General features: G+C 46.7%; 3 protein-coding genes across 7 annotated transcripts; 2 read left to right on the top strand and 1 right to left on the bottom strand.

Annotated features, from left to right (window-relative positions):
* Positions 1 to 11,185: 11,185 nt before the first annotated feature.
* HEPH (hephaestin) lies at positions 11,186 to 36,881 on the bottom strand. 4 transcript variants are annotated; one of them, XM_075720431.1, is made up of 22 exons: positions 36,868 to 36,881; positions 34,905 to 35,101; positions 34,136 to 34,174; positions 32,398 to 32,642; positions 31,459 to 31,671; positions 30,702 to 30,881; positions 30,019 to 30,273; positions 29,260 to 29,428; positions 27,913 to 28,052; positions 26,512 to 26,643; positions 25,125 to 25,336; positions 23,278 to 23,428; positions 22,750 to 22,962; positions 21,732 to 21,942; positions 21,319 to 21,458; positions 19,725 to 19,856; positions 18,612 to 18,718; positions 17,627 to 17,849; positions 16,006 to 16,145; positions 15,462 to 15,624; positions 14,234 to 14,266; positions 11,186 to 12,610 (listed from the first exon to the last, which is right to left on the bottom strand). In XM_075720431.1, exons 2-22 carry the CDS (start codon positions 35,066 to 35,068, stop codon positions 12,366 to 12,368), a joined length of 3,507 nt encoding a protein of 1,168 aa, XP_075576546.1. In that variant the 5' UTR covers positions 35,069 to 35,101; positions 36,868 to 36,881; the 3' UTR covers positions 11,186 to 12,365. The 4 variants fall into 4 exon arrangements, with proteins under 4 accessions (XP_075576546.1, XP_075576545.1, XP_009481200.1 ...); XM_075720430.1 differs by lacking the exon at positions 34,136 to 34,174; XM_009482925.2 differs by lacking the exons at positions 34,136 to 34,174; positions 36,868 to 36,881 and having other exon boundaries at positions 34,905 to 35,117.
* A 2,153-nt stretch (positions 36,882 to 39,034) lies between these two features.
* On the top strand, positions 39,035 to 53,510 carry LOC104028832 (heat shock factor protein 3). Its single transcript, XM_075720411.1, has 13 exons — positions 39,035 to 39,154; positions 40,333 to 40,441; positions 42,118 to 42,245; positions 44,995 to 45,119; positions 46,019 to 46,094; positions 46,831 to 46,892; positions 47,359 to 47,440; positions 47,723 to 47,856; positions 48,656 to 48,901; positions 50,312 to 50,417; positions 50,981 to 51,046; positions 52,229 to 52,295; positions 52,875 to 53,510. The coding sequence occupies exons 1-13, from the start codon at positions 39,035 to 39,037 to the stop codon at positions 53,204 to 53,206; spliced, it is 1,653 nt and encodes a 550-aa protein (XP_075576526.1). The 3' UTR covers positions 53,207 to 53,510.
* Positions 53,511 to 59,659: 6,149 nt separating this feature from the next.
* On the top strand, positions 59,660 to 68,055 carry VSIG4 (V-set and immunoglobulin domain containing 4). 2 transcript variants are annotated; one of them, XM_075720711.1, is made up of 6 exons: positions 59,660 to 59,942; positions 60,952 to 61,308; positions 61,942 to 62,223; positions 63,283 to 63,396; positions 64,697 to 64,718; positions 65,854 to 68,055. In XM_075720711.1, the coding sequence occupies exons 1-6, from the start codon at positions 59,888 to 59,890 to the stop codon at positions 66,050 to 66,052; spliced, it is 1,029 nt and encodes a 342-aa protein (XP_075576826.1). In that variant the 5' UTR covers positions 59,660 to 59,887; the 3' UTR covers positions 66,053 to 68,055. The 2 variants fall into 2 exon arrangements, with proteins under 2 accessions (XP_075576826.1, XP_075576828.1); XM_075720713.1 differs by lacking the exon at positions 65,854 to 68,055 and adding an exon at positions 65,190 to 65,490.
* The last annotated feature ends 1,941 nt before the right edge of the window (positions 68,056 to 69,996 follow it).

A 69,996-nucleotide genomic window follows, 5' to 3' on the forward strand; every position in this document is an offset into this window, starting at 1 on the left:
AATATGAGCGCAACCCAAGATGTTTCGATAGCGTATCGGAAAGGTCTGGAGAGGGGTTACCCAGGACTGGAACCCGTAGCACCAGATGGAGGTGATCCGCCACAAACCTCAGACAAACAGGGAGGAGGATAACGCTTCCAGGCTGGCAGATGTTGGCTCCGGGTGCGGGCAGTCAGGAGCGAGGAGCCTCAGAAGAGCTTTTGTGGACAGGGCTGCGCCAGAGCGGTGGCTCCTCCCGGCCGGGTGGGCTCTGCCTCGCAGAGCTGTGAGACGGAGCAGTCACCCACGGCAGTGTCTTTGGGTGGCTTTCCCTGAGCGGTACATGGAGGGTTGGTGTCCTGGTTTCAGCTGGGATGGAGTTAATTTTCTTCCCAGTAGCAGGCACAGTGCTGTGTTTTGGATTTAGTAGGAGAAGAACGCTGATAACACGCTGATGGTTCAGTTGTTGCTCAGTGCTGCTTATGCCAGTCAAGGACTTTTCAGCTTCCCATGCTCTGCCAGGGGCACAAGAAACTGGGAGGGGGCACAGCCAGGATGGTTGATCCCAACTGCCCCAAGGGCCATTCCATACCATACGGCGTCATGGGCAGTATAGAAACTGGGGGGGGTTGGCCGGGGAGCAGCGATCGCTGCTCGGGAACTGTCTGGGCATCGGTCGGCGGGTGGTGAGCAATTGCATTGGGCATCACTTGCTTTGTATGGTATTATTATTATCATTATTGTATTGTTGTCATTACTATTTTACTTTATTTCAATTATTAAACTGTTCTTATCTCAACCCAGGAGTGTTTCTCACTCTTACTCCCCCAATTCTCTCCCCATCCCATCGGGGTAGGGGGTAGAGCGGCTGCGTGGTGCTGAGTTCAGCTCTGCGGGCTTTTCTGGGACATTTGTCACTGTGTGCAAAGCGCAGCACTCATCGTCTCGGGCTGCAGCTGTAAGCGCTGAGCACGCCCGGGGAGCAGCCCCAGCACCAGACACTTGCGGAGAAGACAGGGCTGATGGCAACCCGAGGGGAGACAGAGAGTCCTGGCAGGAGCGGGGCTGAGTCCCGCTGCCCGCGCAGCAGTGGGGGGCTGCTCCGTCAGGCGGCTGCAGCCGAGACCTCAGCCCTGTCCCTGCCTCCCCCGGCAGCAGGCCAGTCCCAGCACAGAGGGGCACCAGCCTGAGAGCCGCTGCCTGCAGCGCTGGGCTCGGGCAGCGGGGAGCTGCATCCATGCTGGGAACACGAACGGAGCCACTGCTGCAGAAACCAAGAGCCGGCATGGACATTGCCAGTTCTTCTGTTTTCACAGTAGAAATGAGAAACGCTTCATTGTAAACAACAAATGAATGCTACCCAGGTTCATTTGGCATGGGGATCTTTCCCTTCCAAACCTGCCTTCCTGCAGCTGAGCTACCTCCTCACCAATATACGATTGCGCCTAGTAACGCATGCTTGCCAGCAAGCATCTTGCGCTTGCCCATATGAGACATCTTATCTCTGCCTGCCTTGATTTTTGTTTAAATACTAGAGAAGATAGAAAATATATGTAAGAAGGAGATAAAGCAGCAGTCTGTAAGACTGTGGGATATATCATAAGGTTTACACCTTATCTAAGCTATGTTTTTGCTTCTTGAGTGATCTTTGTCAAGACACTGCCACCCATCATGACATGGGGAATCAGTGCTTGGGTTTCACTCGGTGCTGCAAGAAACGCCAGTCTGGGAGTTCAGCAATCTCCTTTATCTCTGCGCTGACACAGCTGCCTGGAGCCCAGAAAAGGGATAAAACAGTTTCTCTAGAGCACATTCCTCAGTATTTTAGTTAATATGATGCTAAATTTTATTCTGTTCCTTGACAACTAGAAACAAAACAAATATTTGTAAACTGATGGTGTGTGTTGACTAGCTGCAAAACTCTGTAAGTTCTCCTCTCTTAAAACATGATGTTTCTTAAGTACCAGCAATCTACTCTTAATAAGTGTAAGGCATCAGTTGTTCCCACACACACACCCTGCCAGACCTAGAACACTCCTCGGGAGCAGGTCAAACACCAAGCCATGATGGTAGGCGAGGAACCTGGCTTTCCCAAGTCATTCACTGGAGTCTGATCATTTTCTAGGAGTCTTTATTTTTTGAAGGGGAATCCTTGGCTTTCTCCACGTGGCTTGTTAGAAGTTTTGGGTACTTGCCCCTGGTAGCTCACATCTTGCCAGCAGACAACGGAGCAGGTCATCACGTAGGTCTGTCATGGAGGCATGAGATAAATTAAAATCACTCCTTAAGAGAGGTCTACTTGAAAGCCACGCAGACAAACTGCAATTCATGTTTCTGACTAAGGCTCCTCTGGGAGCCTCCTTCCCTTTCAAAGCCCCTGGAGACTCTCCCTCAATTAATTCTCTACATTCTGCATCTCTGAACTGTGCTCTGCAGATTTAGCTCATCATGTTTTGCCACAGCCAACTGACTATTGCTGTGATCCATAACTCGGGAATGCCAGGGAGGAGCTTACTCAGCAGTAATGAAACAAATTATTTCATATCTTCATGGTGTTTCAGCATCAAAATGCCAAGTGCAACAGGTAGTTGACCTACCGAAAAGACTCCTTTTTATCACATAAAGCAAACAAGAATCTCACAGAAGGCCAGCTGAGCTCCGACGCTGGCGGGATCGTGCCCTGCAGCAGGGAGTCGGTTGTGCTGGGCAGCCCAGCGCAACGAACCCGGTTAACATTTGTTGCCTTTCCATTCCCCAGGGTGAAATTTATTTGCCATTACCTTAACACAAAGCATACAGGAATCCACTGACTCCCCTCCATCCAGTTTACTAATTTATCTTTAGCCTACAGAAAGCTGGGCAATCACCTTCACCTTGCAGTCTCAGGACAGACCCCAGGAAGGTGCAGATGAACATATGTAAACCCTCAGGTGGGGCTCATCACACTTTAAAATGCCTTATTTCCACCTCCCCTGAACTGTTCACCCAGCTGTATCTCAAAGCATAACCTCCTGAGCGAGCTTCCAATCATTATTTTGCGTGGAGCATTGAGGTCCATAGCTGGTTTCCCAAGAGGTGCGTACAGGCTGGTTTGTGCAAGCAAGATGTGTGCGGGTAGGCTTTAGCATTAGGATTCTTTTTCATGTAATGGAGCGGAAAATTCCAACTCCATGGTTACCTTTTTGGTAGGAGGTATTTTGTACACTTACAGTCCTACTGTCAAGCAGCATGAAATCTCAGCCGCTGCCAGACCCTGGAAGTCTGTGCAGTGCTTGTTAGAACATGTGCTTTGCAATCACGGCTCAATTACACAGCAACCACGGCAGCGCCTGGAAATGGCATGGGCTGAGCAGACAGGAGCGCGCCTCAGAAGCCATTGCTTTCTGAACTTTTAAAGGACTTCTTAACAGCAAAGCAAGCTCATAGCTTGTTGCACAGCTCTTAGCAAAAGGAATTATTTTTGACGCGCTCATTTGCAGAGTCACCCATGGGCTGAAATGGCCGAGAACAAACTGCAGGTTCCCAGGCTTCTCTGAATGTTTATAAATGACACTGGTTTCTGCATGAAGTGAAAGTAATCTAAAAGCGAGTGCCAGAATAAATATGTATGGCTTCCAGGTGAGCTGACAAATTCTCACCGTGTTTGCAAAGCAGCAAGGAACAAATGAGAAAAATACCTGATTATCCATACTGTACTGTGGGATAGAGATAAAAAATGCATGAGTGAATGAACCTGGGGCTTCATCAATCCAATCTAGATTTAAAACTTTCAATTTAAGTGACAGCTAGATAAAGTCTGAGAGCTGAGCCATCAAGAGGCAACAAATCGTCTCTTTTTCAGACATGGGAGAGAAAATTGTATCAGCAATTGTTTCAGAGGAGTTAGTCCTGTAAGCAGAAAGTGGTTCTTTTTTACAGAATTTACTTGGTTCCTCGAGAGCTGAGCAATATTCACGGCATACATCACCAACCCTGGTTTCTCTGAACATCTGCTTTAGTAACTTATTGGACACCACAAGAGCACACGTGCATGCCCTGTTCCATCAAAATCATCATCCACTCTACTGACTCCAGACTCTCGCTGTTGTGTGAAGATGTCCAGTTACAAATGGGCACCTAATGCGTAATTGAGGTGAGTTTCCTTTTCCCCCGACTAACAATACACACTTCCCAAATATTTACAAGATCCAGATGTGGCATCATCATGGCAACACACTTTTAAAACAAACAGGCTATTTTTCTAAGCCTCGCTATGTACAGAGAAGAGGCGGTAAGGCTTGGCATTACAAATGAGCCAAAGACCCAGTTCAGCGGGAGCGTGCAGAGCATCAGGAGGCAGGGACACAGATCCTGCCGGCTGCGCAGCGATGGAGCCCGTGAAGCAGCCGCTGTCACGACGCAGTACTGAGGCCCTGAGGTTACAGAGTTGGTTACATAAAGCAGTAGAAAGCAGCCTAAGAGAAAAGGATTGATAGAAAAGTCATAATGGGCCATGCTTGCATAACTGAAGAGCTGACAGAGACCAGACCAACCGCAGTGCTTGTGTGGCTCAGGACACAGGTATTTGATGATTGCTGGATTCTTGTTTGCAAGGCTGATTGAATATAGGCAAAACCTGAGGTCTTTGGTTGGATCAGGTTTTATTTAGGCAAAATGGAATGAAAAGAATTTTAAATCTTGGTTCCATTTCACCTGACTATTCAAAATCCACCAAATTATGGTATGGGTTTTGTATCAGCAATACTGATGTTCCCCTGGGTAGGAATGAAATTGCTGTCTGTAACACAGCGTGAAATGCCAACACCACCTATTTCTATTTAAATTCTTAGAAAATAAAGCAGCTAGTAACAATTTATTCTGAAGCCTTATATAAGCTCTCAAGATGCCAGCTGCTTCCTTACAGTCCCTTAGGTTACAGCATGTAGGCATTAACCATTATTTTAACTAAACTGGTGCCCCTGGGCATTTCCACCCCGTGCACTACCATGGCTGAGCTGAATCATTCAGGACCCCTTTCCCCACAACCCATCCACTTCTGCTGTGAGCCTGTAACCAGCCTTCAGGCTTGTTAACACGACCGAACATGGCGACTTACCTTGACGGTGATTTATCAAAGTTTCTCAGAGAGGTAAAAGATGTAGCCTTGTCTCACATCCTGAATCACTGCTGACAGTGATCGGATGCTATGACGGATGATCAACCTTTCAGGAATATGCTGGCTAATGAAACACTGCAATCAGCTTTATCAAACCTTTGCACAGCTTCACCCAAGGGAAATCACATCACTCGGCCATGACACCAGCAGCAGATTTCCCAGAAGGTTCCTTAAAAAGCAACAGTAAAACCTGGTGTTGATTACATCCACAATTTGCAATTTCACAGCGAAGCCTCCAGCTGCGGGTCACACTCATTCTAGGAAGAGAACAGCACCTGTAAGGAAGCCATTTTTGAGCTATGCGTCTGGAATATTAAAAAAAAAAAATTACAGCACCCAGAGGTGGTTCATCACACACGGGGCTTCTCAGGCTGGCGATTAGCAACGCCCAGAGATCCTGGCTGGTTCTTCCAGCCTAATTCAGGAAACCTCTCCGAGCTGAGGATGTCTAAAGGCTGCAGAGAGAAAGCCCAGAGCCACAAGCTATTCCGACACAAGACTTGCAGCCAAATCTCCAGACAGGGTGAAGATGAGGGAGGCGGCGGGGGGAGCGCGGGCTCACGAGGAAGGGGCAGGCGCGGGGCTCAGGTGGCAGCTTTGCTTCCGGACGCTCCTTGGCCCTTCCCAGCAGGCTGCCCTGCTTTGTACCAATGGCTGCAGAAAGGGACAAACTCCAAACCAAGCCACCGCAGGCTCCAGTCCTTGCCTAACCAGTTTACTACCTCTTTGACCTTGAGCAAGTTGGGTATTTGCTCCTTGAGTAATATTCAGGTGTGAAAACAGACAACTGTATTTCTCCTGCCTTACGGTTTATTTAGATGGCTAGCACGTTTAACAATAGATATGCTTATTCTCTGAGTTTCAGATGACAGGAGGGATTGAGTAAATCTCCTGAAATGCAAAAAGGTAAGAGACAGTGGGATCTTTTTGAATAGTTTCAGTTTCAGTCATGCCTTGTAAAAATCAAATGAAACATTCCAGTAGCATCAAAACATCTTTGTAAACTGAAGGGATAATTTCCATTTTCCATTGTGAATTTTGAAAGACAGTGCATAGTTTTGACCTAAATCTCCCTCAGGTTTTAGAAATCAGAGCTGGAATGCCTGTTTTACCTTTATTGAAGCAAAACCTTTCAGCCAGGAAATGTGCGTTGGCTTTTTTTTTTTTTTGTGAAACAAAAGAGATTACAATTTAAAAGCACGACACGCCTTGAGAAATGGAAAATGGTCACACCTGTGCAGCCTTCATGGAGCCGCATGTGTAAGAGCATGGCAAGACCTTCATGCAGGACAGGAGATCCCCACTGGCCACGGGGCTGGCGAGGACGATGAGGACCCTCCTGTGTGTCTATACCACCATTTTAATAAGGTGCTGTGCATTGGGCCAGTGCAAAAATATGCACGTGTCCGTAAGCATCTGTACACAGATTTATAGACGTGATGTTGAACATCTAGGCCAAAGTGCAGATTAAATGAAACAACAGCTCTCTCCCCAAGAAGAATGATTTCTTTTTGCATTGAAAAAAGGAAGCAGAAAGGAAGTTTTCTGGGGTCATGTGCCAGTTGTAACCTATTGAACTGTATATTCACAAAGTGTTGATGAAAGAAGGTTGAAGAATATTCCAGCTCAATGCACCACTAACGAGTTCCTCTAGACGAGCCAGATCACTGCAGTACTTTCAGTTAAATGTAATCCAGCTAATGAGCCACCTGTTTTAAAACCCACGTTGCTGTTACACTTTGGGGTTTTTTGACGTTTAACAAATTGAGAGTCTGTAAATTGGATTAGTCGCAATCCTTATGCTCAGTCTTGTTCAAGAGCTTTGGTTTTGAAAAGCCCACCCAACTCTAACTGTAAATCACTCAGCCTACCATCTCCCAGCCGCGGCGACAGCAGAGGTCTGCAAAATGACTGACGGGGGAACACCAAACCTGGAGTGACTGAACCACACCAGTGGCCTCTTCTGCATGTTACGTTTGCCTTAGGACCTTTCTGTACGTGCACTGCCAAGCGCAGGGGGAACCTCCTCGCTGACAGCCCGAGCCTCCTCCCCGCAGCATGGCGACTGCCGTTTCGGACACAGCCTCCAGCAAAAGGACCCACGGGCAGGCAGGGACTCACCGTGCTCTCTTGGTGTCCTGAGCTTTGCTTTCTGCTTGTTTGCTTCTCAGGAAGCAAGTCAGCCTGACCAAAAGCAGATGGCTGGTCTCTGCTTACCTCTAAAATGAAAGCTTTCATTTGAAGAAAATAACCCCTAAGTATGAAAAATAAGGATCCAATAAGAAGGTCCTACAGGCAGGGTTTTCTGCAAGCTCCTTACAGTGGCAGATTCCGAAACTTCCCACTACATCAACATCCTTCTGTACACAAAGATAAGACATAATTTCTTTGTTATTCTTGATGACACTGAATAACAGAGAGAACTTTTCTCTCCTGCACCCACCAGACACGCTGCCAGCAGCAGCATCACACCTATTAAAAGGTCCCTTACACAGCAGGATTTTTGCCCGTACCTTCTCCCAGCAGACTGAATTACCCCCTTACTCCTTCTCTAGGGCTCACTGGGGTGACTGTTTTCTCCTTGCCGTCCTTCCCACGGTCTAAGAATGCAGAATGAAACCTGTCTCTCAAGAACACTAAAGAATATGAAGTTTATAAAGAACACCTGCCGAGTAATAGATTTACTTTCCCCAAAATAGGAGCAAATTAACCAACAAATTGATTTCCAAGACAGCCTGTCTTTGAATTTTAACACCATAAACGCTGATTTCCAGTAATAGCTGTTTCATCAGTCACATGCCCAGCCCTGCTGTTCTCACATCACCAGAACAGTCTGTGACTAAATTCATCAGTTGTTTCCGAAACAAATGCTTTGACAAGTTTGGTACCTTGTGTATGCATATTGCCTTATTCCTACATTCCATAGGGAATTCCTATATAGGAATATATATTCCATATAGGAATAAGCTGGAGGCCAGCTTTTACTTCAGATCCATTCTCTGAGTGCGATCTTGCAGACCACCTTGTTCTGGCAGCTATTGTGCCTGAATTCCTTCCCCCAGGCAGTAGATATGCCCATAGCTCTGGACTTGGAATCACTCCTCTGATTTGCTGTGCCAACAAAATTATAACCACTGTAAACAGTCCGCATGGCGATTATATATTACAAAGCAAGCTGCACGTTAAGCCACACATTTAATTCAGAACCAAAGACTGCATTACACCTGAAAGACATTCGGATCCTTTCGCTGACAATTACCAGTGTGTCTTTTTTATGGTGTGCCTCAGGTCAATTTGACATTAACTTCTGTGTTTTAAGAAAAAAAATCAAGACAGCATTTTATCCTTCCATGTGCACATCCAAAAGGCACCATGCTTTTGACTCAAGCATCTATAGCATGAGTGGGAGTATAAGGGAATGGCAGCTGAACACTGGCCCAGCACTAACAGGGAGCAAAGACGTGACTGCCCGCCTGCTAAATGTAGTGGCGATTGTGCCCATCGCCGAGCACGGTGACAGCGCTAATAAAGGGATTTTCGTCTCAGCCCTGCTGCAAACATCCAGCTTCTGCCACATAAATGAGTAACTCGGCTTTGCAGCCACCCAAGACAGCATGTAAGGGCGTGGGTAACTTTAAATAGGTGAGTGATCATCTGGGTAAACTTCTGAAAAGTTTATCGCATCTAATTGGGGCCTAGGAAGAATATTATAACTGCAGACAAAAAGCACTAAGGTGAATACAATAGGAAATACTAACTGCTTATGTTTATCCCATATAAAACCTGAGAGACCAGTTCTTCCATGAAGATAAACTCGTTCTGGACTCATTCTGGCAGCATGTATTAAAGTGGGGTGGGGGTTTTTTGTGGAGTTTTTCTTAAGTTTCCTATAGCAAACTATCTAAAAGCATGTACGCATGTATTTCTATCCTTCTGTCCCTATGAGCTGAGCCATGCTAATGGATTGCCTGAGCACTTTTAATCCTTTTCGGCATGTATTATTACGAACCATTTATCTTGAACCGCTACAGAACAGAGTTTTACCTTAGCCGATTTGTTTTGCACTAGCAAAAGCAGTGGGAGCACTCGCATCACCTGCTGCCCAGCTCAGCGTGGGAGATACTGCCATCGCAGCGTCTCCCTGTGGGGCAGCAGCGCTGAGACCCCATCCTGCCCACCTCGCTGTCTTCTTGAGAAGGTGGCTCCCTGGTGGCCACACGTGCGTCAGGGATAAGCACAAACAAGGCACTGCAGGGTGCTCGGGCAGAAGGCTTGCTGCCAAAGCAAACACACGCTTGTTCACAGGCTCCGGCTCAGTGTCACCAGAACTGTGAAACATCTCTCCTCCTCATGCACCCACCGGCTGGGAGAGCCAGCTTCTGATTAGAGGCAGTTGTGAAGCTGCTGATAAACTGTTCTTCGTCACAGTTTGTTGCAACAGAAAGTTTTAGCAAAATTATCTGTTTTGTCCAAAGCCTTCCCCAGAGTTTTCTCAGTCTGGGGTGGAATTGCTTATCAGAGGACACAGTGCTCTCCAAAACAGCCACCCAGCTGGGGCCTCCTCCAGGGTGTGGGCTCAGGAGTGTCCCAACCACTAACGCTCGAGAAGAAACCTCCACCACCGATACTCCACTTGGCCTAAAAAACATTACACTGGAGGAATTTTGGCAGCCTGCTGTTTAAGGAATGCATGCAAGTCTGGAGACCCAGCCCCTGTGCTGCCCTACTTCGGAGCCAGCGCCAAAACCAAAATCCGCTGTCATCCAGTTTAGTGCCCCGGCTACTGGCTGAAGAACTGAAGAAAGGGCAATTTCCCTCTTTCTGCTTTCTTGAAGAAAGTAATACATTTACAATAACTCCTTTGTCTCAGCGTAGGCTGAGAACATTTTTTGATCTATTTTTTCACAAGCCAAGGGGAGAAAGAAAAAAAAAAAAAGTTTCTTGCTTGGTTCTTACTTCTGATGACATAGCTTCTAAAATTCGCCCAGGACTGGTGGGCTTGTAAACCTCTGGTTTGCAACAGCAGCTGAACCAGGGTTGACAATGAGCAAAGAGTACCCATGCTCAGAGCATTCAACAGCCCTCCAGCTCCTCACCAGGCTTAATGAAGTGTAATGAAAGGAAATTAATGAGCTTTGTCCCTATTGCCAAAGGAAAGGGCATCTGGAAATATGCAGGGACCCAACATGAATTGAGCATGATTAAGTATGTTATAACTATTGTTCTCAATAAAATGGTGCCGTTATACCTAAATAGCCTACAGCAGTCCCTTGTCATTACAGCCATTTTAGCTGGCTCTGCTTTAATTGCCTGCAAGCCACCCAGAAAGGATTTCTTTTACGCCCTTTCCAATTTAAAACCAGGGACAGAAATAGGTAAGCAGTAACCTGCATCCATTTAGATAATGGGGATTTGGCGGGTGAGCCAGGAAGACAGATATTTTATAGGGAACTGCTTGGTACTTGACACGCAGGGCGATGCGACTGATGTGCGGCTGCCACAGCCCGCGGGGTGGGCTACCGAGCTCCGGGCTTAGTCACGGGCTACACCACCCACCTCCACGGTCTGGGTCCTGGCAGGCAGCTGTAGCTGAGAGAGCAGGCTCCAGGAGGTGCCCACCCCAACCCAAAGGCACCCCCAGGGCCAGAGGGGAGGCACCGTGTCCCCATCCCCTCCTGGCTCCAAGCAGGCTCCCCGCAGCAGCCAGCTCCCCTCCCCAAGGGGACTGTCCTTAGCCACAGAGCGTTCAGGAGACAGCAATGCTCCATGAGCATTTCCTAGGCTGGAAATTAGGAAAAATTTCTTTACGGAAAGGGTGGTCAGGCATTGGAACAGGCTGCCCAGAGAGGTGGTGGAGTCACCATCCCTGGAGGCGTTTAAAAAACGGGTAGATGTGGCACTTCGGGATATGGTTTAGTCTGGTCTACCCTTGATTAGTCTAGAGTGGGCTTGGTAGTGTAGGTTAATGGTTGGACTAGATGATCTTAAAGGTCTTTTCCAACCTAGATGATTCTATGATTCTATGATTTATCAGGACAGGCCTCTCCATCTCCAACACCGGCGATTCTGCACTATCTAAAAGGCAGGGGTCCCCTTAGTACAACCCCTCATTACGGCAAGCATTCCCTTATCTCAAGCCACACTACTCCACAAACTGCAGCTTATTTGCTCCACGCTGCTAAATTCCACCGGCACTTCAGCTTTCTTCTTCAGTGTTGCCACATTTGCCTGGACAAAACTGCCGTTGCACCACGACAGGGGAAGCACTCCCTGACTTTTCCTGTCCCAAGCATAAACTCCAGCTCACACAGGACTGAGTCTTTGGCTTGGCTCACAGCAATGACGTGGCAACAGCTCAACTCTGGAGATAACTTCAGTAAAATGTATTTGAAAGAAAGAGAGCAAACCACATCACAGAACATTACAGCATCCTTGACCCCATTGCACATGGAGCTGCAGAGGTGCCGAGGCACAGCCCTTCACGTGCACAGACCGACGGAACCGTGATGCAGGGAAGTCACTGGGATGCTCTACAGCACTTGGAAAAGCTTCCTCTCCCAGCACAAGACACAGGATGCCCGATATCAAAGCACACTGCCGAGCGCAGAAGGATGTCACAGCAAGGCTGATGGTGAGGCACAGCTTTTGTCATGGTCCTTGATGGAGCTCTCACACCATGACATGTACTGCCCTGAATTTGCATCCGTCCAATTACTCATCAGAAAACAACAATCCAAATCTAAATTAACATTTTCTCTTCTGTATTCTTAATTGATTCACAAAAATGAAAAGATTATCTTCCCCCTTCAGATTAATTACTTTAAAGGCTCACGGTTTCTTGGGAGACAATTCCCAACTCAGCTCTGGCAATGGAGCAAGACTGGAATCTGGCCTAAGCTAGTCTGCTGAGAAAGAGCAAGTGGAGTTGTTCTGGAGAGAAGAAAATAGGGGAATGTCTCCTCTCTTTCTTGGGGAAGAGGGATATTTTAGAAGGACCTTTTTACTCCTGTTACTTGTCTTCAGTCACTTCAAAGGGTCCTTGGATCTCTCCTGGACAGACTTTTTCTTCACAGCGTGCGGAGAAGGATATATGAGGAGGTCAGGGCTCCAGCTTTCCCTCCTTAGCTTCTAGAAGTACAGCGTACGACTGATATGATGCCCCAATATCTTTGCTGTGGCCAGCAATCCAGCCTCTGCTCCAAGCACACAGCCCAGAGTTTGTACATAGCTTTCATAGCCCTGAATTCTTCTTAGACATGAGTTTGAATCCGTCATCCAGGATGGACCTCCGATTGCGTCTTAACTTCTTTTGTCTCTGGAGATAGATGACCACTCCCAGGAGGAAGCAGGCGACCAGGAAGAGCACCATCCCTGCAATGGCTAGAGTGATGACTGTGGCCTCTATCTGCCCTTGAGCCAACTTAGCTCCAAAAAGCCTGATCTTCTGAGACTCATCCTTATCCTCAGGTGGCAACTCTGAGAGACAAACAAAAAGATATAGTCCCAATGAGAGCCAGAAATACCACAACTGAAAGCTTCCAAGAAATGTAAAAAAAGAACAAAAAAGAACAAAAGAAAGACCCAACGCAATCAAAGCAAGTCAAAGGAGACCCGGTCGCCATCCATCTAACAGACCCTCATCCCTGAGGTCACGCAGAAATTTCAGGATGAATGATTCTTTCCCTAATCTACTCCAAACCCAGGACCTCACCGTGTCTCACAGCTATTCAGCCCAATCAGCTAACCACTGCTGTCCCCGCTCACGAGGGAGGTGACGTGAGGTTGTGCGGGGAGTCAGTGGCTGGGCTAGGGACAGAAGCATGGAGATGAGAACATGCGTCCAGACCGGGCTGCTGTGAGCTCCCTGCCCTGCTCCAAGCTCCCCATGCACACGCCTGCTGTCCTAACCACCACTTTTCAGAGCGCGCTTGCTCAGTCATGCCAGTGGTAAGTCACTTAAGATCCTGAGCTCTCTTATGCTTCCACACAGAGGCAGCAGCAACCTTCTGAGGAAAGTGGCTATTGGCACCGGTAACAACTGTTAATCGAGGTTTTTGCCTGGTGAGCATACACGGGCTGATGCCTGAGTATGGTGTAAAACCAAATTATTTAATATTGTCACTACTGCTCTGACACATTTCCTACTCCTTTTCTTCACACCCATTTTGAGCGAGGGAAACATTGTTGGGAAGGAAAGGACTGAAATATCAGTAGAGAAAGACTGAAGAGTTGTAGGTAGATGGCTGTATTTTCAGCTGGTCTGAGCTGGCTCTGAAATCAGCTCAGCTGGATTTATTCACAGCAGCTGAAAAATGGAGTTGTGGAGAAAGATGAAAAAACAGGGAAATAAGTCACCACCATAAACTATTCAGACTTTTACCCCAGAAAATTTTAAAGGGATCTTATCTACCACTCCCCTTCTCCCTGATGCTGCTCAACCAACCAAATGTCTTCTCACATCTGTTCTTTAGAGTACCTCAAAGACCCAGGGCACGTGCGTAGGCTCTTTTCTTGGGGGAAGAACAGACCAGAAGGCAGATGTGCTTGTTTGCATGCCGACTCAGCCCCTTCAGCTAGTGACGGTGAATGTGAAAGTTCCCTAAACCACATAGTCATTGACAGTCCAAGAAGGGAGGACAACTAATCTAAGGCGCCCCTTGGGTTTTGATTGAAAGGGATGAGAAAAATCATCTCCTCTGCAACACCCTCCTTTAAAACCCTTTGAATCTCTGTCCTCCTTGCACTCTCCTCTGAAAACGAATCCATACACAGCAAGTACAAGAGGATGCGAGGCCACTAAACTTTTTCACCTAACATAGTCAAACAAGGCTAAGAAGCCCAACTTCCTTATTTTTATCATCAGAGCACAGACATTTGGAGGACAGATAAACAGACTAATCTGGAACCCTCCCTGTTATCCATCTGCAGCCAGGCCCCAGACTAACACGCGGGACAAGCCTGACCAAGGAGAGGCTGTAAGTGGTGCTCGTGCTCCTCCCTTCTCCTCATACAGGTCTGTATCTCTGTACTGATCAGAGATCTCCCTTCCCCCTCCGCCTCACACACAGACAGTATTTAGCAGCGCAACATACACCATACCTGCATTGTACTTTACCACTTCAAGCTCTGGCTCTGAAAAGAAACAAGAAGAGGGTGAGAAAGTGTTGGGCTGAACAAGCAGAGAGTCCAGAACACAGCACGTCTGGCAAGGATCAGATCCAGAGGCAGCATGGTTTTCCAGGGCTTGCAGGTCTTCTTTTCTCCTGCCAATGTTTTCCCTCTCCACATCACACCAAGAGTGTTTTTGTATTACCTGCTTCAAGAGTAGACCCACTCCAGCTGCACAACCCTTTATGGCCTTTGAAAGAAAAGCACAATCAAAGCCTTTGAGCATGTGGTGGGCTGGCCCCGGCTGGCAGGGTCGTTCGTTCACCCCAAAGCAGGATAGGGGAGGGAATCGGAAAGGCAAAAGCAAGAAAAAAAAACAAAACCACACAAAAAAACTTGTGGGTTGAGATAAAGACTATTTAATAAGTGAAGAGAAAAAAAAAAACCAAAACAAAACCAAAAAGACCCAAGTGACGCAAAAGCCATCAGTCACCACCAGCAGACTGATGCCCAGCCAGTCCCTGAGCAATGGCTACTTTGGAAAAACTGCCCCCCATTTTTATTGCTGAGCATGATGTTGCACGGCACAGAACATCCCTTGGTCAGCTCAGGTCAGCTGTCCTGGCTGTGTCCCTTCCCTGCCTCTTGCCCACCCCAGCCTACTGGGTGAGAAACAGAGAAGACCTTGATGCTGTGCAAGCACTGTTCAGCACTAACTAAAACACTGGTGTGTTATCAACTCTGTTTTGGTAACTAATCTAAAACACAGCACCATATGAGCTGCTATGAAGAAAATTAACTCCACAGCAGCCAAACTCAGTACAGTGTCACTCACCTTTGAGCACCTTCCAGTGTTTCCTGGTGAAATGAGAAGCCTTAGGGTGTGCATTTAGATTACAGGTAATATTCTTAGTAAGAACAATTACTAGCTGATGGCTGAACATTGCTTCTCAGACACAAGCTAAAATAAAACTCATAATAATAACACAGGCAACGTAAACCCCAGAAACCAATTTGTTATTAATTCCAGCTGCAGGTATTACCATATTCAAAGGGAACACCTTAAATTAATAGTACTTAAGTAATTATCTGCTCAATTAACTGGCTGTTTATGGTATGTAAAAGAGTTGTAAGTGTAATGCAAACACTGAGAATTTAGCAGCAGTAGTAGAAAGTGCTGTTAGATGTGTTACGGAATCAGTCAGTGATAGCTCCCTACCTGGTCTGGGCAAGACTGTGAAGACTATCTCCATACCAGCATGAATATGATCAGACACATGACAGTGAAGCAGCCATGTCCCAGGGTTCCCAACCAACATCTCCACCATTTCAAAGGTCCCAGGGAACAGATCCACAACATCTGCTCTGTAGCTTTTGCCATTCTGTCAAAGGGAAGAGAGGCTGTTAGCATGCAGTGCTCTGTGCATCTTTTCAGAAAGAAAATTCTGTCAGTGTCACTGGAGACCACTTCAGTGCTACTAGAGTTTTTAAAAGCTCAAAAAAAGATTTCAAAGAGCAGCTCCAGGGCTGTAGCTAAGAAAGCAAACAGAATCTGGTAATGCCTAATCCTAAGAAGGGTTAAGCTAGACATATCAGCACAACACAGAGGCTCAGTGAGTCAGATTTGGATGTGTAAAATCACATCCCTTTCCCAGTTGGGTGAAGTTGCTGTGAAGTCATTCAAGAAGTTCAAGTCCAGAGTCAAGCAAAAGTGACGACATCAGTGGTCAGCCTCTGCTTTATCATCAGCAGGATGTTCTTACCTTGTATATGAAGGTCTCAGCATGAAAATGGACTGTGTGGACATCAATCTCCTCCCCCATTCCCAGCAGGTACCAGTTCACCCACTCTCCCTGGAACATGGTCAGCCCGGGCAAGTTCGCATAGAGCCTCCCATTGATCGCTATGCAGCAAATAACACACAGAGAGAATAGAAAAGGCTGTTATTGAAACGGTAAAGATGCTAAACCATCTGAGAGGAAGAACATGCAGGGCAAGTTAGATGCTACAAAGCTCATATAGCAAGCAGTGCGTCACCGGTTAGTGTCTTCCATATGACAGTGCCTCAAAAGTTTGGCAGTCTCTCTCCAGCTCTATCCACTCTGTTAATGGACAGCAAAAGCAAAGTGACTTGCATCCAAGGCCATGCTGTAGCTCAGCTCAAATAAATCTCAAAAACTACCTCTTGTTGAAAACCTGCAGTCTGCCAGAGATGGTTGTTTCTAGAAGTTAAGATGTGTAAAAACGGCCTTAGCCCAATGGTAGGGAAAGATGTATGTATCTATATACACATAAATCTCTGAACAATATACTTGCTGAACAATGAAAACAGGTAAATCCTGCCAACAGGCAACCCTGTCATTCTAAGAGTCTCATGCTGGCTGTACACATTACACACTGGTCACTTGTAAAATCACTACACGGCAGGACTTTATTTCATACTTGGCACAGCAAGAAGGAATACTGTTTTGACTGTAAATGCAGGAAAGGGACTGAAACAGTGAGTGAGCTGAATGCGATGGCACACACATGGAAACTTTCATGCTCAGATGACAACGGATGGAATAAGATGGAAAGAGACACGATCTGAGGGCAGGACCACCGGTGGTTTACTCCCAGATCTGCCATGGGCACTTCCTATAGACCAAAACAAGCATCCAAACATTCAGTGTGTTGGTTTTGCTAGCTATAATATTGGGTTAACAACTATAGCAATAGACATGTATATTTGGAGATTCTTTATATCACTTGTACAAAACCAGCAGTAATAACATAACGCAACTCTTCGCTATTCTTATCTTCACAACTGCCAAGGGACTTGTTTTGCTGAGAATACTTTAGATAGATTCAGATATAATATGGAGAAAAACTATCATAAATAACATGTTAATTTAGAAAAATGTGTTCACCCTACGATGATAGAAATAGCTTTTTGGTAATCAGCTAAAACAACTGAGCCATGTATTGCAGCCACATAGCTCAGTCAATTAATTTGAAATCTAACACATTCTATGGTCCTGAGACAAACAGAATTAAATTAGTCCGACGTTAATTTCACATTTGATTTTTTTTTTTCCTGTCCTGAGTCACTCAGACACATCAGAGATTAACCTCTCTGGCCCATATCTTCCTACTCCTCCTGACAGCAACAGCCACAACGATTAACCTTCATTGTCGATCAAAGATTTGTGCTGTATACGTGCTGCAATATTGAGAACAACAGACAGTTTAATTCTGTTCGTGACACTGACAACAGAAAAGGATGAGGGCATTCACTAGGAGTCAGGCTCTTGGTTTTTGGGTGGCTGACTACTTGGAGGCCGCAGAGTCAACATCAGCTTTGTGTAGATAGCAATGGGTGCTCAGGTGCCGAACAGGCATTACCGTGCATTTTGTTGCTTTCCACAAATTTGTCACCCAGCAGGTCGATCTTGTCATTTCCCTTACTGTAACGTTCCACATTCTCCTCCAAGTACCAGGACTGATTTTCATCAAAAACCAGGAACAGTAGAGCAAACTCCCTCTTTACATCCTTCCTGATCCCATCAGACTGTAGTGCCCCTCTCCGGCAGATCTTCAGGGGTCCAACCAGACCGCTGTACATATCCTAATCAGAATGAAGGAGAGAGACCTCTGAGGCAAGGATCTTCTCACCCTCTCTTTTGTATGCAGTTCTTTGCCTTTCAGCAACCATATTTTCTGTTCCCGGCATCACCCCACTTAACACAAACAGTGCTACTGCATAAGTATTCTCATTGGTGAAAATTGGCTACCAAGGCACAAGAACAGAGACTATACATGCTCTTATGAATGCAAATCCAAAAGTCATAAATATGAATGGTATCAAAATATTCTGCACTCTCTGCCTGCAAAAACATCTGCAACTTGAGATAAAAACGCAATGATCTCTGGGTTGAATGTGATGGCTTATTGCAGGATCCTCAAGCTCGTTTCCCTGCAAAATCAGTGCTATGACAATTGATTCTAGCAACGCTCAAATCTTCCTGCTTTATCCATGGGGCCTAATTTTGGACAATTTCTGTCTTTCTTGATTAGCCCTATCGCTCTCACCAATAGAAACCATGACTTACTGGGAGATGTTCTCATATCCTGCAAATAACCGAAGGAAGGTAGTGTCAAGGAGACAGTGGAATTGTTTTATGAAGGTTTGTGTTAGGAAAAAATAAGGACAAACATCAGGACAAATTTGGAGGATTTCCTCTCCCAGGAGAACGCTGGACACGTCACCAGGTGGTGGTTCTACCACTCAGTTGGGCCAATCTCTAAATTGTATCCAGCTCGCATAGTTTTCTAGAGGGGGTGAAAAATTGGTCTAACTGGGCTTTTCTGGTTCTAACTTCTATTTTACCTTTACTGGGTCCACCGTGGAGTAGTAGATCCAAGGAATACAGGCTGAATCATTTGGCCCTGGACCAGATCTCTCGGGAACTTCCCACTGGTATGTCACAATGTTGCCTGAGTGACAGAGAAGCACCATTAACACCAGTGTGATACACACTCGCCAGCTTGCTGAGCAGCATGCGAAGGGGGAAAAAAAAAAAAGGGAAAAAAAAAAAAAGAAGATCCTGTCTCCAAAGTGCAAATTAAATAATTAAATTCTGATTTTGTTGGACATTGCATCTTCCTTCCCCAAACACTGAAAAGCAGGACGGAAGCTCCCCTCTCACAAGCAAAGCAGAGGGGTCACAAGAACGCACATGCTATCTGGTACCAGCACAGCTCTGCTTTATCTACCACCTTTGAGACTGGACCTGACCAAGGAAACTCCACCTCTCTTCAGTACAGATGGAGCTTGAGATGATCTTTCATCTCTTTGAAGTATATTTATGATGCTCACTCCAACTCATTTTTGAAATTACTACTTTGCGTATTAGCAATACATTTCAGAAAGACGGGGCCTGACTGAAGACCTGTTTGTTGCTTGGACAGCCTGCGCAGTTGAAGGGGACCGAAAATTATACAGCTTGGCACCTGGACCGTGAAACAAACTGGCGATTTCGGTCAGCGTCTTGGCAAGCAATTGTGCATTTCTCCTATTCATACCATTTTCATACTGTTGTGCACACCACAGAAAGTACAGGTCCCAAAGACGAGGGGCAGGCTTCCCCCATCTTGGGCCATCAGCCCAGGGCTACCGAGGACTGAGCTGTGAACTGCCATCGTCCTTCTCCTTCCCACAGACAGACCACGCTCACTGGGGGACAAGGATGCACACAGAAGTTTGTGCTATGCTTGACCCAGAAGTCAGAGCACAGTATGAACTCCCAGGGCTGCCATTCCCACACAAGCGATATCACTAAAACCACAGTGAACCCGAAAGACGAGTGATTGCTCAGTTCCAGGTCTCTACCATAAAAAGCCAAATACATCTAAGGCTACTCAAGGAAAGCAGTCCAGCTACAGGCTGAAGTTAGCTTCATAAGCCCCCACAGGAACACGGCTGGAGACCACGGTGACTTACCAGGGTTTGCTACTTGCGGCTGTCCCGTCTCCCTCTCCAGCACCCCATGCGCATGAATGGAGTAGGGTCGTGTGGCATTGTTCTTAAACACGATGTTGAGAATATCGCCCACTTCCGCCCACAGAAAAGGACCTTGAGGTAGGAAGAATGTACTCAGACTAGCAAAAATTTTCCATGTATCTCCTGAGGATATTCCCACCTTTCTCTCATCTTCTCCCCAGACATATTCCCTTATAATATTTTTGATGTTCCCCTCCCTCTTCTCTACCTTACCTCTACCTCCCAAACAGAGAATCGGAGGTGTCGTGGGTTAACCCCAGCCAGCAACTAAGCACTGCACAGCCGCTCACTCACTTCCCCCCGGTAGGATGGGAGAGAGAATCAGAAGAGTAGAAGTGAGAAAACTCGCGGGTTGAGAAGAGAACAGTTTAATAATTGAAATAAAGTCAAATAGTAGTAGTAGCAGTAGTAATAATAATAATATACAAAGTAAGTGATGCACAATGCAACTGCTCACCACCCACCGATGCCCAGCCAGCCCCCCAGCAGTTCTCACTGCCCCCCAGCCAACTCCCCCCAGTTTCTATACTGCCCATGACGCCGTATGGTATGGAATGGCCCTGTGCCCAGTTGGGGTCAGTTCTCCTGGCTTTGCCCCCTCCCAGCTTCTTGTGCACCTGGCAGAGCACGGGAAGCTGAAAAGTCGTTGACTTAGCGTAAACACTACGTAGCGACGACTAAAACATCAGCATGTTATCAGCATTACTCTCATACTAAATCCAAAACTCAGCACTATGCCAGCTACTAGGAAGAAAATTAACTCTATCCCAGCCGAAATCAGGACAGGAGGTCAGTCCCAATTCAAGTAAGTCTTAGAAAACCAGACTGAGTTTCACAATGAGGAAAGTTAAGGTTTTACACATTTTAACTGTGCCCAGTACAACTAAGGCTTGATTTCTGAATACTGCTATGCTAAATTTCACAGTGTCTTAATCATGCCTTGCTGCAGGTTTCAAAAAAATGTAGTAAAATGCAATTTGGCCTGACAGTGTCACAAATCAGGGCTGCAGCCTATTCTGAACATCATATACTGCCTCAGCCTTGCCGCTCTGGCACCGCGTATAGTCCTGGGTTCATAGCACAGAGCTGTGTCTCCACAGGCTTCCATCAGACATTTAACAGGCTCTTCCACTTCCCAAGGCCTGCCTGCTTTTGCCCCAAAAACACCTCTCTCACAGCTACAGGTTTTCACCTACATCTCTCAGACTGCTCTCTAGAAGTCAGCAATTATTTCTGTTCTACAGTCAGAGAAACACAGGTGTGAAAAATACTTCGCCTGAGACGTGAAAGAAAGTTGGCACAGAGGCAGGCACGAGAACCCAGTCTTCGCTACTACAAGCTGTGTTCAGGACCCTCCTTCTCCAAAGCTGGCAGACCCGGGTAGGAGACAGTCTGAATTTCTCCTCACCTGCATACACAGCAGATGCCTAAATATCTAGGAGACCTTCAGACTACAGCCCTTAGCCGCTGAAGCTCTAGAGTCAAGTCCCATCGCTGTGTGAGTGGAAGATGCACCCTCTGCACATATCCTTACCTAGTATCCCTAGGTGTTCGTCAGCATTTATCCTGGCCTTGGGGGTGCGGAAGGTCCCATCGGTGTACTCCCTGTAAACTGCTTTCTTGTACCTGGAGCCGAGCAGTCCATCCTCGTTGCTCAAAAATACATCAGCGTAGCTGAGAAATGCAGAATGAGTGCTGAGATACCCAAAAGCTCACAGGGAACAAACGGCTAACTTGTGGCAGGGGGTTCACTAGCTGAATGGGTTTCCCAGAGACCCACTTTGGCTGCAAAGGTGGGCGCAGTGACACGGGGGCTGCGGCTCCCACCAGCAGCACCACCAGCAGCGCCACATGCACTGTGTCGCAACATGGCCAAGACCCCTAACAGGCTTCACCAAGGCCTACGGAGAAACTTTGCCGAAGGCTTCCCCAGAAGAAGGGCTCTACCTCTCCGCAGAATTGTTGTGCCGTTCCCTCTCCCAGCTTCGGTCAGGCGCGTAGTCCCACACCACCTCCTCTGCCACGATGTAGTACGTCCGCACCCCCCTGTACTGAGGGGCAGGAGCAGGATCCCTTTTTCCACACTTGGAAACCGAGTAGCGTTCCCTCATCCCAGCCTGGTAGTGATTGCTCGTCTGGCAGTAGATCTCAAAAGTCCCTGAGGGAGGCAGCATGAACAAGGAAATCAGCTACTTTTAAAGATCCCAGGAAACAGCTGCTTCCCATGCAGAGCTTGTGCTGTGGCTGACATCGGTATGCGTGTTGTGCGTATCTGGGTGTTTGTTTAGGGAGCTCGGTTGCCACAGGCCGAGATTAAAAGGGATTGTCAGAGAAACCGGGCAGGCATGGCACAACAAAGTCCTACATAAAAATAATCTCAGGAGGCTTTCTTACACAATAACCAGCTTATTAGATGTGAAGAAACCAATAAAGTGACATAACTGTGCTACCACTGCTGAGATGCTGGTTAAATAAAAGATCTAGCTTGCCAACACCAACAGGGAGGAGACAACGGGCAGCTGAGGCCATCACATTGTGCAAAACACGGTATTGTGTGCCTCTCCCGCAAACTGGAAGGCTGGGCTCTGTCATAAATGTCATTCTCCGCAAGCCACAGAGGAGTTAAGCTCTGGCAACTGTCCGCCACTTTATTCTGAAAGACATTCGCATGTTTCTATGGGTCACAGGCAGCAACGTCCATCGGGGCTGTTACTACAAATATTTAACAGGAAGCGGCAGCCTACAGAATCAGTCTGGGACAACATGGGACAAGATCCTGTATCTCCTGTTCTTCTCCAGAGCCAGATGCAAAGACGGGAGCTGTGGCCTCGTAAAAGGGACCAAACGGGATCTAAAGCACGGCTCACCCTGTAAGAGTTTACACTGTGCTAAAGAATCGGCCACAGGAGCAAATACTACAACGGGAGACTTTTCCTGCTGCTAAGTTAGATGTGCAGGCACTCACCCTTGTTATCAGGTTGCATGAAGGCAGTAGCAAACGTGTGGGGGAACAGGTTTGTTGAATCTCTCCGCATCCCATTCACCTGCAGGGTGTTTCCCTGAAACACAGCTCCATGTACATCTGCTTCACTGCCCAAGCCCAGAAGGTGCCAGGACACATTGTCGCCTTCACACACATTCAGCCCAGGCAGGTTACCAAACATAAGTCCATTGATGGCTGCAAAGGAGCAAATAATTAACTCTCTGCATGTACATATCCACCAAGAGGTTCATTTTGTGCATAGACTTTGACAGGGCAGGCCTCCCAGTGGAAGCGTAGCTTGCTGGTAATTCACCCCTAAATACACCCAGGACACACTTCCCGAGACAGCTGTGCTTCTTGTCCCATGTCCCACCCGCTGCCTCTAGCCTCACTTGATTTCAGGGCAATACGACGCAGCCACTCCAGCTTCCCAGCTCAGTCTTTAGGTGAACACCACCCCATGTTTTGCAGGTTCATTCCCACTGCATGCAGAACAGCATCAGGCCATACCATGCATCCTGTTTGATTCCTCGAAGCCATCATCCTTTTTCACAGAAGTCTCTTCCATCCTCAAATAGTACTTTATGTTTGCATTTAAATACCAGCTGAGGTTCTCATCAAACACGCTGAAGAGAAGGTAAAATTCTTTGTCGATCCCTTTCTAAGATATAATCATAATGATGGCTGTTAATTTTTAAAATGCAGCAATGAACTATCCTTACAGTTAAAGCTGTTTTGCCTGGCTCTCATGTTCCCCTTTATCTTAAAACTTGGCTCATTAAGGGCCAGGGCTCTGTCCCTTTAGTCACATTGAATGTTCCTCTTTTGTTCCACGAGAGGCACGACTTGTAGGTGTTCCATGATATTTCATGAGTAAAGTGATCAAAATTCAGCCAAGAATACGAAGTCATTGCCTCCTTCCCCCACCACCCCTACGTTTAGGTGTAGGTTTCACCGCCTGTCCAAATCACACCTGCGACCAGAGCTCAGCCCACAAGGCAGGCTGATGACTCTGTTCCACCCCTGCCTTCTACCACAGGCCTGGACTGGGGATTTTTTTATTACCCTAAATCCTTGAAAATGTTAATTCTCTTAAGAAATGCATTCCAAAGCATGGTGTGTTTCCCCACTGAAAGAACATCCCCACCATTGCCCAGATTCTCACAGCAGCTTCCTCAGCCGTACCCAGGAAGACACCCCGCAGAGAGGGCTAAGAGACTCCAGTCTGCGGCACGTGGGTGCATGAGGAGTGGCCGTGCACCTTTGGGTGCACGAGGAGTGGCCACGCACCTTTCCCAGTTAAGCATTCATTAAAGGGCTGCCTGTGATTGTGGAGCCAGAATTGCTGCCCCAGGTGATTCTTCCCCATCCTACCTTTCCAAACAAGTCTGTTTTGTTTACACCCTTTCAATACCTGCAAATGTTTTATCATTATCACAGCTCCTTCACGTAGTGGGCTGTATATATATATATTCACAATCCTCTCTGCTCACAAGATTCACATTTCCACCCTGTGCAACGTGCTGCTCTCTTCTGCACTCCTAATTTAGCCACATCGTGCCACCTCTGAAAGCAGACAGAAGGCAAACTCCTCTAGGGAGGCTCTCGTGGCAGCTGTTTTCAGACTCACCAGCCACTCCCTGATCTACACAAGGTCGGCACGATGGCACTAGGTTGTTTTTCTGCCGCCTAATATTTTTCACAATAAGGCTCTGCTCATCTGTCTTGCACTTCCCCAGAACATTAATTTACTGCTGCCCCTAGACTTACTGCCATGAGTAGACTATCCCTGAGTGAAATACCAAGAGTTAAGTTCTGGTTGCCCTTCAGATGTCACCTCTCTTTCCTCAAAAGCATGAAGACTGACATGGATTTTCACACGCTTTTTTGTAGTCAGATCTGCTTGAAAATGAACTGATCTTGCAGAAGAAATGCATTGTTCAAACCTCAAAGCATTATATCATTCAAGCAAACCACCTGTAAGTAAGTGAAAACGTCTTTTCAACGTTTCTGAGACTGCAATGAACATTCCACATGCCTCTGAAAGCAGCCTGCTATGCAAGTCTCAGGACAAAAGTTACCTATAAAGTCACACCCGCGGTACGCTTGTTCAGCCAAGTCTGTCTCAGAAACCATTTCAAGGGCAGCCCGTGGGAGCCCAGAACGCTAGCCGTTCCCACCCGAGACCTGGGCAGCGCTGTCCCAACGTCAACCTGCCTCCTGGCTTTGACTCGACTCTGCCGGCTCACACTATCGTACACCTGTTTTTATTCTGTTCCCTAACGTTTTGCTGATGCTTCTTCCTGTACAAGAAAACAAAGAGCCTGATAAGAGCACGGCAGGAAAGCCCCTTTCACCTGCTTGTTGTTGTCATCCAAAGTGCCCGGCTTGCAGATGACCAGAGGCCCTACTAAACCCGAACTGGAGTCTCTGACGGGATTCACAGCGGAGCTGTACATCCAAGTCAGGCAGGGAGGGTCGCTGGGCGTGGGCCCAACACGCTTCGGCACAGTCCAGCGGTACGTAAAGTTGTGCAGCGGTGCAACAGAAACCCCATTCTGGAACAGACCTTTAAAACAGAGATGGGCATGGTTATTCCCAAGGTCCCTGTACAAACTTGGTGTCGTGGTTCAGCCCCATCCAGCAGCTCAGCACCACGCAGCCGCTCGCTCACTGCCCCTACCCCGATGGGATGGGGAGAGAATTGGAGGAGTGAGAGTGAGAAACACTCCTGGGGTGAGATAAGGACAGTTTAATAATTGAAATAAAGTAAAATAGTAATGCTAATAGTAACAGTATAATAATGATAATAATAATAATGATATACGAAGCAAGTGATGCCCAATGCAATTGCTCACCACCCGCCGACCGATGCCCAGACAGTTCCCAGCAGCAATCGCTGCTCCCTGGCCACCCCCCCCCCCCAGTTTCTATACTGCCCATGACGCCGTATGGTATGGAATAGCCCTTGGGGCAGTTGGGATCAACTATTCTGGCTGTGCCCCCTCCCAGCTTCTTGTGCCCCTGGCAGAGCATGGGAAGCTGAAAAGTCCTTGACTGGCATAAGCAGTACTGAGCAACAACTAAAAACATCAGGGTGTTATCAACCTTCTTCTCCTACTAAATCCATAACACAGCACTATGCCTGCTGCTAGGAAGAAATTAACTCTATCCCAGCCGAAACCAGGACACTTGGTTACAGCTTCTCACTGGCTACGTTCACACTGGGCTTTACTTCATTCGTGTCACTAAAACACACGGCACCTCTGAGCTGTGGTGTGGGTGCATTTAAGGCACGCAGGGAGCTGCTCCCAGTACCATGTGAATTCCCGCTGGTGCCATGGCAGAGACGGGCATGGTGACGGGAGGTAACAAAGGGACCCCACTGCGTTTGGGGAAATGGATGTTGGAGGCACGTGCTTATCCAAGCTGGAGCGCACCAGGCACATTCCTCTGCTCAGGGGTCTCAAACAGCTAGAAATGGTCTAAGCTTTGGTTTATAATTTTTATCTGAAAAATAGCACCTCTGGAACCATACTGGTTCATCCTGGGCACCAGTTCAGTGGGAAGTCTCCTCTGCTGAGGCCTCCGGCAGGCTCAGAGGACCAGGCTGGCTCCCACCCAGTTCCCGAGCACATCCAGCCCTTCCCAGCTGCAGAAACTCCCCAGCACAGAGGAGGTACAGGCTGTGGAGTTCCACCACCAGTGTTAGTATTGAATTACTAAGAAAATGGAGTCACAAACCATCATGGTACCACATCCCTTCCCACGCCTTCCCATAGGACACGCCATGAGGCTGGATGCTGAAAGGCCAGGAGGCTTTGTTGACAAATGTCACCAGGATGGTGTCTCCAACTTCAGCTTTGATCACTGGACCTACACAAATAGCAGAGAGAGCATGTCAGCACTTGCTCTGTCCAGCTCCAGCAGGACAGGAGGGTAGGCTGAGGCAAGGAGGACCAGCTGCAGGGACTGAGGTAGGCAGGGCTCCCAGAAGGATAGCATAAGCTACGCTGCTGAAAGACCCAGAGATGCTGTAGCATTTCACCACTCACAGCTCCAGCCCGTGCAGCACAGGTTGTCCACACTGCACCACATCACATTCAGCAGCTCCCTGTTCCGGAGCTCGGTCCCTCATGGCCCTGTACCTCTTCTAGACATCCCAACCACTTTATCGAGTTGGCTTTAACGAGCCAGTTCAAAAGAGTTCATGTCTCTCCCCCCATGGATGTCACCTGTTTATCTGACCGGGGATTTTCATCAGTTAACCCTTCAGTGGTTTTAGTTTACCAGAAAATACCTGTAATTTCTTTCTACAAAGTCATACCAGAGTTTTCCCTCAGTCACTTGTCTTTCTGTAGGAATGTGGCCCTTGCTAGTAATGCTAACCCTTTTTTCTTCCCTGGTTCCCAAGGTTCAGCGAGACACTGTCAGCTCCTGACAGTTACACTGCATCTCTCCTATGCATAACTCCACCGTTTAACTTTTATTCACCTGCTTAAACTTCTTTTTTGCCTCTCTCCACTGTTCTCCTCCCCCCTCCCAATCTGTATTTTACTCCATGTGCTCTCTCCTTCTGTGGCCTCTGCTGGGATTGCTGTTGCTAACTTCTGGTGTCATTACATTATTAATCACTGCTGATGCAGGAAATTGGACCACACCTATATGCTTCTACCATGTACGTCACAGCCCTCACACGCGATTCATTTGCCTCTGCAGACTGCCTATTTTCTTGTCTCATCTTTCTTCGTGACTCTCACTGTCACCCGGCTACAACAGAGAGTGCCCACTCAGAAAAGGGAGCTTTCTGTGAGAAAGTGGGGTTTGTAGCATGCCTTGAAGATGCTCAGTCAAAAATATATAACCAGGGGCTATTACTGTGACCTGTTTAGCTCCAGTTACAAATACCATACTGTGTTACTCAGCCTTTACGACTAAACTCTGAAGACTGGCCTGGCAGAAAAGTGATCCTGTCTATTCTACCTATCCACATCCTAGGTCTGTCCCCTCACTCTTAGACGTAACTGCTGTGAAACACCTCCTCAGTGCCACTTGCTGCACCACGAAATGAGAAGACAATTACAGCCAACTGGTAGTCCCGACATCAGCACTGAAAGAGGATTTGTGTTGCTGGATGATTCCTACCTAGTATCCCAAGGTGTTTCTCTTCTTCTGATCGCTGCTTTTCCTCACGGAAGCTCTCATCAGTATATTCCACATACTTTGCCTTCCAATAGACTCCCCCAATCCGGTAGGGGCTACGCTTGAAGAACTGCTCAGCAGGGCTAAATGCAAAAAGCAAATGTCAGGTCATTTCTATGAAAATCAGTCCTGTTCTTCTCCTGCTCCCTCCCCACATCCCTCTGGCAATACCAGCAGCATCTCCAAATCAAGCAGCTTTTCAGACAAGGACAGCATCTCTGGTTTGGAACAAGCACAGCTTGTCTCTGTGAAACTTTTTCATCCTACAGACTCATCTACCCACTGTGTTCAGGGAGCACCTCGCACGCAGCCCTCTCCCAGCTGAAACAGGCAGGTTCATGACACAGCTCTGAACAGCATCTCTATACAAGGTGTGCAAAAGAGGGCAGTGAACAAAACTGCGGTACAGTAAATGGAAAGGCAGTGCTAAAACATCGAGATCTTCAGAGGCCAGGGGACAGCCCAGGGGACAACTGCAATCATAACTGAAAAATACCCTCACACAACAGCTGTAAAGAGAGATTTATTTCCTCTGCCACCACCCTCCCCAAACACAATGACAGACGTAACATGCCTTGTAGGAGAGGCAGCTTAGTCACAAGGCCAGCTCACAGTTCTAAAGAACTTCCAGTTCTAAGGTCTGTGAGAGAGTTGCTGAGTGGCTTTGGGTAAATCATTAACTGCTCCGCATTTCTACTTCTCCATCTGAAAGAGGTACATCCTCCCCAACAGCTTCCCAGGGAAGGGGATGGAGGGGAAGGAATGTCTTTGTTTCAGCCAAAGCCTGAACAGGCAACCACTCACCAACTGCTATCACAGCTGACACATGGGATGGAAGGCTGTCATCGAGGTCACTGCATTTGATTTCCTAGAAATTGCTTGCTGCAGCAAGGCTACGCTGAAGCATATCTGCAGGCTAGCTCTGCCACCCTGTGTCTGCTGCAAGATGTGCTTTCTTAATAGTTCATCAAATATACAGATCTGTTCCTAGGTCACACACAGCAAGCAGAAATGAAGCCCGGAGACAAATGTGGCAGCTCATGTTCTACATAAGCTGGGTCTCCTGAAGTCTGTGGGTAAGGCTACGAATCCAGTACTGCTCTCAGCGCAGTCTAACTACAGCAGCCTACAGTCCCAGATGTGGTGATCTGCCTTCCCAGGAAGTGTACTCCATGTGAATTGCAGGCATACATTTTGACAAGAAAGAAATTCCACATTTTCCTTAGCAGCCTCCCTGACACAGACCAGAGATGCCCAAACACTGCCCTAGCCCATCAGCCTCTTGCTTACCTGCCTGCCTCACTCAGCTGTTTCCCACTGCTTTGGTCGAGCCCTGAAGGTCCGTAGTCCCACTGCACTTCCTTTGCAGCTATGTAGTATTTCCGAACTCTCCCTTCCAGGGTGGATGCCGGAGCTTTCTGAGAACAGGGCCGAACTTCATAGAGTGCTCCCATCCCAGCTGTCCAAGACACAGTGGAGGACACACATGCTTAACCCCTCAGCCAGTTTGACCAGGCAATGAACACAGTCCCACGTTCCTACCACAAACTGGCCATTCCTCCTCTGTTATCCCAAAAGGCATAGAGCTGGGAGAAGGTGATTAGGTGGTTCCCACAGCAAGGAGTTTTTTGTGTTAGTGAGCAGAGCTTCCTACCTTAGATATTGGATGCTATGGAAGTATGGACAGAGAGTGAATAGAGCCTTCTGCCATCCTCAGATGTACCACGCAAGTGCCTCTTATAGGGACTAGAGCTCTTAAGGCACTGCCTCATCTTAGCTTCCAGCTGTACCAAACTTACCGTCTTCATCCCTGATCAACACGGAACATCATACAGCGGTACAAGTCATGCCCAGTAAGTCTGGCCCGCACATTAATAATCAATCCAGCCCAATTTATACAAGGCAAGGAATCACCCCATTCATCTAGGGACATTTTGATGTGAATGCTGCCCAAGGCACTGTCCCCTACCACACAGTACATCACGGGACCACAATGGGAGAAAAAAGGGAGGCTGCAAAGTGCAGGACACATTCCAGCCTCTGCCTTACCTTGTATGTGATCATTGATCTGACAGCTCAGTAGCCATCTCCCAGGGTTACTGGGGATCATGTCTGCTGTAACAAAAGTGGCTGGGAAGAGGCTGGCCACATCTGTCCTATGGCCTCGAATATTGAGCATTTCTCCATGAAAGTAGGCTGTATGAACATCAATTTCGTTGCCCATCCCAAAGAGGTGCCATGAAACGTAATCCCCAGCACACATCGTCACATCAGGGAGGTTCCCAAACACGTAACCATTAATAGCTGCAAAACCAAGCAAGCCAAAAATCATAGATTAGAAAAAGGGCCTTCAGAGCTTCTGCCAGCAGGTCACAGTACAGACGTGTTTGGAGGATGGACCTAACCAGAACTCATCCTCCTCTTCTTGTTCTGGAGAGCCCAGCTTCACTACTCATTCCTGAAGTGAAGTGTATTCAAAATCTCTAAACAACTCTCAAAGATTCACTCAAGCCAAAGATTAAATCAAAATAACACTTCTTTCTTCTGGAGTTGTTGCCACTGTCCCTGTGATATTGGTTACCTAGGACATCACCCCAGAGCTTGCAGTCTCCCTTCTCCCCGCTACTCACACCCTGGCACACAACAGCAGAAAGTGCATCTCAAGATACCAGAGCACCGACACCCCTAGAGTGTCTGGGCAGAGTCAGTGGCTTCACAAAGGTGACACTGACCATGCATTTTGTTGCTTTCTTGGAATTCCTCCTCTTCTTTGTCTATGGAGCCTGGAGCTGTGCAGAACAATGCTATGTTCTCATCCAGGTACCAGCTTAGGTTCTCATCCACCACACTGAACATCAGAAAGAAATCAATGTCCACATCCTGGCGTCTCTGAGAACTGCCAGTCAGTATTCCTAGGGTGAAAGAAAAGATGAATGAATACCCACCCATGCAGAAAAGCAGACATCAGTCAAGGGATTAAAATGGAAGAGTAACTCTTACCACACAAACTAGAGACAGATGCTTTCCCCACCATCCTAGCACAGCTCATTGCAGAGTTCTAGCAAGCTCACCCTTTTCTAATATATCCCTGCTAATACATTTCTCACTCCCAAGCAGCTCTGCCACTGCACGGCTGAACTGCAACACCTTCAGTCTTCTTAGTCCTGCTGAAATTAAATAGTCCCCATTTTTTTTAATACACATACTAGGCCTTGGACAAGATTCCTGCTTTTAACCTGGCCTCAAACAGCTCTCTCAGATCAAGAGGCCTACAAGCTCACCTGCCCTGCCACTAAGGGATAAAGACAACGTAATGACCAGAACCCAGCTAGAACACAGGTACCGCCCTCTCCAGTCACGCTGCGTTGTCCCAGGAAGCTGGGAGCTGCCCACCAGAGTATCTTCTCATCCTATCCTTGTTCAAGTCACCACAAAAACCTTCACAGCATGAAACTGCAGGCCTCAGCAGCTTTCTCTTGGAGTTTTTACCTCTTTTGCACGTAAGTAATGGCCCAATTAATCCAGATGCAATGTCCTTTGGTGCATCAATATGAGAGTGATAAATCCAGGTCAAGCAGTTTGGGTCATCAGCAGTTGGGCTGTGATCTTCAGGGACAGTCCAAGTATAGGTGTAATTCCCTCCTGGGAAAACAGCATCATCCTTCTTCTGATCCTGGGGGGACATATCAGGATACAGGGATCCTAGAACAATTGAGCAATCACAACATCCATTCAAGAAGAGCAGAGATGTCCACGCGTGTAACCTTATACTGAGCTGCTCTCACTCAGGAGACAGCTGCACATATATACTTGGGTAGCAGATTTCAAAGCCAGACTCACCATCCCGCGGCTGAAATTGTGTTTAATCACCACTCTCTAAGAGACTGAGGCACAGAGCCACTGTAAGGCAACTTGCCCAGTAAACGGGTCAGCACAGAGTCAGGAAGATGATTCCCATTCTGCCTATTGCTACTTTGCCTTCAACTCTGCAATGTGCCACAGTCAGCCTCTCTACAATCTCTAGGGTTCCTTCAAAGAGCAGTTCTTTGGTCTCATACTTCACCATTCTTGTGAACTCCCTGAAGCTCATCACACTACTCGGGACACTTACACTACAGCACTTCAGATAATGAATACAGTTCTTTTCCTTCTGCACCACTCTCCCACTAGCAAGCTTTGGAGGTTCTTCTAAAAATCAAGAAACCTGGGCTGTGTACTGTAATGCCCAGGTCAGGAAACTACTCCCAGACCCATGAACCCGCTAACTCAACATCAGGCAACTTCACCCAACACCTAAGTGCAGTTGCTTTCCAGCAATATAGCTTTGGGCTAACCAAGTCTGTGGCTTTACAGACCTCTCTCCTCAGTGCATACTCCTAAGTTTCAAGTGAGAAAAATCTGTCTCCATTATGGCAGTGGCTCATTTACCTTCAGCGTCCTTTTCGTAGAAAACACCGTGAGGATGGATTGTATATGGTCGACTAGCAAAATTTTTTAGGTGTACTTTAATGGTATCCCCCACTTCTGCTCGGATGACGGGCCCAAGGAACCCCAGCCAGCCAGGTTTGGGAATCTCAGTGGTGTACGTGGAGTCTGTGTATTGCTTATAGACAGCTTTCTTGTACGTGCTTCCCACCCTGTCTTTGCCAGGCTGGAGGAATGCTGAGGCCTTGCTGTTAAATTCAGAAAAGGGAAAGGCACCATGAGTCGTGCATTATACAAAACAGCTGGTCGATAACACAGTAGAGTGACAACAACACACAGCTAAGCCTGAAAGATCTGGCCTTACAGAGGACTGCCTGTTCTCTACCCTAGCATGCTCTAAACCATCTGTGAACTTCCTCCTCCCACGCCTCTGACTGCTGCGACATGGGTAGCGCAGCCTACTCGGGAAACAGGCAGCACTGGCCTGTCAGTGGTCAGACGCGTCTCCTTTCCGAGCACGTGAAACACAGCGGGACATCAGCACAGGCACAGCTTGGTGAGCCTGGGACCAGCGTCACAAGCACCGTCAGATGCCTACCGCCACGCACGGCCACGGCCTTGTCCCAGTTCTTCACAAACGGACACAAAGCGCATCCCCGAACCGTGCAGTGCAAACAAGGAACGGGAAGGGTGGTGCTTCTCTGACAACCACATGTGGGCAACACAGGGAAGACCGAAGCCCTTCTCGTGCCTGCTTCAGCCTTCACTGGGCTTTTAGAAACTCACTTCAATGCCTTCGTGGCATTTGCAGCTAAATCACAAGGCGGGGGGAATCTCCTGAGCTCTCTGGCCAAAGTTCACAGTCTAAAAGATGATTTTCTACTGAACAGATTCTGAATTACTTGTAGAATGGCAGACAAGTCAGGCAGGCACGTACCCAGCACGTAACCAGCTTCCAGAGTTAAAACCGTACAGGTACTAAAGTTCAGCTCATGAGTGTATTTGCTCTTTATGGCTAATCCTTAGTAGATAAGAGATGAATCATGGTCCAGGTATTAGCAGGACCAGCCTAAAGGAGAGCTGAGGTTACTCCCCCCACCTCCCCCTTAGCATCAATCACCCTGCAGTAACTTAAGTAGCCCTGAACCACAGGCAAACTCTAACGCATATCTCCAGAAGATGAACAGCTGAGACCGCAACGTTAAGCATTGCCCTTGTCATTCAAAATTGTAAAGGGCTGGGCTCTAGCTGTACAATCTAGAGCTCATCCCTTTGCGAAGTCTTCCCTGCAGCCACTGTTAGCAAAGAGTTTACAGATAATTCATACTTCATTTTGCAGATCTGCCTCTTTCCCCCCACATAGCCCACTTCTTCCCAACAAAATAAAATTCTTCAAGCATTTTACTACCTCTAGCATTCATAACAGTATCACATCCTTTTCTTATTGCTAGCAATTTGGTTTCTGCAAAAAATTCATTGTACAAATAAGTCCCATTAGCTAATTGTTTGCAGTGACAGAACAGTTTTTAAATTGCTTTTAATGGCCTTGAATTTCATTTCCTTCTCTTCATGTGTTATGAGAGAAAGAAAACAAAACCCACCACATTCGTTATCACTGCAGGAGTCAGCGATAACATCTTTATTAATCCTGAGTTTTGGGGGGTTTCCTTTCCTGTGAACTAATTTAAGCCTATTTGGCATCTCCAAAGAACAGAGACTTTTCCACACAAAACTGACAGACCTTGATGTTTTTCTGTGAACCCCCCCTGCTGTGCAGTTTCTGAAAGGTATGTATAAACCCGAGTGTTATTTATTGTGGAGGGGCAAATGACCGAGTGCAGCTCAAGAAATACAGGTTATTTGCCATAGAAAATAGGGGGGAGGAAGCACAAACGCCTTTAAAAAGCTGTGGAAAGCTATGCCAAAAAAAACCCAAACAAACAAAAAACCGCCGAAGAAAAGTCTGGTGTTTTGAAAACCAAAACCTGTTTTTGTAGTGACTTGAAGCAATTATCGCTGTTTCCAGATTTACTTTTGCAACAAAAACATTTTTCGAACAACCCCTAAAATTCCATGCAGGAAGTCCCATTAAGTCTAAGGCTTGAAATTCCATTTAAACAAAAACAAGCCAGCTCTGTGAAGTGATTTACAGGAAGGTGAAAAGTCACCATGCCTCAGGATACACAAGCTGATCACCAGCTGGAACTAAGAAAAATGAAACCCCAGGGCAGAGTATTGCACAATCTGTCCTATTAGAGTGTTTGTACGTCCCTCTAGCGCACAGGCACTGGTTGCTGGATGCTCCATTAAACTGACCATTCGTTTTCCCACTGATACAGTTTCTATGTTCCTACAATAAAACAAGTTAAACATTAAGCTCATAAAGATCAGACATCTATCAGATCATGTCTCTGTCTTGCTTAGATGCCCCAGAATACTTGCATGAAATCACTCAGAAAATTACTATTTTAAGCCAGTACCAGACTAAATTCTTACAGAACTAAACATACAGGTTATGTGCAATGCTTTGGTTAGCGAGTACGTTCTTTCCTGTTGGAGCATAGTTCCAAACCACCTCGCGGATCCCCAGGTAATAGACTCGGGTGACACCTTCAGCAAACGTGGGTGACAGCATCTGGATGTAAAGCAGCAACAGCCAAAGCAATCCCATCATAGCCTGAAGCGAAGGCGCTTTGGGAGGTTACACCTATTTGGGAGAAAAGAAAAACAAAGGTAATGAAACAGAAGTAGAATACGACCGCATGGTTGGAGGGCACTGGACATTTTGAGAGGGTATGGGAAAAACTCAGGCAGAAGTCCTATTGGGATCATTATTCAAATATCCAAGAAGGAAGCCACTCCCCTAACAAAATTAATGCCCAAGGTGGATGGAGATTGTGCCTTTCTAATCAGTCCCCAATACCACACGTGCTTCTCTTGTAACAGTTGGATTAACCTTTTTCTTCTTTTGCCTGTAGTTCTCTTGCAAATGCTTTGTTCCACAGCGTTGAGAAAATACTGCTAACTCAGGAAGCTTTCACGCAGTAGGAGATGAGGTGAACAGATTCCCAGGGAGTGCTATTTGAGCAGAAAAGGCGCCTGTATATCCTGTATGCTGTGCAACTGTCATCTTAGGGCAGCGGGGTCCTGAGCAGAAAGTGCCACGCGCACTGGATTTCAGGTGACTGGTTTTGCACCACCTCTGATGTCCCAAATCATCTTACAGGACCACATACAAAGCTCAGGGAAATAAAACATAAAGACACTTGCTCAGGATTAAAGTGTTGGCAAGATGTCTCTATTCTCCTAAGCCATCTGAGGACGTGTGATTTAGTCACCATGAAGTAATTTTAAATTTTTAACTTCTTTAAAGATTGCTCTTAAAGAGTGGTTCTCTGTAATCCAGGGAGTGCATCTCAAATGGGCTGCACAAGGCTTTTTACTTTGTCTAGTTCTACTGAATATTTTCCCCATGATTTAGATCACAAAGTAAGGAGCTTACTCATAAAACTTCTAATCGACACCAAGCTTGGTGTGAACAAGCACCAGAAATGCTCTGAACAGAGATCCAGGGCAAGTTGCAGAAATTGTCCGAAATCACCAAAATACAATTCTGTGAACGCAAGTTCAAAGAACTACCTGTATGAAAGAGAAACTGATGCAATATGGGGCAGCAGAATTATACCAAAGGATAAGAAAATAGCTTACGGTTGCAACGGATGACAAACTAAATAAAAACCCACATGAAAATGCTTAAGAAAGATCTCACCCGGCAACATAATTAACAAAGCTGGGCGTAAGCAATAATCAAACTGCCATCTAAAACAGATGTCCAGCTCGAGACACATAACAGCAACTTAGAAGACATTCAGCAGAGAGAAACAGAAAGCAAAAGAATTAGAAAAATGTGACCTAGCAAGAGAGCTTAAAGCAATCAGTTTTCTTTAACTTCAAAAAGAAGAGGACGGTGACACAACACCATGCCAAACACAGAAAGGTTTTTTTATAAAGAGGTTGTCATTATTTATTCTCCTCTGTCTTTGGTAATAGCAACATGAATACATCAGGTTTGTTTGCAGCAAAGCTGGATATTCTGCAAGCTTTCAGCTAGCACGGCATCACACTGGAACAGCTTTCCAGAGAAGCTGCGGAATCTCTTACCACATCTGATACCCCATATACAGGATTGCCCAGTACATGGCAACGGACTACAACCTTCCAAACCTGTATTTCTGATTTCCAAACATGCTGTACTACCCACAGAAGCTAATGCTAATCAAGTATTACTGATTCCAAACAGTCATTGAGTTGAGAGAAACCAATTCCCAACTTGGAAAAAAATTTCTTTCCCTCCTTTCTCAAAACGGAGCTGTAGGGATCCCTCTAAACCCAAGATGGGTTTGATCCATCAGCAGCCTAGCTCTGCTCCAGCGGCTCCATCAGCAAGCCCTTCAGAAGGTCCTGGGCACACACCTGAAGAAACTCGGGTAGCGAGCAGCCCCTTCCCCGCGGCCCTCGCAGAGCGGGGCGACGGCAGAGCGCTCGCTCCGTGCCGCTGCCGCACGCCGCACACCACCGCGCTGCCGCTGCCGCACACCACCGACCTTATCCCCCGCTACTGCTGCTCCAGTAACCAGCGCTGTTCGCGGGCAGCTTCAATATCTGCGCCGACCCACTCGTTCCGTGCCAATAAAGAGGTTCCAAAGCAAGGAGTTGGGGACGCTGTAGCCGTGCTGCTTCACACGCGCATGCCGTAACAGCAAAAGGCGGCGGTGACAGCAATGAGGAAAGACAAAGCCGGCGGCGCCAGCCCTCAGCCCGAAACCTCCCATCCCGCTGGCACACACACCCTGCTGGGAAGGGCAAGGGGATGCTTTGGACTCAGCCGAAGAAGTGGCCTTCTCGTCAGCACGGGGCAAAGTGCGTAGGAGCCGCTTCCCAGGGAAAGCGTGCCCAGTGCACGGGGTGGCCGTCCTCACGGACCGGAGCAGCTGAGCCCCGGGACTCAGCGTGCGCTAATCTTTATGTCCTCTCACGTCAACGGTGTTTGTAAGCGATATCAAATCCCAGGAAAAGGGCAAAGCCTAGACTTTATACCAAGGACGAACAGCAACCCTTAAAGTTGGTTGTGAAAACTGCCGACCGAGACGAATCCCCGCTGCGTCAGCCCGCTACTTCTGCGTGGCAGAGTCCCCGCTTACCACATCAAAGCTCCACACTGCAGAATCGGTAAACGTATGAGATAAAGCAGCCTCCGCCAGGAGTCAGGGCAATCTGAACGCCTTGTGAATGTGCTCAGGCACTCAAAAAAATCAAGGACGAAGGCTTTGGGACAGCCTTACTGAGGCTTTACAGGAGTCCCACCCGACCTCAGGCTGGAGTCTAATCACAACATCACACGTACCTCTGGGGCAATTTTAGGAAAGAGCGAAACAACATCACTCAGCGCCGATGCAGCAGGCTGACCGATTCCGTTCTCATTCTCTTTACAGTGAGCAATCACTGTTTAGTTACTCTACTAGTGCAAGGCGAAGGAAACCAACCACCTTAAATTCTTTTTAAAAAAGTTAGTTTTTCTTTGAAATCTATGCCTTAAGGGAAAAAAAAAAAAAACCCAAGCCAAACTTTGTATTACATTCATCCCTGAACCTTGGTACCTTATAGGGCTTGCCTTTGCCGGTTCCTAACGGCACAAAATTACGAACGAACGGACAATTCGGTTCCCGTCCCGCCGGTAGCCACCCGAGTCCCGTTGTACCGGGGCAGGCGGCCGGACCGCAGGGCTCCTTCCCCGCACCGGAGCGCGGGGATGCCGGCGCCCAAGGAACGGGGGAAGCCGGCGCCCAGAGAGGCACGAAGGCGCCATCCCACCCCGCGCCATCCCACCCCACCCCACCCCTTACCTGCGGAGCGGGCCCGGGGCCGGGAGCGCAGCCTGGGGCCACCGCCCGCGGCGGGCGCCCGCAAAGCGAGGATGCGCGGCCGCCGGAGGGGCCAAAGGCCGGGCTGAGGGCGCTGCCGCTCCCCCCGCGGGCAGCCCCGGCCCGGCCCGGCCCCGCCCGCTCCCCCGGGCACGCCCCGCAGCCCCGACGGCGGCCGGGCCGCCCCGCCCCGCCCCGCCCCTCCCCGCACCTGCGGGCCGCGCCCCGGCCCCGCGGGGCCCCACCACGGCGCGCAGCTGCCCGCCCGGCCCGCGCCCGCTGCCGGAGCCCCGCGGCCGGGTGAGGGCTCGGCCCCGCAGCGCGGCGAGGCCCGGTGAGGCGGGGGGCAGGCCCGGGGCGGCGGCACCTACCTGCCGGGTGGGGCGGGGCGGGGCGGGGCGGGGCGGGGCGGGGCGGGACGGGACGCGGCCCAGCCCGCCCGTCCCCGCCAGCGGGCGCTCCCCAGGGGCGCGGCGGCCCCTTTAAGGGCGGCCCGCGGCGTCACGCGGCCGCGCTCCCGCGGGAGCACAACAAGAGTCACGCTCGCGGCCGCCGGGCGGGGCGGGGCGGGGCGGGGCGGGCGAGTGGGCGGGGCCAGCCCGCGCGCACCAATGAGCGCGCTCTCCGCGCCGGAGGCTCCGCCCCGCGCCGCGCAGCCTCGCGGCCGCCGTTGCCCGCCCCGGCCGCTGCGGGAGAGCGCGGCCCGGCCCGGCCCGAGGATGCGGGAGGGGTCGGCGCTGCCCGGCGCCCCTGGCGCCGCCCCGGTGCCCGGCTTCCTGGCCAAGCTGTGGGCGCTGGTGGAGGACCCGCAGAGCGACGCTGTCATCTGCTGGAGCCGGGTGAGGGCGGCCCGCGGGGCGCGGGCCCGGCCGGGCTCCGCGGGGCGGGGAGTCGGGGCGGGCCGCGGGGGGCGGCGCGGCCGGGGAGCCCCGCGGCCGGGGCTCTTGAGGGCAGGGCGGGGAGCGGGGGGCGGCGGCTGGGGAGGGCCCCTCGCCTCCCCCGGCGGCCGGGGCGCCGCGGGCCCGGGCAGCGGCCGCCCCCGGGGCGGGTGACGGCGCGGCCGGAGCCGAAGCGGGGGAGCCACGGGGCCGGCGGGCGGGCGGGCCACGCGTGGGGCCCGGCGGGGCTGGCGGGGCGCGGGCGGCGGAAGCCGGGCGCGGTGCGCTCGGAGGGGCGACGCTGGGCGGAAAAGGCGCCTGAAGAAGCGGTGAACGTGTAATTCCCCCGTGCCGGGCTGGGGCGGAGCGGCTCCTTGGCCCCGGGCGCCTCCAGGCGAGGGCCGGTGCGGGGGCGCGCAGGCTGGCGGGCTCCTGGCACAAGCGCGGGCTTGGCGGCTCTCCCCGTCCTTCCCGAACCGTCAGCCCTCCGCTCCTCTCGGAGCCTCGGCCTTCACAGAGGCAAAGGCGAAAAGAAACGCAGGATTTCCCTTCTCTTTGTGAACAGCGTAAAAATGACACAAAGGCCTGCCCGCCTTGCAGCAGGCCGACGCTGCGAACGCGCGCATCGCGAAGCGCGTGTGTCGCGGTTGCCCGCTTTCGCCGCTGGCTCGTGGTCTCTCCGGTCTTCGTAACTGCAACACTGGTTATTTTTAGTGGTGACACAGTGCATGGAGTGGAAGAATCGCGTCAGGAGCTGGGCAAACTGACCACGGGAGATAACAGCCCTCTAGTGGCACCGGTTCCATCGTGCTGGGGCGGCGTGCGCCTTTCCTGCGCGCGGAGAGCGCGCATACGTGGGGTTTACAACGATTTTTCTTTGCATTAAGGTCAAAACTTCAGGGCTTTAAAAAAAAATCCCTCATTCAAGAGAAGTGTTCCGCGTAACTATCTTTTTGGATTCAAACTTGTTAGTATAGCCCCAAGTACTCAGGCGTGCTCGCACAGACAGTTCCCTTTGCCAAGCGTTTTGCCCTTCCCTTGTTGTAGAAACCATCTCTGTTGATTTATGGTCTTCGCTTGTGAGCATCGCCTTAGAAAAACTGCTTGTTCTCTAACTGTTAATTCTGCTTATTTCCTAGAATGGTGAGAACTTCTGCATTCTGGATGAGCAGAGGTTTGCCAAGGAGCTGCTCCCCAAGTACTTCAAACACAACAATATCTCCAGCTTCATACGACAGCTTAACATGTGTAAGCATCAGCTGCTCTTATCTATTCTTTCTGCCAAGTTCGTTGCTACTTGGCATCGATTTGAATTTCTTTAAACAAACCAATTGGCTTGGCAGGTCTTTCATCCCTGAAAACCCGAACTCTTGAGTTTGCTTGCAAAAGAAAAGAATAACAGTAGAGCCTGGCTTAGTCTTTGTCTTCAGTGTTTCAGCTCTGAGTCCTTTTAAGCAATGACCATAAAAATATTTGTTTCATGTGCTGGTACCTAAAGCTTGGGCAGAGTTCTCTGGGCTCCAGTGGCAGCGTTAATGGTAATGGTGACAGCAAACTTATGCATACCTAGAGGAACAAAGGCCATATCTACACCCATGCATCTAGTATATGAAAAAAATTGCCTAGAATATGCTGTTGCCTGCATTGCTGTGTTGAAACAAGATTAGTCACGCTGATGGACCGAGCTGGTCTAAGTTTCTCATTATGTTTTCTGCGCTGAACTTGTGAGCGTCATGTAGCGTCCATTGTATAACACATGTACAGCTTGTACAGGCTGGAGTGGGGTGGGCATTCAAAGATACAGTGCAATGTGCGGGGCTGCAGCACACAGCGGAAATAGTTGTTTTGCAGCAGATAGCTTATGGGCTGAGTGAACATACAAACTGCGTAGAAGACGGCTGTCTTGTTTAGAGTTTCCATTCAGAGTAAGGGAGAGGAGCTCTCTGTCCTTGCCCAGTAGGTTTGCCTGGTCTCTCTAGCTGAGGCCTATTTAGATTTTGCCAGACACGAGAGAGAAAGAATATGTTTGGCCTCTTGACACAGGGTGGATGCTGCTGTTTGTGCCAAGTGTTGAGACTCCATCACTTGAGTGTCAAAGGATAATGCAAACAAAAAATTGCCAGTTGCCTTGTAGCAAGGGTAAATGCTAAAATGCAAATATTCCTATGAAGACATGCAATGCAATGGCAGCCTCCTTTTCATGCTGGCCCTATCCTAGCTCCAAGTGAAGTTTTCTAACGATAGCGCTGTTGGGGCGCAGTGAAACTGGAATACATTAACTAGGTTAAAAACTTGAACGAGGAGAGATATGGATTGGCCTGTCAACTGTATTTTGCATCTACCCTGTGGTACTTGAAGCAGCGATGGAAATAGAGCTGGCAATGCCTTACTTCATGTGGGCAGTCTGGTACGGAGAAGGTACTCTGCGTGCATGTGCTTGCATAGGCTGAGCACTAACTTCCTTACTGCATTCTGTAGACCCTGGTGGCACGTGACAGCATTTGTTTTGATATGTAGTTGTCTGGGATTATAGGCACGAAGGGGAAGGTGCACCGTTCCGCTGCTCCCACTGGGACAAGATTTTATTCAAGATGTCCTAATAAATCTCATTTCTAACTAACTTCTGTGGTTGTTTGGACATTGCTGTCTTGCTTGCGGACCCTAGCTGGCCTCTGCCATGCATGCTGTTCATACGGCCTGCAAGGTCATTTGATGGTATTGTGGACCTGTTCTCTAGCTGTGAAGATGGGAGCAGTCAAATCATTGAGCACCAAAGAAAAGCTGCTTTGGCTGGTTTTCATAGTTTCTGCTCCCAGTAACTGTAGTGCTGTAGGTATTTTAGTAGCCTCAGGGTTTTCTTTGGCTATGTGTGTAACAGTCAGCTTTGCACTGAAAGAAATGACTCTTTTAATACCTCTCCACAGATGGTTTCAGGAAGGTGATTGCTCTGGAGAATGGTATGATTACAGCAGAGAAAAACTCAGTCATTGAGTTCCAGCACCCTTTCTTCAAGCAAGGGAAGGCACATTTACTGGAAAACATCAAGCGCAAGGTACTGTCTAAGCATGTATTTATTTTGTCATGAAAAGTAGCTTAGCGTGTCTGGGGGTTTCAAACACTTCACAGCCAACAAATTCCATGGAAACCAAAGTTGTGCATCATGATGCAAGCCTTTGTAACTCCCTCCTGAATGCCAGGCTAATGCTTGGCTTGGCCTCCTCATGCCAGCTCTTAGACAAAACACACCCTGCTGTTGTTTAGCAATGCACTGGAGTAGGACCACGTTCTTCGTAGCTGTCAAACTAGAGCCCTTTTTCCACAGAGAGTTCATATACACAACTACAGCTTAACGTGGTCTTTGATTCTGCCAGCATAGCCAAGTTGGAAAGAGTCACAAAGTGAAAGAAGTAAAAGAAAATACATGTCCGTTTGGTGCTCACTGAAAATTAGCAAGGGCATCAGTAATCAGTTCGTTTGGGCAAGTTTGCATAAATTGCATTGTTCCTCCAAAACAATGTTGCCACTAAGCTACATCTTCATTAGCACTTTTCAGTTTTCTTTTGTACATTCAGGCCTTGTCTGACCTGTTTCTGCACAGATATTTATCCTCTATTGGCACATTACAGCTCATAATATCCTGGCTGCCAGAGAAAGAGACTATCATGATACATCATGTTGACATTTGAACTGCAGAATCTTTTCTTTAGAATGTCATAATGTGCTAGCTACATTGCCCAAGTTAATAAAAGCACAGGGTAGGCTTGAGAGTCACAATTGTGTTTTGATTGATTATTCACTGAGCTGTCTCTGCTCAGGATCACAGTTGATCAAATATACTTGTACAGTTGCTTCTCTGACTCGGGCCTGTGCTCTTCCCAGATGCTGTAATCGCTGACTTGTCTTGGCTTGCACACCTTGCTTTCTGGTATTTTGGGGCAGTCAGCTGATGATGTTATGTATGGCACCATGTATCCCAGGAGCGTTGCACTGGGTGGAGTACTCCAGATGGAAAGACAAAAGCTCTAGTTAGAGCCAAGGACGTTCATATGAAACTGTTGGATAGGTTGGTGAAACATATTCTTTGTTGCACAGGAAATGTTAGTGATTTTTTGCAAAACGTCCATTAGTTTTTCTTGCTCTGTTACTGTCTGGGATGGAGTCATGTTTCAGTACTTGCTATAAACTGGATTTCAAGCCTCTGAAAGGAATGCACGTTTGAATGCAGGACTTCTGTTATTTACTCCCTTTTAGTGTTAGCTCTGCTGGCGTGCTTCAGTCTTGACATCCTTATCTAGTTAGAGACTCTGAAGAGAGCAATTCCTTGCACTTGGGCAGAATGTTTTAGTTTGGCCCTTTTTTTAGAGGCAGGCTGACTGCGTTTGAAATTTCCACCTGCTGTCTGCATCTTTTGGGTGCCTTCCCCACAGAGAGGTGGTATGCTGAAGAGCAATCAGACAGCCATGAATTTCATTTGTGATACAGCTCATGTACCTTAGCATAAGGTATTATCTGCAATGAATAGCAAAGCATCTAAAAGCAGAGAACTGCCAGGCCATTCAGTCCCTCCTTTGTAACACTGGATTATGTTAAGAAAGTGGTTGTTTCTATGGAGTGATTACATAACAACTATGTTCTGTTTCATCATGAAGTGATGGGATGTTAATTTATAACACCATAGGTCCATTTCTGACCATCCCATTCTCCTTTTGAAAAAACGGATCTGTGAGCCAGCCTGCATGGAAGTTATCTAGCACTTCAGCCGGCCAACCCCAGATGCTTTCACCTCCCTCTTGGAATTTAGTAGAATAATAGGAAAAATCATAGCATGTTGTAGGTTGGAAGGGACATCTGGTGGTTATCTGGTGCAACTCCATTTGGTTCAATTATGGTCAGTGTTTGGCTAAACCATTTTTAAAATGATGCCCACAAAACCTTGACATGTCATTCAGACATGCGATGTACCAGATCTATCTTCTTCAAAATCTTGAATTTTATGTTAGCCATCTATGCTAGCACCACAGAGAGAGTTGCTGAATGATTTGGAAGATTTTTCATATGGAAGTGTGGGGAGGAGAGAGTGAGCTTTTTGCTTTCTGATGACTCTTCTGCCGTTGTTTGAAGAGGTGGCATTCATGGATTCTTCTGCAGGCAGAAGAGCAGTTTGCACTCTGACCTTTTCTGGAGACAAGTCTCCATAATTTTGGAATGTCACTGAACAGAGAGGTAATAAAGGAAACAGCAATATGGGAATCTGCAATTCAGGTGGTGTGGGACAAATTTTCAAATTGAGTAGGATGCATCTAATTAGACACACACACACACGCACCCCCAGTAACTTAATGGAAATTTGTTAGTCCTGTGCTGGCAGGTTTACCCACACCTAAAAGGAATATGTTAATCCTGCTCTTACTCCACTATCAATTCTGTGCTTTGTTTTTCGTTGGTGTCTTACTCTTTGACACTAGAGGGCAAGCTGTCACCAGACCTGTCAGAGAGAACCCCCTAGGGAAGGCCATTTTCAGTGTAGTTTTTTATCATGAATTACAATGGTGAATCTACTGTCTACATGTACATCTGCTGTTTTCGTTGACATCTTGTTTTTTTCATACAGTCTAGGCTGTGCTAAGGATTGTCATCTATAGCGATTGCACTGTTTTGTGATACATAAGAATTGTAGTGTTACCTAATCTTTTAATGGAGTTTGTACCTGTTCTTCTACAGACTAACTACACTGTTCCTGTAGAAACAAGTATGCAAGACACTGTTCGTACTAAAGCATGTGTAACCTGATCCTATTTTAGGTATCTGCAGTAAGAACTGAGGATCTCAAGGTCTGTACGGAGGATTTGCACAAAGTACTCTCTGAAGTCCAGGAAATGAGAGAGCAGCAGAACAACATGGATGTCAGACTGGCTAACATGAAGAGGTAGACCCCCGTCTGTTTCAGAGGCACTTAGATGTTGAATGTTGCTTATATCTAATGGAGCTTGACTCTAAATGTGGGTTTCATTTGAACTGGAAACAGGTGAAGCTGTATTTTTTCCTAAGAATCCCCATTCCACCCCACACAACATTCTGAAACTTGTTTTTATAATTCAGTTACAGACCAGAGATTAAGACTGGGAGTTTGTTGACTATCTTGAGATTTCATTTTGGTTGCCATCACCTGCAGTAGTTGTTTAGGGCGATCAAAGCATTTCCTGTTCTAAACACAAAACAGGGTTAGATGCAGTGAGGGAGAATTAGTCTTTGGTTTTCTTTCTCGTTGGAAGTGGACTTTGCCCGTCCTCATCTCTGTTCCATCAGATCCTTTTTGCATAGGCACTGGTATTTCACTCAGATCATTGGTATGCAAGCAGGTATCAACCAAAGTTCAGGAGATGCCTTCACTCCACTCCCTCTGTTCCTTTTTTTAAAAAAAAAACAACCAACCAACCAAACAAACAAACAAAAAAATGCCTCAAGCACAAACTTTGAAACTGGTCTGAGGTGGTCTGTGTTACTCTCAGCCTGTTTCCAAACACCAAGTCTTTATTCGAAGGCTTTGAGGCTTTGAAGGAACACCTCAGATCAAGATTATTGGTGGAGCAGTAGAGGATGAGAACGTCCTTATTAGTGAGTGGTTTTGGTCCTGCCTGATGGAAAATGGAGTTAATTTAACCCAGAGTTTATACTAGTGGATCGGATTAACTGATTGTTAGTTATCCACAAAGGAATGTTGCCATTGGTCCTGCAAGGTGCTGTGAAAGTTTGAAAGCTGTAAAACTAAGGCATATAAAGTAAACTCTGTTCATCCTCTGTCTTCTAATTTATTCTGCATTGCAGAGAAAATAAGGCCCTGTGGAAAGAAGTGGCAGTTCTAAGGCAGAAGCACAGTCAACAACAGAAGCTGCTGTCTAAGGTACCATTGCAGCATCTTCAGTGCTACCATCCTTATTCCTGCCTCTGTGATACTTGCTGGCATTCTTTGCTTATGTAGAATGACAAATGACACAGAGCTGAACAGGCTATATTAATACAGCGTAAAGAAAATGTTCACAGTTCCTGAGTGTCCCAGAAGTAGCACAGCAAAGAACCACGAGCAAAATACTAAGGAAAAGTCATAGTAAAAAGGATTTCATTGTGTTTGAAATCTCAGTGAATCTTATTTGGAGAGAAATCAGTAAATCAAGCTGACCTGGGGTAAACGTGAGGCTGGAGGCAGTGCATGGTAACAGGAGCCTAAAACAAGAGATTGCAGGCACATGGAATGGAGTCTGTGAAAGCTCTTGGACCAAGACAGACTTAGACCACTCAAGAAGTCAACTTGGAACCCAGAAATGTGGGAGCTTCTGCACTGGAACAATTTTTCTCTGGTTTATCCCTCAGCTGTTTCTGGTCTGGAATCCTCTAGTGACTTGTGTTGTTATATTACGTTTGGGGGAAAAAAAAAAAAAAAACCATCCAAGGGGGATAATTTTTCAATGCCATTTGTAACTATCATTTTGGGTTTTAAGACATGAACACAAATGGATTTTTAATTTACCTATTAATTTCAATCACATAACTATGTAGTTTTGTAGTAAAATCTGAATTAATTTAATGTTAGGATTACTATGCTGACCACTTGGTTTTGGTTTTTTGTTTTTCCTTTTTAGATTCTTCAATTTATACTGAGTTTGATGCGAGGAAATTATATTGTTGGGGTCAAAAGAAAAAGGTAATTACTGGATAGGTCACAAATCAGTGTCAGATGTGAATTATAGGGATAAATCAGCTTCTAGAAGCAAGATACTTTTCCTAAGGTGTATGAAGAATATTTTTATCACTTGTATATTCAAATTTGAGCAAGCTGATGGAAGTTGAATAGAGCATGAAATAAAGATTTCCTCTTCTTTATCAGTAAAAAAATGGGTGGGAAGAGAATATACTACACATTTTAAATTTCAAAGGGCACAGTTATCAGAAATGGTAACTCTTTCAAAACGTGCAAGTGTGACTGACTTATCCAAAACAAAAGCCTGTTTAGAATGCAGCCTGTCTGCAGTATGCTTACGAAAAAACATCTCCAAAAGCCAGTTTTCTTAGAAGTGGAGGAATGATTGTCCTTACCGTTACTGCACGTATTTGGCATTGCTACAGCTTTTTACTGCGGAACTATATATTAAAGCTGTATTTTGTCTCAGGTCGCTAACGGATGCTGCAGGTGCTTCACCTTCCAAATACAGTCGTCAGTATGTTCGCATACCTGTGGAGAGTGGCCAAGCAGTAAGTCTTCCCGGGGAAGAGACAGTGGGTTGGACAGGATGATTTACAGTGGTCTTGAAGTCTTCCTTAGAACTATTAATACCCTAATCTTATAATCAAATGCACTCCATTTTGAAATGGGCAGCTTTAAAGCATTACTCTGTCTGTAAAATCATGCAAATCAGTACAACTAGTCAAAGGTGAAAGCTGAACAGGAAGGAGAAGCTGCAAGAAGAATGGAGCTTCAACATCAAAAAAAGTCAGACCTTTTGGTTTACTCATTCTGTTTGCTGTATCCTGCAGATGGCTTTTTCTGAACACAATGCAGATGATGAGGATGGAAATGGTACAGGTCTCATCATTCGAGATATCACTGATACCCTGGAAAACGCCACCGATGGTCTCCTTGCTGTGGCACACACAAGTGGCAAAGCCAGGTATGTTTAAAGGATGTGGAAGTATTCATGCTTAGGTTGTTAATTAGGTAGTTATGTTAGTGTAAGTGATCATATGAATTCTGGGAAACAGCCTTTCTGAATTTTTATTTTATTTGTGCATGACAGGCCTGTTTGTAGGCTGTCTCTTCTACTGCATGTAGCGTTGGTCATGGTCAGCAAAGCTTTTTCAGAGCTCGTGTCTCTTCAGGAGTGCCTGAAGGCCTATCAAGCTGATTGGCACTTGAAGTTTAATTTGCTGAGGCTTTTCTGTCTATTCAACAAATAAGCACATACTTAACTTTTCAACTGAACAGGGACCTGTATCCATATCCAAAATGTATATATGTTACTAATAAACAAACCAAGATGTAGTTTTATCTCTAGTTTCAGTACTATTCTCGCTAATGTTATGCTAAGCGTAACTGAAGGGAAGGCATTCTTTTGTGTGGCATCACATTCTTGTGAAAACCCATTTAGTTGTTAGCATCCAGAGTGAAATATGGACCAATTTGGAATCTTTTCTTTCCAGAGACACAGTGTTATTCCATATACTATTTTGCTGCTTTTGGCCTGGCAAGATGGGGTCTTTTGCTCTGATAACATGCTACCTGTAATAAGAGATTCTTCATCTGCCTTTAGGAAGGCACTTCTCTTCTTTTTCTAAAGACCAGTTGGTTGTTTGAACCTTTGACTGGCTTGGCCTTATTAGGTATTAAGATTTGAGATACTGAACTTGAAATGAGTAGTAATATAGTTAATGAATTCCCTGTGTGTTGTTTCTCTTTGGGTCATATTTTAGAGAGACACAGGCAGCTTTGGATCCTGGCTTACCTATTTGTCAAGTATCGCAGCCAAATGAGTTAAATTGTGCAGAACCTATCCCACCAGTTCATGTAAACGATGTCAACAAATCCAGTGAAACAGGCAATGTTGCTGTGGAACTCCATTCTGCACAGCCTAATGCTCTGGAAGACCCCGTGTCAGTGATTGACTCCATCTTGAATGAGAACAACTCTGGAAGCCAAAATGATCCTTTACTGGACAGGTATTAACCTGTTTCTGGAAACCGTTATCCTGTCGTCATCTTTTGGGATCTTGTCAGAGTTTTGGAGGATGTGTTTAGCAAAACATAGTGAATTAGCTTTTTAAATGTCATTGGTGAACTGAATTTTCAGTTAGTAGGTCTTGAAAACGACAAGTGTTAGCATCATACCGTAAAAGCAGGGCAAGTTCATCTGCTACATCTCTGATAATGAGTGTGTCTGTCTTCTGATGCGTCAGTCTGAGGGTTGGTGAGGTCGAGTGTCACAGCAGCCCTTGTATCGCCAACTCCTGGCACTAGCACGTGCTGCCGAACAGCAGATCAAGGGTAGTGATTTCAGGAGGGCACCGGGTGCTGCTTTGTTTCTCAGGGCTGGCCATGGATTTGTATCGGTGGTAGTCTGATGCTGTTTCGCTGTTGTTTCCTTTCTTTGCCCCTCTTTTTTGCAAAGGATTGTTTGCCGTGTGCATTGTCAGATCAGAGTCGCCCCTGGGATCAAAATCATGTGGGCTGTGGTTTCACGCTCAGCGGCACTGCTGCTTGAGCAGTTCCCAGCTCTGCGCTGGCCCCTGAGCTTTACCAGTGCAGGTATTTGTGCGGCTGCAGGGTGAGCTGGATCAAGGAACAAACTTTAGTTCTTTCTCCTGATGGCTCTTCTGCTGTGGTTAACTTCAGGTAGGAAATACTGAGACGATGTGTCACAGCACGCGGTGTAATCTGAAGGCCCTGTAGTATCTTACCTCATTGGCACCGCGAAATGCGGGGCAATGCTTTGGAACTGCCTGTTGCTTGTAGCTAAGTATTCCAGCGTAGGAGGTAGCTTGCCGCAGTGAGAAGTTCAGTACTGGCACCGTGCATGCAGCTTCCTTTCCGCTTCATTCACTGTCCCTTGTATCCTGCCCATTGTCCTTGGAAACATGTACAACTTGGCAACAACCTGATGTTTCAGAATAGGTAGTGTTTCTTCAGATCCAGATTACTTCCAGCCCTTTGCTTATCATTTATTTTCCCCAGGTGAAAGCCATCAGACCTTAGTTTAAACAGGTATTGGTATATAGGCTGGGGTCTGAGAACATTCAAAAGACTCTAAGATGATGGAGGGAGTAGGTATGGAAGGAGGAACTGCTTTTTGATACGATAGCTGCTGTTCTACTTGCTGTTCAGATAGTCTTCCTTGTACCTGTCCTTCAAAGAGTTGGACTGTGAAAAGTGATGCAGGAACGCAGTTTCATTCATTTGGCAATAAGCTGTTCTGGACTGTGAGCAGCCTAGGCTGGCTCTCATCTTGCCCCACAGCTGTAATAACCGAGAGGTTAGCAGATCATTTCTAAGAGTTTTTCCTGCCTTGTGGAGCAAAAGAAGGCCCCAGCTGCCGACTGGTTCTTACAGTACTATATCATTTTGTCTTTTTAGAGAAGAAATTCAGGATTTTCTTAATTGCATTGATGCCAGCCTTGAAGAGCTTCAAGCAATGTTATCTGGGAAGCAGTATAACTTTGGTTCTGAAGCTTTCAGTGATGTGAGTGTCTTTTTACTTTTTCTGATTTCTGAAAAACACTGATTAGGTTGCATTATGAAATTTTACTGGTTTATTCCATGTTGTAATGGGCAAGAGGGGGGAAGATCCTGAAAAGCAAATAGTTACGGATAGAATGATACATGGTCATTCTAGGAGTCTAACAATGTACAAGGTAACGTTGAGAGCCTTTTTCGGATCAAACAGTATTTCTGTTATGTATAACTCAAGGGCGGGGGGGGGAAGGAAAAAATTGGACTCTCTTCTCCTTCTCAAGCCTTTGTCGGATATCATCACATCCTGATAATGTGTTTGATTGTGCATTATGATAGGGGATGAAACTCAGCCATATAACTGGAATCACTGGGAAATACGGTGTCCTTTTCTTCTCCTGTGACCTCAGTTTCTGCCACAGGTTGAAAGTATATTGCTGTAAGCCTGCGGAGGAACCGCCTTCCCTGTGCTTCCATGAATGGAGCTGTGTGCTGGATCCCACTGTCCTTTTGGGAGTTCTCTGAAGTTTTAAGAACCTTATTACATGACATATGGGGTTTTTTTATTTTCAGACACTTAATCCTGAGCTGCCAGCCCTGGATATGAGCGTGATGGAAACTTCCCCTGGGATGGAAAATGTAAGAATAAGAGTTGCTTCTATGATGGGGAGGGCTAATATGATGTTGAGTGCTAAATTTTGACTGATGCAGTTTGAGGGTAGGGACTAGATTGATAGCACAGGATAAAACTGCCATTTTATCTAGTGCTGCTGACTTAATGTTTTCAGTCATCACTGTTGGCATATATGAATTTAAGAGCATTCTCAAGATGATTTCAAGTCTTATGTTCCTAGCTGCAGTAATACATTCAGTGAGCTGATTTAAACTCTCACTTTGCTTTGAATAACATGTTCTTTGCTTTCTGAATACAGCTGAGAACATAAGGAAGAGGCAAACAAACTGGTGTCTGTTGAATCAGCTGTCTGTATTGAGGATTTTTTTTTCCCATCTATTACTTCTGTTTCTTCTGTTTAGAATGAGGAGGGTAGAAAATCTTGTCTTTTTTTGGTCTAAATGTGAGAACAGTTTCTTGGCTTGTTTCTCCTAGCCTCAGGGATTCCCATGATGTCTTTTAACCAAGTAATAACTAGGTCTGGGGTTATAGTTCAGATGAGATTGTGTGTCTTCAGTCTGCCTGAAGACTGAAGGAAAAGTACTGAGTGAAAAATATGATGTGATATACTGTATTCATTCTGAACACGGCTGTATGGACTTGCCTTGAAGACATAACAAAAGTTCAGTGCAAATTTACTTCTCGCTTGGTCCAGTTCCTAAAACTGACTCATGTTTAAAAAAAAAACCAAACACCACCACCTTGCAAGTGTCATTTATCTTGTAGTCCTGAAATAGTATTTAAACTAGAACTTCCCAATCATAAGAGCTTAGACCACAATTGAGTTAAAATGCAGCTGTGTTCAAGCAGTGCTTGCAAAATTTAATTGTATTGATGAAATCATGTTTAACAGTGTTATTCCAGCAAGACAGACTATAATAAAGCTTCTGGTTTGGAAGGCAAAATAAATATTTGCTAGTCAGAAGCTTGTTTGGCTTTAGTAAGTTAAGTTTGTCTGTATTTCACCGTGCTGCCTTCTGTAGAGCTCCTGTTTGCTGGCCCTCATGTGCAACAGTGGGCTCACTGGTCAAGTGTTTCATTTCTCCTGCCTCCTCCTTTCACCTTTAATTTTGTTAACCAGTCAGTAAAGACTTGGATTTTTTTGTTGTTGTTAAGCATTCTGTCTTCCTCTGTCCATTTTGCTTCAGATTGCAAACTTGGCAGAGAGCACTGAAGATCTGGGAGCGAGTGAGAGAGAAACAGCAGGAAGCAAAGGTGGGCAGGAAGGAACAGAGAGCTATGACAGCTCCAAACTCTTCCAAAACTTGTGTGTTGAAATGGAATTTTTGTAGCCCGTAATATGGTTTATCTTCTTCTTTGGTCTGGGCTTAAAATTTTTGTGAAGACTGGAATGTTTCACTGATCTTGATGAAGCTGTGCCTCAATCTTAAGAGGCCCCATCCTATGCCCTATGTTGGTGTTGACCATTTCCTTTTTCTTATCCGTGACAGTGTCACAATAGGGAACAGAACTGCAAACGTCACAGTGGAAGTATCTCCTGTATGGGCTACGACCCCCACAAATGCAGTGCTACTCATTTTGCTACTTCAGTGTTGCCATTGCATGCCGTATGTATTAGGGGCTTGAAGTGTGCTTCAGATACTGACCTTAACAGCCACAGGAGCCTTAGCTCCCCTCTTGCAGCTGTGGATGTAGTCTGTCAGAGCTCAGCTGTATGGTTTCCTTTAGTGAACCAAGTTTTGAAGCAGCCTCTCCAGTTTTCCTTGTCTTGAATAAGAGCCTTCGCTTATGTGCCACAGGAGCCTGGAGTTTAAACTGTTTGTTTCCCCTCAGATATGCAGCTGATACAGTACAGGGCCAATCCTCTGCTTTCGTTGTTTGAAGAACTACCTTCAAGTGAAGCTGCAGGGAAGATAGAGGATCCGAAAGACCTTCTACTGCCGCCCTTGGAGGAGAAACCGGCCCTTCATCCTCCGTCAGGTACTGAAACTGTCCTGCCGCTAGCAGCTCCAGCGAGCCAGGCTGAGTCTCTGGATGCTCTGGGAATGGGTGATCCACCTCTCCTCTCAGAAGACGGGAATGGAGAGTATAAACTGTTCCCACTTTTGCTCCTCAGTCCTGTTGCTAACTTCATAGAAGAGGCCTCTGAGATAGAAACTTCTTGAACTCGTATAACATCCGTAACTGGTTTAGTGATGTGAAGTAGACAACAAAGAAATGGATGGGCAAGGAGTTTGACCTGTCTCACCTGCTTCCTGGGTGTCATATTCTGTACAGACAAAAGAAAGTTCTCTTTCTACGAGTAAAGAGCACATCTGGGAAAACTGAAGACAAGGTCAAAACAAGAGCGGGTGGGAGTGAAGGCACCGGGCAGAAGGGAAGAACAACCTCCTTGTAAACATACCGCACTGTATTCTGTAACTTTGTCAGATGTCCTTACTGCAAAAGGAAATCTGTTTGTATCCTGTCTGTAAAGTTTGGCTGGGTTTTTTTGGGTTTTTCGTTTGTTTGGTTGTTTTTTATTAGCTGGATAGTAATGTGCTGTGTAATATTTTAAACACGGATTTTACCCTTTCTGACAGCCTGTTTTAATAGGTGGCTTGTCTACTGTTTGGAATTAAGATTTTTTTTAAAAAAAAATTTTGTTTTTAATTTGAGATTTCTTTTTTGATAGTTTGTGGCTACAATTGTTTGCATCTGCTTAGATCACTTTCGTACTCCTAGATTTGCTCCTAGGTACAGGGAACATTTTTTCCTATGGAAAATTACATTTTAACTGTGGACTATTACTTTTTAACATGCTAACGCACATCCATTGCCACGGATTGTAGGTGTTGTGGTAGGAAGTGCTTGCCACCCTGCGTAATGCTGATTTCTCATGCACATTGCATGGCAGTTCTTCTAGGGTACCTTGCACCTAGCTCACAGGTTATGTGTCCTCAGAAATTTTGAGTAGAACTGATTCACGCCTTTCAAAGTCCAGCAGCTGCCCATAAAATGGTGGGGGGAGTCATGGGGTAACTCGCATTGATAGAGGACGTTACATTTACATTAAGATTTCTCTTCTGCTTGCAGCAGCTACTTCCTTACCTGACCCTATATGAACACTGGACTTCTTCCTGCATCTTCTGCTTGTGGAATCTTAAAGCTAAATTAACTAGATGCATTTGAGTCCTTTGACGGCAAACTACAATAACTAGTGTCTGCTTAATCAAAAAAAAATCGTTCCCCAAAATTCCTTTCTACACCGTTTTCCTAACTTTGTTGAGCAGCTGTAATGTAGACATCAGCCCCTGGTGTCAGCGGAATAGCAAGTTCTCCTTTGCTGATACCAAGTGTGTAACAGCCTACCACTAATCCACGCAAACCTGGAATTTGCTGTAGTGATAGAAAACTGTCGGGGCTGGAAGAGGCCTGGAGGCAGGTAGAAAACCTCTTGTATAATATCACATGATATTTCCTACCAGCGCATTACTTGAAAACTTTTTCAGTTTTAGGAATTTAGGCTACCTACAGGGTTTGTTTTCTCTGAAGTTTATGAACTAATAGGTTTTGAGATATTTTATATTCAAGAATCCAAGTTAATCTGATATTCTAAAGCCTACTAGATAATGCACGTTATCTATGCTGGCCTTGCTTCATTGGAGTTGTGCTTCATTGTCCAATGCTTTGAGTTGCAGAGGAGGATCTTGTTACCGAGTGTGTGTATATGTGTAATGCCTTCACAGTGTCACTTTATTCCCATGCTTCTGTAACTGTTCTTTACCTCGTGACCCTTCATGTTCGTATCTTTTGAATTGCCTTTTGTCAAGTATGCCTTATTCTAGCCTTTTCTAGTCTTTCTTTTGCTTACTTCTTGAGACAAAGGCCTGAATAGTCTCAAGTTTTCCTGAGCTAAAGGGAGAGGGGGAAATGAGTGAATTGCATATTTGTCTTGGGTTCTGCTTTTTTTTTCATTTCTTCCCAAAGGCCTCAATTTTGCCAAGAGAGAAGCAGTGAAAAACAGACTTTTCTTTGCTGTTTTGACAGCACAGTGCAGACAACAAAGGTCTTGGAGAGGCTGATCTTCTGTAACTCTGACTTCCTGAGCAGGTTAGACTGAAGTGTAGTTCCTGTTACGGATTACGGTCATGTTCTTCCATCATTGAGTCCTCTGATCTCAGTACACCTCACCATCAGATATTTGATCTGATTGCATAATAGTTTTTTAATACACTTTCTCTCTTAAGAAGTTAAGAAAACAAGGCTTAAGAAAACTGCGAATAAAAACTTGCGCATCTGTGTCTGGTTTATGTACTGGTCTAGGAAGAGTGTTTGTTTATGCAAGTCTCCCAAGAAAGATTGCAATGGAAAGGGGAAGGCTGAATAGCAAGAAAAATCTACGTGCTGAAGTAATTAAACTCAAGAATTGCAGAACTTTTTCTGTGTTTCTTGTACATTCTTTGTGTGTGTGTGTGTGTTTTCCTGTGCGAGCCAGTACTTCCCAAACCTGTTTACTGAATTTTCTAGAAAGGAGAGATTTAATGCTCTCCGGGGGATCTCATTATGCAGTTGCTGCTGGTTCAGAAATAACTGAGATGCTAAGGCTAGCCTGGCACCTGCTTTCAGAGCTGATAGCCTGAGAAAAAAAGGAAGTTTAGCAACACAAATGCTACTGCTGTTTCAAAGGAGCAAGTATCCTTGAATCCTCTTACGTTACTCAGAGGAGCAGAGGTATCCTCTGAGTAATATAAGAGGTGTATGTAAACACAAATCAACTGAAGTGAATCCATGGGAAGTGAAAGGGAGAGTGAGGTGAAAGACAGGATGAAAACGATTAGAGGACAAAGTTAATGGAAAACTCTGGATGCCCTCAGCTGCGCTGCCGAGGTGTAGGAACCATCCGTCCACTCTAATCACCTGGAGCAGTCAGTGGGCTCTGTGTGAAAGTCCTGGAGGGTGAAATGGCATGAAGTTGGTAAGAGTCCTGAAGTTTTTGGGATACTCGCTTCTTCTGTTATCTGTTGAAAAAAAGATGAACAAAAGCTTTTCATTAGTAACCTCTGTTCCCAGAGCTGGAGTATTTTCCTTCACAGGAGCATCCAACATACTCACTCACCTTCCCACCACCTCCTTTTCTCCATCTCCCCCATCTTCTCTATAATAAACAGACAAACTTTACATTTTAGCTTAAATCAGCAGTTGGTATATTTATGTGTATACATTTACCATCTTTCCTTTCCTTTAACAGGAAGGTGGTAGCACCTTAAGATCATGTATTGTACAGGGCTAACAGATTCCCTAGACTACAGCTGTTAAGGTTGGTTATCAGACAGGTCCGAGTATCTTCTAATACTTATCTATGCAGCCTTTCTTTAACATTACTTCTATTCTGATTTTTAGATACATTCTCTTAGGCATTTGTTCAAAAAATAAAAAACATTACTGAAGCCAACAAGTCTATTCTAGAGCCATTGCCCTGGTTTCTCCCCTGGTTTTTTGCCAGTAGGTTTCAACCATGGTCTGCAATTCTCCCTGGGTGTAATCTTACACAGAGACAGTGTGAAAGGTGGCCCAGGGTCCCTGCTGCTTGTTCATAACTCGTGATGCCATGTCGCAGAATCCCAGCCTTGGCTTGGACCTGCAGCCGTGGCTGCCCCCCGCAGCTGGCGCAGCGGCTCTCGGCTCTTTCATCAGCTCTTGTTGCTGCGGTACCCACGCCAGCTCTTCCTGTTTCTCAGTCTTTTGTAACTCTCTGCCTGGTCAAAACTTACCAGCACTCTTTGGAAAGCGTGTTCCGAACAACCAACTACAACATAAATTCTGCTCGGCTCTTTTTTTTTACCGCCCTTTTCCTTTCAGAGACAAGTTAATATTTCAGCTGGGGTGGAACACCCAGATTACCCTTCCCCTGTTTGCCAACTCACTCAGCCCAAAGACTGCGCAAGTGCCCCCGTGCCTGCGCGGGGCCAGCCGGGCACCCGCCCTGTCCTTGCCTCGCTACCCTTTCCCAAAAAGCCATTTTCCACAGGGGCTCTGCCGGCTACGCCAGATGTAGTGCACCAGTGTAAAAGCTCTTTATAGACTCCAGTAAGGAAGGCCCTCAGCTCTGTAAGGTATTGATTAAAACAGCATTTACTGGAGATAACAGAAGAAGGAAACAGGGAGCAGCACAGGTAATCTTAGCACCAGGCAGACCTCTGACCTGGGCATGGCACACTGCAGACCCCATGCCGAGCTTAACGGGCGCTGCGGGCTTTACAGTTTTTGCAGGATTTTCCTAGAAGTCCTCTGTCCATCATCATGAAAGAACTCTGTTCATCATTCCCACTGCCAAGAGAAAGGATGTTTATATGAAAACATGGTGCTCCGCTCCAAGATAAGGACAAGGGCACAGCAGCGGCGGCGCTGGGAGCCACGACACTGTCGCGACAAGCAGCCGAGCGACAGCTGCGGCACAGCACGGGGCCAAGGCCAGCGGTGCGTGCGGCACAGCAGGCCAGGCGGCAGCGGCTCGCTGAGCCCTTGATGCACCACAGCCTGCAGGTCAGGACTGCTCCGCCGCTGCAACGTATGCGTAACAAGCCTGCCTTACCCCTGACCACAGTTGCTTCACTATAACGCAAGTTTCCTTCCTCCTCCAGCATCAACAGGCACAGCTGCTGCTTCTACTTCTTGGTTTTAGTGTCCTGTGTCTAGGGAAGAAAAGGTTGCTTTTCCTTGACTTCCACGTGCTGAGCATTTACAGAACACACCTAGGCATGGCAAGCACAGTGTGAGAAAGTGAAAAGTGCCTCCTCGCATGCTCCTTTCATGATTATTCTTCACACTATTCCAGACTAGCCCTCCCCACGCAGACCATGTCAGCCTAGCCATCAATTTTTTATCTCATATTGCTGTGTGCTTGCTAACACAGAGCTTTTCTTTTTTTTTCAGAAAGATTTAGACATTAAGCTGGTTAGATGTCCTCTTAAATTACAGGTATAACTGCAAATATAGTAGATGGTAAGAAATTAATTGAACAGATGATTCTCTAGGCTGAGACTGATAAACAACCACAAGGATGTAGAGATTTTCTAACCAAATAGAGGCATGAAAATTGTGTGTAGTAAATCACCAGCTTCAGGGAAACAGAGATCAGAATGTTATAGCCTGAAAAGAACCAAATTCAAACTCATACCAGTAACTTTCTCATAATTAGATCAATGTTAATAACAAGTAGTAAAAAAAAAAAAAAAATCACACTTCTATATGCATATATGCTTTCAAGCACCATTTGTTTTCAGAATGAACTATCGATGACTCTAATATAAGAACATATGTAAAAGCAAGCAATCACAATGAAAGCAAAGACCTCGAAAGAAAAGGAACAAGATAACATCAGAGCTCCCAGGGCTGTATACACAAATAGTCTGGTTTTAATGTTGAATTACATGACAACCTAATGAAGCTCCTGCAAAGGACAACATAGGTGGAGCCGTCTTTAAGCCGTATCTAGGGCTATAAGAAATATTCCCCACATTGCCAGTACTTCGAATCAGGTATGCGGCACTGATTGCTCTGGTATGCTGTACTGTGCTTCTACAGATGCACACGTTGTCCCGCTGCCGTTAAAGGAGGGTTGTACTTTAGAATATGGTCTAGGATTTTTTTGACTGTGTTTAATTATTCTGGTTACTTGCATTTGAGGACTGGGTGTTGAATTTGGATGTAACAGTAGCAAAGTGCTCATATTGATTTAGCTGAATACAATGAAGCAGCAGAGATTTCTGTCATTAGGGCATAAGAAAAATTACGAGCTGCAGAAGACAGAAAAAGACATGTAAAATCTCTTGAAGAAAATGTTGCAGTAGAGAACAGATACTTCTAGATGGGTGTAGTGCTCAATTACTTAATAACACAGATTAACTATAACTAATATTACCTTTAATTAATAATAACACATCTCATTACAGTTAAGAAGTCACAATTTCATAGTCTCAAAGACTTTCTACTTTGATAAGTTCCTTTTTTTTTCTCTCTAGGCATATAATTGTTTACCTGTTTCCGAAGTAGTCTACAGGGAAATGCAGGTGCATATGGCCCTAATCCATGTTTTTAATTGATTGCAATTAATCTATTCAAGCAAGCAGCTAAATTGCTATGTGAGAAAGGAGGATCCATCTGTGATGGAGAGTGGGATGGTCAAACCAGGTGCCTGCAGCTCTTGGAAATTATTTGTTTTCAGATTTGTATATGTAAACTCTCCACCTCTTAAATGGGATATAATGATATAGAATAGAATATTTCAGTTGGAAGGGACCTACAGTGATCATCTGTCTCACACTGGTAATGTAAAGATTAAGGGTGTTTCATGAATCTTAATTTAAAACACAGTGGTGAGCTCCATAGAAAAGCTGGTAAGAAAATGAATAGTAAGGACCTTGGTTGTTTAGCTCCTCTCAGATCCTCTTGTATGTAACATGCATGTTAAAATGTATTATTTAGGAAGCAATGCAAGGAGGAAAAGAGGAAGAAATAGGTGTTTAGGAATAAAAAGAAACAAAGGAAACTTTTTTTTTTTAAAAGCTGAACAAAAAAACAGAAGGGGAAAGCACACTCATCAGGAAATATGAAATAGAGTGGACGTAATTCTTAAACTTTCCTCTTTTCACCCTCCCTTAGGTCTTCTGTTCTGCCCACACCTCTGACAGTCATCACTGAGATGCTTTTTTTTCTGAAAAAGAGGAAGGAAAAAACATCAGCAGTTGTCCTGGGTTCTCGATGGCAAAGTGAGCAAAGAAAGGGGAGTGTTCCTGGTCTACCCCCTGACTCGGAGAGCGCAGATCTGCTCTACTCGAGAGGGAGAAGCTGCAGCCCTGAGAAGGATGGGAACGGTGTTGAGAGCAGCTGTGCTTATGAGTCCTCTTCTCTTCTGCGACGGTGAGCCTACGGAAGGGTCCCCTGCTCAGGCCAGTTCTTTCCCTGGCACTGGTGTGTCTGTGTGCGTTTGTATATTCTGTTTCAGGAATAGAAATACAGCAAAAAGGCCAACATCTTTGCATGCTGCTAGCTCGGTGTTCAGTGGTTTCAAATCCAGTGGCCGTGGAGTGCAACGGTGCACGAAGGCTATGGAAACGTGGCCCACGTACTTAGCGTACAAAGATCCCACGTACGGTGTGATGGTTATTTCACAGAGCATAGCAAGCAGCCCAGCACGAAGGGTCTGGCTAGTTCTTGTGTTCCCAGGAAAGGGGAAGTTTGGAAACCAGGAGAAAAGGGTAAAGAAGTGTCTGTGGAAGCACAGGTTTAGCCCTAAGAGTGACAAAAATCTACTGGGACAAAGGCAACAGACCTCATTTTTATAGGAAAATTTAGAGAGTTTTAGACTACTCTGATCCATTTCTCAAGCTGCTTACATTCAGCTTAGTCTGAAAAAGCAGTGTCTCAGAAGAACAAATGGGCAGCGGAGGAGAGAAAACCATGAAAACTCGTTTGCTGTTAACGTGCGGGGCTTTCCAGGAAAGCCCCGAGAGCGATGCGGGGGCAGACACCAGCCGTGACTGGGGAGCTGAGCAAATGAGCTTTGAGGCAAACTCCTTCCGTCGGGTCTAAGTCGCCTGCTAATTCGGATCCCGTGCTCTGCCTGGTGTTCACTTGGCTGCAGATAAGCACCAGGCAGAGCATGAGAGCCAAACCGCGCACGTGGCACGTGTCAGTGCCCCTGGCCACGAGCGGCCCCCATCCGTCTGCCTCGCGCCACGTTGCTTTTTTGTTAGCCCACTCCTGAACAGACTGTCCCTCGTCATCTACTCCGACGGCCCGTGCTCTTGATTTGGTGGATGCCACTTGCTGAGGCTCTCACCACTGCTTCATCACCCATGAGCTGCCCTCCCCTGTGATTGCTTTTTTTTTTTTCTTTTCCAACTTTCTTTCTTCATTCTTCCTGCAGCTTTTCTGAACCTGACCGGCCCCAGTGAGATCAAAGGCGTATGGAAGGGATCTACCACCTTGCCATGCGTCTACGTGCCTGTGAAGGGCTTTGTGCAGCAAATGCTCACGTGGGCTGTGGTGCACGGCCAGAGCTCTGGCACCATCTTTCGCAGGGATGGCTCTGGCGACCACGTTCTCCTGTCTGAGTACAGGGGCAGGGTCAGCGTGCCGAAGAACGCCCCGGGGAACGCGTCTCTGCACATCCTGAACCTGGAGGTCTCTGACAGGGGAACCTACGCTTGCCGGGTCACCTGGAGAGGCAGCAACAACAGCCTGATATCGAAAGAGATCAGCACGGAAGTGAAGGTTGTTAAAGGTAAACCCAAGAAGGAAGCTGCGCGGGAGCGGAAGGCTTGGCTCAGGAAGGCTTTTAGGAATTGCATGGATCAGGTAGGCAGTGACCGCCTGCTTCCGATGCAGGAGTGTTTTGCTGAGCGGTGTCAGACTCCAGCGAGAAGCAGCAAATAGGTCAGAGACGGGAGCTGTGCCCGCGATACTGCGCCCTGCGGTTTGGGGGCTGCAGGAGGAGTTGTGGTCTCTTGCTTACCAGTTTGTCCCTGGCTCTACCTGTATCCGATGGCTCAGTGTTTCCAAGGGACAAGCACCAGCGGGGAAGTCCCTGGGATATTGCACTGCTTTCCTTTGACCGAACTTCATCAGCACGTCCCCGATCTCCCTTTGCCTGGGCAGTGCTGATCTTTAGAGGGACGGAGGTGGCACCAACCCAGCAGAGCCGGCCTTTGTGCCGGAGGTGCAAGGGGCAGCAGAGCTGGTACAGGCACAGGTGAACCGAGCTTAACCCGTGCAGAGAGGTGATGTGAGAGTGGTGCCCCTCTCCCTCCTGGGAAAGCACCGAGAGCCAGAGCAAGAACGGCCACGGAGGCGGGGGGGAACCTTCCCCAGCACAACCAGGGCAGGGTGGCCTGGCCCCATCCGCTTTGTCTTCCAGTTGCAGTGACCAAGCCCGTCATCAGGGCCGGCGAGCAGGGGCTGACGGTCCCGGCAGGAGCCCGGACCAGCCTGACCTGTGAGGCCAGCGGGTCCCCCCCCATCAGCTACCGCTGGTTCAGGAGCGTCCCGGGAGGGAAAGCCCTGCTCCTGAGCAGCCAGGCTGAGCTGGCGTGGGACAGCCTGCAGCCCTCCGACAGCGGGAAGTACTACTGCGAGGCAGAAAACAGGGCTGGGGCCAGGGCTGTGCAGCAGAGCGACGCCGTCGAGCTGACCGTGGCAGGTGAGTCGCCAGAGCCACAGCTGGACGGAAAACATCTGGAGTCCTTCCGTGCTGGAATGGAACAGCGTTCCTACTTCCCTTCCCTGAAAGGAGAAAAAGCAAAAAGCCTTGGCCTTCGGCGCTCCAAAGCAGTTCTCGTCGATGGCTGTGGCTTTCTATCCTTTTTTAATTCCTGTATTCAATTTTCCTCCTCCTCTTCAGAGGAACTGCTCTTTTTTTTTTTTTTTTCTTTTCTCTGATGCAAAAGAGGTTTTGTATTTAAAGCGCTTGTATTTATTCCCCTTTGGGTTTTTTGAAATCCTCGCTGGCTGTGTAATGCTGCCTATCGCAGCCTGTTACTAAGGCAAAAGCAGAGCACGCTTAGGACTTCGTTTTGAGTATCGGGAATGTATGAGTGGTAATTCAGTGGGTGAAAAAAATAAAAATGGCCTTTGTTCCTTGTGATTGTATTAATCTGGGTTCTCAAGGGACCTAGATGATCCATGGCAACTCTTTAAAAGACTGTGGATGTTTCTGGGGGGAGCTTCCATGGTCGGAGTGTGCAGAGCTGCTGCTGCTCCTGAACAAGAGGCCATTGTGATCTTTTGAGCGTCAAAGCTGGAGCAGCGGAAAAGCCTCGGTGCGCAACTCAAGCAGATCTTCTATACCTCCTCTAGCTTTGCGGTGCTGTGGTAGGCTTAAACGCATTCCAAACACACCTGAACGGTGTCCCTGAATGAAAAGATGAGACCCTTTATTTCCCAATGCGTGCTGCAACTATTCCGCCTGGCTCGCCGCCTCAGATGGCCTGGGCACCAGGAGGCTGTGCCGGCGTCCGTACGGCGTCTCCCAGCGAGAGGTGCGCGCCGCGCCTGGCTGGCCACGCAAGGCAGCGCCGGCAGGATGGGGACAGGCAGCGACGTGCGCGTGCAGCGCATCCCCCCGTGCCCGCGACAGGGCCGGCGGCGGCTGGCCTCGGGGAGGTGGTCAGCATCACGTAGCTGCTGCTGCTGCTGCCGCCGCTGCTGCCGCTGCCGCCCAGGGGGGCTTCTCTCTGAAGGTCTTCTGCTGTCTTTCTAGGTTCCCAGAGGACCCGCCTGCCCCTGTACCTGGTCATCCTCATCGCTGTGGTTTGTGGTGCTGTTGTTTTCCTTGTCATCTTCCTTATCGTTTGCATTAGAAAGCCCAAAGACGGTGAGTAGAATGTTCTGGGAAGCGTGAATGTGTTGTGCGTGCCCAGCTTGGTTTTACCTTTGAGGGGTTTTGGGGATGGGGCTGGTACTGTGCTCGCAGCTACCGGCAGCAGCTCTGGCACCTGCATCATACGGGCCGTTGATCGAAGTGCGCGTGCGTCAAGATAGGTGGTGGAAGATCTACAGAGGCAGAGACGCCCCTTTTCCCCAGCAAAAACCAGTGGCAGCCGTCGGGGAGGTGCTGCCGAGCCGCTCCCCGGGCCCCGCTGCCACCCGGCCCAGCCCCGCTCCTGCTGGCACCGGGAAAGGGCTGGCACAGCAGCGAAGCGGCCGCCGCAGCACTGGTCCCCTCGCTGGTGCCGGCGCATCCCGGTCTCTGCGCTGCCCGGGCCATCCCGCGGTGCCCGGCTCCTCCGGCACGCTCTCCCCCGCCCTGCACGGTTACTTCGCGATGGTTGTTTCCTTCTGGTCCTTGCGCCCATCCTGCGCCTCTCAAACTTGCATCCTCGGCCAGTTTGTTGATCAGATCTTTTCAGGTACTTGGTAGCAAGTTAATCTTGTCCTACTACTTTAAAATACCTGTTTGCACCAGCTGCTGTTTAATATTTCCCTTAGCACCCGGAGGAAAAGAGGTCATCGTTAATTCTCCCAATTCGGTACAAATTAATTTCCTTTCTAGTCTTCAGATGCAGGACATATTTACTGAATGCGTCTGTCTGTTCTGCACTAATACTAGAAAACTCCTGACAAATGCTTTCTCAGAGTCCCCTTTCTCACTAATAGCACTCAGCAACGTACAGAGAACGCATCGGGGTTTTGGGTTGGGGTTTTTTTAATACTGGTGGCCATTTTCTCCTTGTCCCTTTTGTTTCTCTAATTACCTTTCTACAGCTCTGTGCTACCAATTAATAAAATTATTATCAAATACTCCTTTTACTTTTTTCTTTTTTTTAAAGGAATCCCAAATAACCCCTTTCTAAATTGTTCTTTATTGAACTTCTAATGAATAGGAAAATTGTGGGAACTGGGAACTTCTAGTTTCTAAACTCAACTTTACCTTTGACCTTGGGCCACTTATTTTGACCCAGTTGTGCTACAGCTGGGATATGGGTTGTTTTCATTTTCTCAGACTGAATCCTGGGAATAGGAGTCATCACTCACCTAACATGATCTCTAACTTTCCTATTTTTATTCTGCCTTCAGAGGTTGCTTTCTTATATCAAGACGAGACATAGTAGAAATTCTTTTTTGAGAATATAAATGCAAATTATTGACACACATTTCTGATTATTCTTTTCCAGCTCGTGTCTATGAAGTAAAATTGTGAGTATAACTCTTTATCTAACGTATTGATGAGTCTTTGGGGACAGTATCAGACCAGGAAAAAGAAAATGATGCTACTTAGCTGTCAAGATGAAAAGCCTCTTAAGCAGTATGGATGAAGAGGTTCAAAGTTAGCTCAGTAGTACGTTGTACTGATAATCTGTGGGCTTTCCACATCAACATATAATGTAGGAAGAAAGACCTTTTCCTTTGCAATATTAGAATCATAAAAATGAGCAAGAGCTGTTAATTAACTCCTCAGCCCAATGAAGCCTATTGAAGATCACTGCCAAGGATAAATTCACAGTATTTTTTCAAACGCAAAGAACAGCAATTCCCTTTCTAGAGAGCTAAAGCTCCTGAGGCACAGATTAAACTCTGATTTATCCCTGAAATATCCTTGGCTGAACTTGCCTCTTTTAATCATAGCTGTGGCAGGAAGTTATAGCTATTCCTAAACTCAGATTTCAGCATCCTGATCTACTTGTAACCTATGGAAGCTATACTGAAAAGCCTAATAATCCAGTCAAAACATACAAGGAGCTCCACTTATCTAGATATAAAGCACCAATGACTTGAGTGCCATGGTAGAACACCCCAATGGCGTTTGCCCAGGTGCTGTGCTTCCCAAGCAGTCTATAAAGCAGCATTTTAAGTAACACTTGAACCCTGAGCAACTGAACAAATGGTGTGATGGCATTTTCTCTCAGAGGATTTACCTTCATTTTAAAGGTACTCAATATCATAAGCCACATGGTGGATGTGGGCTGCATTCAGTTCACCATTTACCATTCCTCCACCACATTTTTTTATATATATATATTTATCTTGCAAAGAGCAGTTGTCTGGTTGTGCCATTCCAAGAAATGGTGGTAATTTTTGTGTTGCTTACATACCTTCTTCTGCCTCTGAAACTCTCCCTGGATTGGAGGCGATGCTGCTATCATGGCCGAGGTTCTCCTGCCACCTGGAAGCAAAGGACAAGATTCTCTCCTTCAGAATACTGTGATAATCCAATGGCCCAGGTTTACATGGGTTTGAATCAGAGCACAATCTTGCTCAAAATCTTGATGGCTGGGACATGCTTTGTCTACTCTGGTTGCAACTCTTCTTTCATGTTGTATTTTGATTTCAGCCATGACTCGAGAGCAGCAGCTTCTTCAAGGTGTGAAAGTATGGGTCATTATGAGGAACCCATCTGCCCCACTGAAAACAACTATGCGATGGAGCCCACGAAAAACAAAACTTCTGAAGAAATAAATTCCAACAAGAATGTATATGACTGCGTGGGAAACACCCAGGAATCTGAATATGAAGTAGGGGACACTATATGAGAACCAACAGTGCTCTACAGGTAGCAGTTCTGAAGAGTATCTTCATCCAGGCAAAATTTATCTTCCTATTCACATTTGCCTCTGAAAAATAGGTTGGGCGAGCAGTTCTTGCTTCCCCACGATTTGCGGAGCCTTGCCAATCTCTACGGTGAAAATGCAGACCTCTTTAGGAACTTCAGTTACAGACTGCTGTACAGACTTCTGATTTTGCTTTTCTTGGTTCCCTTTGACCACCTCCGCAGAAGAAAGCTACAGGCCAAGAGCACTGTACTAAACTTACTGCTTTATGTGACCAAAAGGATCTGCGTTCACAGCCTTTGTGTGGTGGGAGTGGAACCAGCACCAAGGGCTGCGCAGCATCCCCATCATCTTCGGGTAAGAAGCGCAGAATGAGGCTGGCCTGGGAATCAGCGCCTCTCCTCCCATCCGCCTGAAGTGCTGCAAAGGTGGTAGAATGTCCTTTTAAATGTGAGAGAGCCCTTAAAGAAACACTGAAAGACAGACTAAAACCAGGATAAAACCAAGAGCCTTACCATACTAGGAGCAGCAGTACAAAAAGAAGAGATGTCCTGTGCACCCGTCGTGCTGTACGCAGTACGCCTTTCTGCAGCACTCGCAATAAGATGCGGACACACTTTGTATAGCTTTGGCGCTGGACAGCTTGCGCAATTCTGATACTGCAACAAGGCACGTTCTTTCTGAGTTCACCTTCTCTATTCTCTCTTTTAATGCATGCTTAATATTTGAAAGAAATTAGATACTTTTCCATAAGTTTGTGGATAGGATTGTTTACACATGCCTAAATTATTTTGATATGAATATTTTTGCGTGATCAGCTCATCCTTAAAATGCCAGCAAGCACTCACAATTACAGCTCCTCAGTAGATACTCATGAAGTACTTTCCTCCCAGCTTAGAGGGCCTGAAGGGTAAGTAGGGAGCTGAAAAGCTTTGTTATTCATAATTTCTACTACCCCGAGTAAATCTATAACATGCATACTGCAGAGTTATGGAAGAACCTTTTTGTAATGAACGCTAGGGCAATACCATGTCTGATTAAAAGCCATGCGGACAGATGTAAAACAAAACGAGTGATCTGAGGGGCGAGGGGGATATCGGTGACACAGATACAGGATTAGTGGGCCCCCAGATTTGCTGTTCATGCTCAGGAAAGATCTGCATCTGCAGTTCTCTGCAAGCATCAGCTCAAAATGCACCAGCACTCAAGAAGAGTATTAGGTGCCATTAGGAAAGGCATTGCAATGCAATAGAAAACAGGATTGTGATACTGTAAAAACCCGTGGAACGCTTCCACCTTATGTATGCGTGTAGGTCTCTCATCTTGAAAGGGTTTAACAGAGCTAGAAAAGTTACTGAGATTGATAATAAAGGATGATTAGTGGCATGAAACTACTTCTGTGTAAATGCATTATACTCTTTCAGCTTGGAAAAAAGAGGAAAATGAGGCAAAATGAGCAAAGTGTACTCATCAGGACCAGTGTGGAGAAGATGAATAGGAACTATTTGTTTACCATTTCTCTTCAGAGACAAGGAAGCAGACATTAGCTAAAATTATCTAGTAGCACTTTTAAAGGGAGAAGAAAAGTACTTCTTTTATGCAGTACAGAAATAAGTGTGGACCGCAATGCTACTCATCCAGTGTTATGCAAACCTGAAGTACACAGAGGTCCCATGAGAAATGAGGAATGAAAGATATAAAAGTTAATCAAAATTCACAAACTACCAGGCACACTTTACAGGTACTTATCAGTGACCTTATACTTTCTCCCTGAATTGCCTGTACAAGTTTTATTTCTCTTTGTTAAGAATATACTTAAAAATCAAGGGCTGGGAAACCTTGATTTCAAAATGGAAAGGGAACAAACAGCAGCTTTTGTTGGCGACAGAGTCTTGGAAGAAATTGTCAACATGTACATGCAGCTTACTGCAAATGTGAAGAAGCAAATGAAAATCATTAAAATTCGGGACTGCAAAGTTAGTATATTTTGTTGTACTTCTCTTTATTTTGCCTGTAAAAGTGGGTGTGCATGAATGTCTGTGTGTGCCCAGGAATTATGCTCCTAGGAGCACATTAGGTCCCTCTGCTTGAAAGCAGAGGAATTATTGTGGATCTGCCGGAGTTTGGGATATGTTTTGGATGCTGTGCCAGGTGATGTTTGTAGGCTGTAGTCAGCCACAGTTCAGGGAACAGAAGATGCAAGAGCTGCTGCTAGTCCAATTTGAGGTTTGGAGCTAATGAAATGAGATGTTCAGGATGTGAAAGAAAATGAGTTCTATTATGAAGAGTGTAAAAATCCAGTGAAGTCTGACAGTCTTTCTTCCTAAGCAGGAAGGTGAGCAGGGGAGGAAAACTGTTGCAATAGTATTGCAATAGTATTGCAAGGCACACAGTTACCACCAAAAGGGTTTTCCAGACAACAACAGAAAAATTGTGACTGGGTAGTGTGCAAATGTAATGACAAATCAACAGTGCTGAAATTTTCTGGAAAACTGTCATGTTTTCTTAATCTTTCAATTCTAGACGAGGTTGCAGTTTTTGGAGCCCTGCAGTAATATTCTCATTCTTTAAAAAGGGGTTTTAAAAAAGTGTGTGTGTATGTGTGCATGTGTTTGGTAGGGAGGGGGTGGGAAGGGAATGTCCCTGTTACTGGAAAGCAGCCCACCCATCTGAGCTCCATCCCAGGAACAAACTTACTGTGATGGGAATATGGGGCTTCAGTGCTATATGGAGCAACTGGAAAGCAGAGGTACTCCAAAGTCAAGCGACAGGGTGAGCATCTGAGCAAAGAGGTGGACAGGACATGTGCTGCTTGGAGAATGAGGAGAAAAGAGCTTGTCCTTTCTGTGAGTAGTGCGATGGGTACAGCCATCCAGAGCAGTAGACTCGGCTCTTCGGGAGAGAGCTGACCTCTGTATGAACAAAAGAACGGCGACGCAGCCAGCACCATGAGGTCTTCCCTCCCCACCTGTATTTCCACCACTGCTGGTCTTGACCTAGCTGGGAAAGACCCTCTGTGCTGTGCTAGGCTGAGGCAGCTTTGAGCAATGTCACCCCTGCTATCAGCTTTCTTAGGAATTAGCTTGCTTTCCCTTCTCCTTTCATCATCTCTGAAAAGAGAGAAATTGTGGATTTTGCACTAGATGACGAAACATCCCTAAAGGTCCTGGGGAAGTTGAAGTGTCATCAGTCGGACAGAGACACCCGGTATGTCAGTAAGTGCACTGGGTTCGCAAGGTGTGTTTTCTCAGGTGGGAGTGTGGTGATGCTCGATACACTCACAGTACCTCAACATGACTTCCATGGCTACCCAGACAGGGACTTGGCTCTGGCTGCCCGAGACGACTTGCAGTGCTGTTCGGCTGAGGTGGTGCGATGTGGCCACAGCTCCAGCCTGAGAAGACGAGCGCACTAAGCCAAGACGGAAGTATGGAGACAAAGACCTTCCAAGGAGGGGCAAGCTGCTCACAATGCGGTCTGACCGTATGAGGCACTCTCACTATTGACACTCTGTGGATGACGGCTGTCAGGTATTCCACAGCTGTGCCACAAAATTTAAAAAAAAAAAAAAAAAAATCCATTTCAGTTGCATTGCAAAGCCACGGGCAATGTAGCCATACAAACACGGATAAATAGCAGAATAGCAGTTCTATCCTGGCTGGACAAACATGACCAGGAGCTGGTGATATTAAATAAACCTGTTTTAAGGCAGGCAGTAAAAGGCAAGCTTATGAAACTGAAAAGAAAACCATGAACTAGGTGTTCTGTGTGTTTTGTGTCTGCATGTGCTGTTGGACAGCTGGACAATGCAAGACAGGGCTTGGCTCCTAATTCAGTGTGGGATATCTCTGGGAAAACGGGCAGTTGCTGTGGCATCCTGCAGCACACCAATGGCATACAGTGGCATGCCAGGAAGGCAAGCTGAG

Source organism: Pelecanus crispus, chromosome 13, assembly GCF_030463565.1.
Source record: "Pelecanus crispus isolate bPelCri1 chromosome 13, bPelCri1.pri, whole genome shotgun sequence".
Classification (NCBI taxonomy): Eukaryota; Metazoa; Chordata; class Aves; order Pelecaniformes; family Pelecanidae; genus Pelecanus; species Pelecanus crispus.

Bases quoted from the DNA above. Each gene is read 5' to 3' on its own strand.
- HEPH (XM_075720431.1), bottom strand. From the start codon at position 35,068: ATGATGGGATTGCTTTGGCTGTTGCTGCTTTACATCCAGATGCTGTCA. The intron at 25,337-26,511 runs GTTTGTGACTCC...TCTGTTTTAAAG, and splicing joins AGGGATGTGGTACCATGATG to GTCTGTTCCAGAATGGGGTT. The intron at 15,625-16,005 runs GTAAGAACATCC...TCCCTTTGACAG, and splicing joins CTGAGACCTTCATATACAAG to AATGGCAAAAGCTACAGAGC.
- LOC104028832 (XM_075720411.1), top strand. From the start codon at position 39,035: ATGCGGGAGGGGTCGGCGCTGCCCGGCGCCCCTGGCGCCGCCCCGGTG. The intron at 42,246-44,994 runs GTACTGTCTAAG...ATCCTATTTTAG, and splicing joins TGGAAAACATCAAGCGCAAG to GTATCTGCAGTAAGAACTGA. The intron at 52,296-52,874 runs GTGGGCAGGAAG...GTTTCCCCTCAG, and splicing joins AGAAACAGCAGGAAGCAAAG to ATATGCAGCTGATACAGTAC.
- VSIG4 (XM_075720711.1), top strand. From the start codon at position 59,888: ATGGGAACGGTGTTGAGAGCAGCTGTGCTTATGAGTCCTCTTCTCTTC. The intron at 59,943-60,951 runs GTGAGCCTACGG...TTCTTCCTGCAG, and splicing joins TCCTCTTCTCTTCTGCGACG to CTTTTCTGAACCTGACCGGC. The intron at 61,309-61,941 runs GTAAACCCAAGA...TTTGTCTTCCAG, and splicing joins GGAAGTGAAGGTTGTTAAAG to TTGCAGTGACCAAGCCCGTC.